The sequence below is a fragment of the Antechinus flavipes genome, chromosome 1 (assembly GCF_016432865.1).
Source record: "Antechinus flavipes isolate AdamAnt ecotype Samford, QLD, Australia chromosome 1, AdamAnt_v2, whole genome shotgun sequence".
NCBI lineage: Eukaryota > Metazoa > Chordata > Mammalia > Dasyuromorphia > Dasyuridae > Antechinus > Antechinus flavipes.
This window is the reverse complement of record NC_067398.1, coordinates 695,358,813-695,418,547: the sequence shown is the minus strand read 5'-3', so window position 1 is coordinate 695,418,547 and position 59,735 is coordinate 695,358,813. Positions and strand designations below refer to the sequence as shown.

The following is a 59,735-nucleotide window of genomic DNA, read 5'->3' as shown; positions in this document are numbered from 1 at the left end:
TAGCTGGGCTATATTGGAAATAATCTCAGAAAGAAGGTATTTATGATTAGGGGCATTGGAAAAGGCTTCTTGCAGAAGGTAGAATTTTAGCTGAAAGAATTCAGGGAACCCAGAAGGCAAAGATAAGAAATGAATTCCAAGCACGAGAGTGAAACAGCCAATGCAAATGTCCCCCAAATCTCTGTCCGAGGCCCTCTCTTTTCATTATTAGTTGTTTTTTCCACAGCTCTCTGGGCCCAATTTCCATCTCTTATCAGATGGTTCCTAAACCTACATAGATCCAGCCCTAGGCTCTTTCCTGAGTTCCTGCATCTTATCACCAACTGCCTGAATCTCCTGAAGACATTTCTGACTCCACCTGCCCCAAGCAAGGCTCTGTTACCATCATGGGCGCCACGACCTTCTCAGTCAGCCAGGCTGGCAGTCTGGGTTTTCTCCTCCAGTCAAATCTTGCTTCATTTCCACAGTCTTTCAAGTCTGTCCCTCTCTCTCCACTCACAACGACACAACTCTAATTCAGACTCTTCTCACCTCTCCCTTGGACAACTGCAATAAGCTTTTCAGTGGTCTCCATTCATCAATATGGTCAAAGTGATTTTCCAAATCCAAATTCCAAAGTAAGTTCTCCCTCCCCATCTCTCATTACTGGCTTTCTGGGCTCCCTTCAAGTCCTTGGTAAACCTCTCCTCCATGAAGCCTTTCCTAAATCCTCTTAATGTCTTCCCTCTGCTGCTTCTTTCCTATTTATCCAATAGGTAGCAGGTTAGTACATAGTTATTTGCCAGCTGGCTCCCATTATTAGACTGAACTCTTTGAAAACAGGAATTGTCTATTAATCCTCATACCCCCAGTGCTCTGCAAAGTGCTGGCACTTTGTAAATCTTTAGTAAATACTTACTGATGACGTATAATTATCACTTGAATGAAAACATTTATTAAGCACTTACTGTATGTCATGATATGGCACTATTCAAGCTCCAGGGGCACAAAGACAGTCCCTAGTTTTCAAGTAGCCTACATTCTTTTTTTTTTTTCCTTCTCACAGTTTTAATAGTATTTTATTTTTCCAAATAATACAAAAAAAGATAATTTTCAACAATCATCTTTCCAAAATCTTGTGTTCCAAATTTTTTCTCCCTCCTCCCAAGATAGCAAAAAATCTGATATGGGTTTACCAAGTGCAATTCTTCTCAATGTATTCCATATTTGTCATGCTGCCCAAGAAAAATCAGATCAAAAATGCAAAGAACATGAGAAAAAAAAGAAGCAAACAACAAAAAAGGTGAAAATACTATGCTTTGATCCATATTCAGTTCTCTCTCCGGATGTGGATGGCACTTTCCATCCTAAGTCATGTTGGAATCATGTCTTTGTTGAAAAAGTCAAGTCCATTCTCTGCCCTGACGGAATGTGAACCTGTCAGGAAGGCAGTATTTCATTTTTGTCTTCATGTCGCTAATCCTCACCTGGTACATAGAGGGTGCTTGTTGATAGACTGCTAAATGCAACATAAATTGAGCAGGAAGAGAGTTCTAAAGGAGAATGGGCTGAGGGTGGGAATCAGGAAGAAGTAAGCATAGGAAATGGCACATAAACTAAACCTCAGAGAAAGCTAAGGGTTGTAAGAGGCAGGGATAAAAAGGGAGTGCGTTCTGTGCATAGGCTAAGTCCTGGTAAGGGCAAGAAGTTGGAAGATAGTAGAGGGAAAAGCGAATAGATCAATTTGGCTAGAATGAAGAATGCACAAAGGCTTAGTTGACGGTTGTCTTTCATTCTCAGGGATCCAAAATGGATCCCTCAAATTTCTATGACTTGGGACCCAGGCAAAGAATTCTAGGTGGTGACTTGAACTGACTGAGGAGGGAAAAGGAACACAAGTAGAAGAGCCTATATGGATGGGCAGTCATGTGGTCTGTTTGCTTGGCCTGGTGAGGAAGTGAGGAGCAAAGGACAATGGAGATCTTTGTAGGTGACTATTGGAATCTTTACAAACTGCTAACTCATTGGAGTTGATAGATTATGGATCTGATCTTACAAGGAGATGTTTTGGGCCAGAACCTGAAACAAGGTACTAAGTAGAACTAATTGATACAAGGCTTGTGTTTACATCTTTACTCATTGGAGTTTACACGTTTGGGAGATTTCAGGGTTCAGTATGAGATATCCGAATTCACACCTCCCTTGAAGCTCTTAGGGCCAGAGAGCACACTGGGAAATATCCCACAATCCCACTCTCTCATATGTAAGAAACAGACAGAGGCTCTCAGAGGGAGTTCAGCTGAATTAGATTGAGAGGGGAGCGTCAAGTGAGTTTAGCCAGAAGCCCTCTCTCGGAAGAGAGTTACTTCGGAACATTGACTGAGGTCGGAGAGGAGCACTCTGGGAGGAAGCCCACAAGCCCTCTCTCAGAGGCAAGACAGATTCACCTTTATGCTGGGCTGGAGGTTGAGGGACAAACCTTTGGATTTGGAGACATTCGGAGGAAGCTCTTGGAACCAAGCAGAGAGAGAGGCCTCTAAGCTAACCGGGCTATATTGGAGACAATAAAAGATCTGAACTTTTATCACCTGGCTGCATTTGAGATAGTTACTGATCTGAACTGATACTAAGGCTGCCTCCAGAAAACCTCCCCAAGAAACCTGCTCGCTCCCAGAAAGAAAGATTTTAAAGAAGAAAAACACCCCAGGTGACCATTGCGGGGATTGACAAGCTATAAACCAGAATGAGCCAAAGCAGACATGGATGCAAAAAAGGAAGATAAGCAGACAGACCATGGCATCTGCAAGATGCACAGACTGATCCATGACACCTCTTTCCCTCCTACTCTTTCCCTGGGGTGAGGAACCATTCTCTGTTTATCTATCAGATCCTATTCTAGAGCTTTTCTTTTTGAACCTAGAGAAAATGATAAAGAAATTAAATAGCAGGTGATGTGGGGGTGGTGCCATGTTTGCCTAAAGGTATTCTGGGACAGATGAATAGGTTCCCTTTTTACCCCTTTCCTTCCACTCTTTTATAGTAAAAACCAGTTTAAAATAGGCTAAAAAACCAGCTCTTCTTTATTTGGAAACAAAAATGCATTATAAACATATATCTGGCAAATAAATAAAATCTAAAGAGAGAAGGGAATTCATCAGGGTAAAAAATGCCAATTATGGAGGCAGTGATGATACAAGGAAAGGGAAAGAAGTAGACAGAGGCTAAACTCACCAGGTCCTAGTCACTATAGAGCCAGGGAAACTGGCAGATTAATCCAGACAGATGACTCCTTAAGCAGGCCCCACTGGACTCCACCTGCTTGTGGTTATATTAAATTTGGAGTAGCAACACCCATCACCTTGCACTGGGCTGGTCACTGGCCTTTGGGGAACATTTATACCTTCCAGTACCTTTCCTCTGCACGAAGCTCAAGAGTTCCTGGGTACTAAAGAGGTTCTAGGTGGCTTCTGCTGATGTGGGAAAGATTCCTTTCTAGATTCCCATCCTCTCCTAATTAATAATGTAAATTGCCCTTTAACTCACAAATCCTGGTCCCTTTGAATTCCAATAGAAGATCTGACCTGTTCCCAGCCCCACCTGGATATGAGCCAACTTTGGGGCTACACCCGAAAGCCCCTCGAGCTAAGTCTCCTATTATAAAAAGGCCACGCTGGGAACCCCTCTTTGCATAGATTCCAAACATGGCTACCATGTGAGGACCCTCTGTCCACTGCACCCTCTGTCCAGTGCCCTCCTTATCTCTACCTTCGCCTATACTTTAACTTTGCTTATCTAATAATAAACCTCTTTTATCAATCTAGCTCTCTGGGCCAATAAATGCTTTTATTGGGAACTCTCGCGGCTACTAGACCCCCTTGCGCCGAATCTGTACCCCAAACCTGCCACTAGACCTTAACCCTAATTTCATTTAGGTACCCCAAAGCTAGACCTCAACACTGCTTCCCATGATCCTTCCTTACAACTGGGAAAACTGTCCTTCTCTCTGCCCAATGGGGCCTCCATGTTTTTTTGGTTTTAAACTCAGTTCAGTCGAGTCTGGTTCTTCGTGATTGCATCTGGGATTTTCTTGGCAAAAATACTAGAGTGATTTGTCATTTCCTTTTCCAACTCCTTTTACATGTGGGAAAGGGAGACAAACAAGGTTAAGTGAATTGCCCAGGATCACAGAGCTAGTAAGTGTCAGAGGCTGGTTTTGAACTTATTAAGACGAATGTTCTACCCATTGCACCATCTAGCAGCCCTGTTCTGTTGCAATTGTTTTATTATTTAATTCTTGTCTTCTCTTTACATATACACTTACTTCTGCATATTTTAGTTGTAGTTAGAAGCTTTGGATCCTCTAGATACATGGAAAGACATTAACTAAAAAGTTTTCTTCCTAGTTTAGAGCAAAAATTTTAATCTCTGACCAACATGAGAAAAAAACTCTTCTTTAACCTGAGAGTGAGTGAGGGATGTTAACTCATTTGACATTCTATTAGCACCCCAAATTCTTTAAACACCCCAAAGATCAGAAAGAGAATTCTATGTGAATCTGGGGCCATTATTTCTGGACAAAAGTGAATCTGTTGATTGTTGTAACTGGGTGGGGCTGGAAAAAAAAATCTCCATTCTGGCTCCAGGAAGAGGGAAGGGACTGGAGAGAGTCAGGTGTATTGCCCTGGAGGCAACAAGTCTCCCTCTCCGGCCAGACGGGTTGGGGAGGAATCAGCTCTGAGGTAAGGCCCTCTCCTGAGCTGGTGGGTGGAGACAAACAAGGTCTAAGTAGATTCTGGTCCAGCCTCTTTCCTGGTCGGGGAAGAAGCCTGAAGAGCAAGCAGGTGACCAACCAACCAGTCAACCTTACTCTCTGCAGCCTCATCTTGAGGTTACAAATTGATGAAATTCTAAGATGTGGACCTTTGACAAATTGAATGTTTTCTTCTGTTTACAACTTTTCCTTATGGTGTGGACTCACGGGTTGGTCTCTTTCCCCTCTCAAGCCATGAAGATAATGGATGGCTTGATATCTGGGGCTAGGACCAGATCTTAAAGTTCCTTGGAAATGCATCCCAAAGTAGGTGATATTCTCCATCTAGAGACTGAACATTAACATAGGGCCCCTGATTCAGTCATGTTCTAATTATTGAATACATAACCTGTTGCTACAGCAAATAATATCTATGGCCAATTTTGGAGAGAGATCCATTTTGGGGGGTATCTTTAGGATAAAATCACTGACATCAGATTGTGAACTCAAAAGGTAAAGAATTGTGAATCACATCATAAATCACCATCCAGCTTCCAAAAATTATGTACTTCTGGCAACAAATTTCATTTGTCCAGCTTTTTAAGGTTTACGGAACACTTTCCTCATAACAATCCTATGAAGGAGAGAGTATAGTTATTATCATCCTATTCTGGAGCTGAGGGAGTTAAAATCTTAATTGATTGGCTCAGGGACTGCCTAGGAAAGGTCAGAGGTAGAATTCAAGCCCCAGTTCTACCTGATGCTACTTCCAACTCTATCCCCTGCGCCATGTTGGCTCCCCACAAAGTTTTTGTTGTTCAGTCGTGTGAGAGATTATGTGGTTTCTCATAAAATCACTAACTAAGGTAGACTGAACCTACCATTAAGATTTTAATGTATGAAGTAAATTGATGGGTTTGGGAAATGAAATTCTTTGTTTAAATATTATGATAAAGAACTTAAAATAGTTGTAAAGGATTGTGACCAGTGAAGCTTGAGCAAACATTGGGAATAAGTCAACCATATGGGTTTGAGTGAGCATTGTAACAGCCTGGAATGTAACAAACATTGTAACACTTTATAATACTTTAACCATGGGTGAAACGGGGGAAACTGAGGACTTCTCATAGGAATAAGACTCAGCACCAAGGGTTTAATCATTAGACTCTAAGAAGAAGAACAAGGTCTTTCCAAGAGAAATCATTGAAGAGAGAATTGCTTAGAGAAGAATCTGACTGTTTAGTGGTCTGGAGACATTTGAGAAATCTACAAATTGGCTAATCTCTATTTGTTAATTGAGAAAAGCCTGAGGTAAAACCAAGTCTTCTTCCGTTATTTTAGAAATCTCTAACTCCTCTGACTTAATTGATTATTAACCTTAAAAGCAGAACAGACTCTTTCTTTCTTTTGAAACAGGTTTTGCTTAACCAAGACCCTAATGCCACAAAAGCCCACCTATATTACAGAGACAAATAGAGGAATAAAGGTCCAGTTTGCCAGTGATTTTAGAAGGATTAACAGGACATGGGTGGGTGAATAGTCTCTGTAATTTCTTTTCTTTGACCATTTAAATTATCTCTCAGCATCTGTAAAAATTGGCTCTCCTTGCTCTGAGACTCCAGTGAGTGGATTGTCTGCTGCTGGTGAGATTCTAATTGTTCTTCACTTTGAGGTATCTCTGAGTAGTCATTTTGAGTTAGTCATGTCCAACTCTTCCTGACCCTGTTTGGGGTTTTCTTGGCAAAGACACTGCAGTAGTTTGCCATTTCCTTCTCCAGCTCATTTTACAGATGAGGAAATTAAGTCAAACAGGATAAAATGATTTAGGGTTACACAGCTAATAAATGTCTGTAAGTTAATAAAAAAAATCTTCCTGACTTCAGGCCCAGTGCTCTATCCATCTGGCCCAACAAGGTTAGCAGATCACATAAAATATTTGTAAAGTGCTTAGCACAGTGCCTGGCACATGTAGGCACTTAATGTTTGTTTACATCAAACAATAAGCATTTAATAGGTGCCTACTACATACAAGGGACAGAAAGACAAGAAACACTCAGTTTCTGCCTTCAGGGGGCTTACAGGACACTAAGGTTGGTGATATGGAAAGTGATAGGTCTAGTGTTACAGAAATAATGAGCTGAATTGTGACCACTTTAAGTCTTCAAGAAATATAAGAAGAGGGATGTTTAGATGGTGCTGTAAATAGAGAACCTGCCCTGAAGTCAGGAGGATTTGAGTTAAAATACAGTTTTAGACACCTAACACTAACTGTGTGACCCTAGACAAGTCACTTAATCCTGCAAAATCATATTTTTTAATTTAAAAATTATTATTTAAATTTTATTTTTAAATTTTGAAAAAAAAATTTAATTTTAAAATTATTAAAAAATTTTTAAAAGGAGGCCCTTGGCAACAGGGCCAAAGATGCACCACTCCCGCCTCAAGGAGAAAGAATATAGAGAGAAGAGTGTAGGGAACTAGTAAAGCAGAGTAGTTTCCTTACCTCAGGCAAAGGTTAGGAAACATACCCTCAAATAAATTTTTAAAAGACCAGTTCAGTGAGGACCTGAGTTCCAATTCACCTCAGATACTTACGAGCTGTGTGATCCTAGGCAAGTCACTTATCCCCAATTGCTTCCCCAAAAATAGAAGACTAATTCATTGGTGGGGAGGGGACATGGCAGCAGGGGAAGCTTCCTTGTTGAGCTGCCAGCCATACCCAACCTGGCTGCCTAAAGTTGCTCTGGCTCAGATCCAGGCCCTGCACCAGACCAAACCCCGAGCCCATTTCTCAGGACCACAGGGCTTAAGAGGAGGAAGAAGGGGCAGGAAGTCCTTGGTGATGGTCGCAGGGATGACTTACAGGGAAGCTACCCAAAAAAAGAGCGTGAGAATGTTCCAGGAGACACAGCCAGTGGAAAAGGCAACTCCCCCCACATGATAGGTGAGTATGCAGAATGTGTTCTTCCAGAAACGAGCTCCTGGCATCTCTCACTCGGACATGTTCGGAGCAAAACCCCATTACACTAATGAAATCACAGGTCCAAGCCTTATGCTGTTTTTAAAATTATTACTGGGTGCTAAATTCAATCTGCAAGTGTTTTCAGTAACTTATAAATTTAATTACCCTGGGACACAGCTCTTACCACCGCTCCCTAGTTGGGGAGCTGCAGCCAACTGTCTTCAATTATGCTAGGATATCAAAAGAATACTGTTATTTATGCTAACTTTATATTGACTTGCCATCTCATTTACTAGGAAATCTTGATTCCATTTTGTAAATATATATACCAAGGCTTAAAAAAATAAAGTTGAGTCAGTGATAGACTTAAAATATAGAAGTCTTAGTTATTAATTACTTGTGTTAGTCTTGGCTGCCTGACATTTTCCTCATCCACCCACTCTCTCCCCACTGACTCTGTCCAATGTTCCTCTTTGGCTAGTTCAGCTCCATGTTGGAGCAGCACCAGCCTGGCGTGGCCTCCCGTAAGCAGAGGGAGAGCACCATTTTGTAGAAGGTAAGTGAATAAATGCACCGAGGAGTCCAGGCAAACTCTGTTTGCCCTAAAGTCACTTTTCCACTTAAAGCCAGGAACATCACTGCCAGGAGACACTTAACCAATGGTGAGTAATGTTTCACTTTAAGCCATTTCCAAGTGGCTTGTTTTCCCCTTTGTACAAAAGACAGATCTGGGGGAAACATAAAACTGGCTTGGGAAAGGCTTCCTTCTTTTCATATTGTAATAAGCCTAAGGGCTAAGGGTAGGAGGAATAGTGAAGAGCGGGAAATCTCCCTATGAAATGCTGTCCATCAAATGGACTTGACCATAATATATCCAGATATATTCCATTTGGAATACATTCCATATACATATATATACAGGAATATATCCAAGTATATATTTTATATATATAATATCCAAAGTGCTATTAGTAAGTGAGCTATCATATATCATAGAACATCATACACTGGATGCTAAGTTCTACATGAAATCAAGTCGACAAGAAGTATTTATTAAGTACCTACTGTGTACCAAGCACTGTGCTAAGTTCCAGGAATACAAAGAAAGTCAAGAAGCATCAGACTGGAATTCTGGGTTCTAATTCTGCCCTCCACGTTTAGTAGTTATAATTACAGGTAAGATCACTCTCAGCTCCATCTGTTAAGTGGGGGAATAACATTTACACCATCTACTTTATAAAGTATTTTTTGCAATTTTGCAAATTGTATGGCAAAGATTTATAAAATGAAAACTGCTATTTGAATGGAAACTGTTATCCCATGGATTACAGATGTTTTATTTTAACCAAAAAGATATCTAGCAACTACCAGAACATTTGGCTACCTTCTCATATATCTATGAAGGAATGGTCTATGTACACTCTGAAGGTATCCTTAATGAAAATAAGATAAGGAATGAGGCAGGAATTTATCTGTGGTTTTCTGCAGACAAAGGGACATTTTTCCTCTCGTTTTTTTGATTTCTATCTGGAATTTCATTAATGTAGGTCTAAGAAACTATATATATATAGTTTCTTAGACGCACATTCTATTTTATATAAGTTATATATAACATAATATAATTTATATGTAAAATATGTAATATATTATAATTTATACATTATAATATACATTTTTAAATATCTTTTCCCTCCAGAGGCAATTGGGGTTAAATGACTTGCTCAGGGTCACACAGCCAGGAAATGGTAAGTGTCTGAGGTCAGATTTGAACTCAGGTCCTGCCTTCAGGACTGGTGCTCTATCCACTGCACCAAGTAGCTTCCCCAGAAACAAAACATCTTACCAAAAACTCCACTGACTCACTGATGAATACAGGAAATATTTATTTTACATTCTTGCAAGAATGGGTGCCTAGGTTAGTAGACACACCTTTGAAACTCCAAAGGTAGCTTTTTATTTCCTATCCCCAAGACTAAGTCCCTCCCCTGATTCCCCATTAATTGGATGTTCCAGAAAATACACGACATGAATCTCCACCCTTCATGACATAACCAGTCTCTGCTTCCAAAGAGCTTTACATTCTTTTGAGGGAAGAAGGACCGATCATTAGGAAACATTTCTACATAATAAACAAACAGATTCTTAGTAAACACATTCCTTGTTTGGGAGCTGTATTCATCCCTATCATTTCTCAGGGCTGATGACTTTCCTACACTGATGGTTTAAAGAAAATTGGCAAGCTTATAAATTAAAGGCAGTTGACAGAAAGCCCAGAGAAGGGGCTGAGTTGGCTGCTACCCACCCCAACTATTAGCTTCTATAAGCTGTGCTGTTTGATAACTTCTCCCAATCTGTGAAAGGGGAAAAAAGGGTGCTGCATAACCTTCATACATGAAGGAGAACTGATAAAGGCTTTCAATCTCATCCTTCTTGTCCCATCCACAGTAATTACCAATTTTAGGTTAACTCCAAATAACTTAGTTAACAATCTTAGAATTTTCACAAATAAAAGTTAAAGAGAATTAGCTATAATTCTTAATCTTCTAGCAATGGTGGAGCTATCCAATTCCCTAACTTAGATTTACAAAACATTTATAAAACAGGATTAGCAAGACTGATGAAATAAACTTTCCATCTTATTAATCTTATCAATTTTATAATAAACCTTTCTTGTTCCTTGTTTTTTTTTTTAACTTTCTATAAAATTTTATAAACTCTACTCTTTAAATATATTTCTTTCTGAAAGGGAGAAAGCAAGACAAACCTTAAGATTCAGAATATAGGGGTAGCTAGGTGGCGCAGTGGATAAAGTACCAGCCCTGAAGTCTGGAGGACCTGAGTTCAAATTTGACCTCAGATTAATACTTTCCAGTTGTGTAACCCTGGGCAAGTCACTTAACCCCAATTGCTTCAGGGAAAGAAAAAAAAAAAGATCTAGAATAAAGGTAATATTGGAATAACTTTAGACCAAATTTCACAAAACATATATCCAGCAGAGCTGACAAAATCTTAAAGCATAAATCATAAAATTTTAACACATTGCCCAATATACAGTTTAGAAAGCAACATTGTACTTTAAATATATTTCATCTAATTAGGAGATATGAATATGTGACCTCTTTAGATAAATTACCAGAACTTTAATACCCATTTTTAAACTTCAAATCAAATCAAATACAGATTTAAATTTCTAGTAGCAATACTTCAATATTAATGCACACATATTTCTAAAATCCTATTCTCGAATACATCAATTGAAAATAATTCTATCATATACCACTTAAATTTAAACATACAGAAATTTAGTTGACTTTTTTTTGGGAAAAAACCAAAACTCCTCTTCCCCCTAAAAAACTTCACTCTTATAAACTCCCTGAAATCTTTGAAATGGCAGTAAACAATCTGAAACCTGAGATGGAGACTACTGAGAGCAAAATGGCAATGGGTCGTATCTCTCCCCACTTCTGCCCCACCTATATTTTATACTCTTCCCTAAACTGATGTGGAGTGCTTCAATAAGGGAAGGGAGAAAGATTTTAAAGGATAAAATGGATTTCCCTAGATTTCTGCAAGTCAAGTGGTGATAGATCATACCCTTTTAGAGAATCCAGAGTCCCCTGAGAAGAGTATTCAAACTCTGGAGGGTTGAAAGATGTAGGGAGAAATTGAGACTGACTTCAGAGTGTGAGGTTTGGGGTAAGCCTGCATTCTTTGGAGAGCCTGGATTGGATATAAGTCCACATGCAGGGGCCCTGGTCAGTCCCAGTTCCCCGTAGGGAGAGAAGCTTGAAAGCTTAACTTTTAAGAAAAATTCAGCTTACTTTGCATCAAAGATGCCTAATAGGCAAACAGAGACTTAAAACAAAGATACCAAATCAGCACTTTTAAGTCCCAAAATGGCCAGATCTTTACCTTTATAATTCAGCTGACTGAAACATAGACAAAACACATACACAAACACAAACTGCTTTTAAATTCATTTTTCTTTCTAGTACAGTTGTTCCTTCACTACTTCTTGGAAAACCTCTTTTCTTCCAGAACCCTTTACTGCCTCTCCTCTAGAGTTTCTTTAATCTTGTACAAATCCTTCCTTCACTACAATGTGAAATCTCCACATTCCAGTGATCCCAGATCACTAATATTTACTCAACACTATATTTCCTGATATCCCCTCTCTTCTAGGACTATGAGGGGTATGTCCCAGGGTTTCCTACTCCTTGGTGCCATTTAATTTCCCATTTTACCAATCTGTACCAAACTGTTGACCCAGTAAGATGGTCCCAGACACCAAAGGCAATACTAGATAGTCCACATTCTTACCTTTGGTCTGTGCACAGAGTTACCTGGCTTCCATAGAATCTATCTAGTTCCCTTCCTGATTCCTGGATTCATCAATGGCCTAAAAAATATGGTCCTAGGATCTTGGACAGTCTATGAGTGGGGAACCCAGAGCCCAGCCACAAGACCATTCGAATCAACTATTAATGGAATGCATCTCCTGGTGTTTTGACAGGGGCCACCCCCAGCTCATAATGTCTGCATCCTGGACAAGCCCCCATTTGTAAGAAACAAAATATCTTACCAAAAACTCCACTGACTTACTGGAAAGATTTATTTCACATTCTTACAGGAAGGAGTACCTAGATTAGTAGACCTTTGAAACTCCAAAGACAGTACTTTATTCTCTATCCTGAAACACATGTCCCTCTCCAATTTCTCATTAATTGGATGTTACAGAAAGTACTATTCACCCTATTCCACCCTATTTACATAGCCAGTCCCTGTCCCTGAGGAGTTTCCATTCTAGAAGAGGAAGGACAAGAACAAAAAGCTACCATCCCTGAACACAAAAACCAGTTCCTGTCCCCAAGAAGCTTACATTCTTTTGGGGAAGATCACCTTGATTATTCTTTGATGTCCTTGTAGGTTTCAGTTTTCTATATTTAAGTTTCATTTCTCCAGTTTAATTGGAAACTAAATAAATGCCCATCTGTGAAGACTGAGTTAGCACCCTGGATACCCCAGAATCGGCTGAAGTCAGGATAAGCAAAAGTCTTTAGTCTTTATTCTTGGTCTTTAGGGGTAGAAGTGATTTGGATGGATTCAGGATCTCCATGACATTCCTTCTCTTTGTCTACCACCAAAGTGACTCTGGCTTGTCTTACTCCACCCCCTAATCCCTCCTACAATTATCTGTATACACCAAAAGATCGAGCCAGCACAGAATAGTGAAAAGGGCCATTTTCCAAGCATATGCTAATATTGTCCAATAGGTAATTAGCCTTACGTGCTTGGTTGTCTGATTCCAGTGCACATATTCAGAGTTTCAACCCTTTACATCTCCTGCTTTCTTTTGTTTTAGAACACAGCTATCCCTGACTTCTCAGGAAGGTGAGAATCCCAAAAAGGAGGTGATCACACTCCCCCCCCAACCTCGACTTCTCAGAAAGGAAATGAAAAGCACCAAAAGGAAGTGGGGATTGCTAGCGGGTTTCTGGGCTGAAGGGTCTTATTAGAAACAGGTATGCACAAACCCATCAGCATGGGAGGTATTACACAAGCACATAGCAATAATGCACAGGCTATTAGTGATGACTCTCCTCACAGCCGGTGCAGGCTCAACGTGGTGTAACAAACATGAATTGTACATGCAAGAAGTGATATAACAAACAATATAAATCAACATGATGTTGTAAAAGATTTCCAGAAGTCCTAGAAGGAGGGTATGTAAACAACAGTCACACATACACCTTCTTTAGCAGCCAAGAGATAATCCAAAACCAATCCATTGTCCATTGTTTCACATGTCAGGGAATCCAATGATCCCTATAAGTTTTTGAAGTCCTGCAACAGTCTTATCATTTCTCAGAAAATCCAATGATTCCTGAGGGCTTTCAAGTCCTACAACAATCTTATCATGTCTCAGAGAATCCAATGATTCTTGAGGGTTTTCAAGTCCTATAACAGTCTTATTATTTCTCAGAAAATCCAATGATTCCTGCATATTTTGAAGTCCTGCAACAGTCATCATTTCTCAGAAAATCCAATGATTCCTGAGGATTTTGAAGTCCTACAACAGTCTTATCATGTCTCAGAGAAGCCAATGATTACTGAGGGTTTTCAAGTCCTAAAACAATCTTATCATGTCTCAGAGAATCCAATGATTCCTGAGGGTTTTAAAGTCCAACAATTTTTGATGTCCATGAGTCAAATATCATAATTGCCATATTCTTTCAGTGGTGGACAGAGTTGGTGACAGAAACACCGAATCTTTCTTGGGTCTTCTCCATTTCAAGAGTCTGCTCTGTCTCTTTCCACTGGACGAGGTGAATATGGCTCGTTGGCACCCATCTGATTCCTTCTCCATGTTTAGACTTACAAGCAAACCCTCTCCCCCAAGTAGTTAACTTATCTAGTCCCTTCCATTCACCACTTTCTAGGTCTCTCCATATGACCTGGTGATTATCTGAAGATAGTGGAGCTGCTCACCCTAGACACTGTCCTTCTGATGGGTTATAAAACCTATCTGCTGGAGCCAGTGCATCTTTGTCAAAAATCAAGAAATTAATAATATAAAGAGCTAGATTTAGAAGTTCTCTAGGGTTACCTGTGGCTCCCCCTTTCTTTTGTTTTTGGAGGAACTTCTTAATGTCTCTGTTTCTCCTCTCTACTATTACCTGTCCTTGAGGATTAAAGGGTATGCCATTAGTGTGTAAAATCTCATACTGTGCATAAAAGTATGCAAAATATTTAGAAGTATATGCAGGTCCATTATCTGTTTTTATTTCTTGTGGCACTCCCGTAATTGCAAATGCTTGTGTAAAGAACTCAGTGACCACTCAGGCTGTCTCTTTTGCTGCTGGTATTGCAAAAGTGAATCCTGAAAAAGTGTCTAGTACAATATGGATAAAAGACAGGCAAACAAAAGATTTATAATGGGTCACATCCATTTGCCAAATTTCACTGGGTCTCAAACCATGAGGGTTCTTCCTTGGAGGCAGTGTGGGAATGTGGAAAGGAAGGTAAGCTGTACAGGCTTTTACTATGCTCCTAGCTTCCTCTCTTATTATTCCAAATTGTAAACGTAAAGCTTGAGCAACCTGATGATATTTAAACTGAGATTCTTGGGCTTCTTGAAATAAAGGAGTATTGGCCAACATAGTTAGAAGGCTATCTGCCTTTGAATTACCATCAAAAATAGGACCTGGAAGTCCACTATGAGAGTGGACATGCAAGATATAAATCTTATCTGGATGCTTTCTCATTTGCTCTTGAAGTTCCTTAAAGAGCTGATAGATTTTAGAGTTTACAAATTTTATTTGGGCAATTCTTTGTACCTCACCTACTGAATAGGCCGAATCAGATATTATATTTATATCTCCTGGATAATAAGAGCTAGAATAATTGCATACAATTCATTCTGCTGAGTGGACTGAAAAAAAGTTCTCCCTACTCTCTTTATAGTTAAGTCACAAGAGTATACAGCACAAATATTATGTTTTGATATAAAGATAGTTGGTCCTTTAAAAGGAACTTTAGAAACTTTTTCTTCAAGAATCCATCGCCAATTATGTAATAGTCTGGTTATCTTTAATGGAGACCTGTGTGTAAAATTTGGAGCTGTGACCAATAAAATTTGCCACTTGGGATGGTTTCACAGCACACATTAATTTTTGTATTAGTATAAAAGGTGTATATCTTGTCAGGTCTTGTCCCAGATAATTATACTGCTTGCTTAATGGTCTTTAATAAAATTCTAGCCACAAGCACTAGGTAAGGAGTAAGGTTTTGTTCTGGTTGTGCTGAGAGGTTCACCTACTCTATCACACTGTCTCCTTGATGAAGGACTGCTGTGGGTGCCTCTTATGTAGCAAAAACTGATATTTCCATTTGAGTGACTCTTTCAACAACATTGGATAAAGCTAATTCAACTTCTCTCAAAGCCTCTTGAGCTTCTTGTGTAAGCTGACATGGTGAGTTTATAGCACTGTCTCCCCTTAAAATGTCATATAATGGTTGCAATTGATAGTTAGTTAAGCCTAACACTGGACGCATCCATTGGATATCTCCTATCAATTTCTGAAAGTCATTTAAGGTGTTTAGCATCTCTGTTCTTAAGGAAAGTTTTTGTACTGTGCACTTTAGGGTATACTTCATATCCTAAATATTGAAAAGGAACATGTCTTTGAATTTTTTCTGGAGCTATGTGCAATTTGTAGTTCCTTAGTGTTTCTATGGTCTTTTGTAGACAAGCTTCTAACATTTGTTCCTCAGGTGCATATCCCAATATATCATCCATATAATGTAATAACATTACTTTTGGAAATGTTTGTCTTACTGGAGTAAGAACAGCAGCAACATACGTTTGACACATAGTAGGGCTGTTTTTCATTCCCTGTGGCAAAACTGTCCATTCATATTTTTTATAAGGCTCAGCTAAGTTAACGCTAGGCACTGGAAAGGCAAATCTTTTCATATCCTCCTTATCTAGAGGGATAGAATAGAAACAATCCTTAATGTCTATAAACCAAAGAGGCCATTCTCTAGGCAATTGAGTAGGAGATGGAAGTCCTGGGCGAAGCGTTCCCATAGTTTCCATTTGTTCATTTACCTTTTTTAAATCTCCAATTTCCAGATTTCTTTCTTACAACAAATATTGGGGAATTCCAAGGACTTAGAGAAGGTTGTAGTGTTCTTGGTCAAGTTGATCCTGTACAATATCTAATTTAAGGCCTAAATTTTATCGCTACCTAAGGGCTACTGTTCTATCTACATTAGTGTATCAGTTTTCCATTGGATAGTGAAAGTGTTGGCAAGCTTTCAACAGCAGCCCCGCCTAAAAAACTGAAGTACTCATTTGTAATCCTAATTGTTGTAAAATGTCTCTTTCTCACAGATTGATGGGGATTTTTTCAACTATAAAAGGAGTAAACACTCCTGTTTCACCTTCAAAAGTCCATTTCAAAGGGACTTCACTTCACTAACTTCAGCTGCTATTGATCCTCCAATGCCAGACGTGTAGGTATCTGCTTTAATCTTTGGCCAGTGACTGGGCCAGTTGGCCCCTGTAATTACTGTATGATCTGCACCAGTGTCTACTAGTTGTTCTAAGCAGTCAGTCAGCTGTTACAGCTGCTGTCTAGTATATTCCTGGATTTTGTGGCTTGGAGTCAGATCTGGGCCACTATCACCAGATTGCTTATTATCTCTGCTTATTAGGAGTCTGTATCAATAAACCTGATGCTACTACTTCTCCTGGGTGATAAGTCTCACATTGTCTACCTGTATTAGTGACTGAGATATTATCTACACATTCCCCAGTTTCCCACATCAGTGTATTGCTAAACACTGTTTTGTAAATGCTCTCAGGAAGTGAAATGGTCATGCCTACTATGCCTGGAGGCAAGGGATCCATAGGCTGGAGAGGAACAGATTTCACTCAGTTGTCCCAGCTGCATACAACTCTATTCCCCGCAATTGTAATACCTTTCTCTCATCAGATTTCTTCCTAGCTGATTGGTCATGCCTGGATACTGAACTCCTAGGCACTCTCTGGGTGTAGCATTAGCTGCCATCATATGGGGCTGGGCCCCTCATCCCGTTTCCCTAAATCAGTCTACATTCTGATGCCCAATGGAAGCCTCTGTTGTATTTTGGACATGGAGTATTGGGTCTTGTTTTCCTACCCTGTTTTCTCACTCTGTCTCTATGTCAACGCCATCGAGTGCCTTATAAATAGTCATTGATAAATCAGCATATATTTATGATAGCTGCTTGCAAGTATCTAGAAGCTTCTCAAGTAGAAGAGAAATTAGATTTGTTCTACTTAGTCTGGAAAGGTAATACTGGGAGACATTGTGAAAACACACCCTCAGGGGCAGGTGGTTAAATGGAGGGAGCCAGCCCAGGAGTCAGGAAAAACTCAAATCAGATTTGCCCTCAGATACTTACTAGCTGTGTGATGCTGGGCAAGTCACTTACCTTAACTGCCTCCCCCCCAAAATAAAGAAAACACATCCTCAAATGTAAGTAAAATACTTTAAATGAAAAATCTCAAATGAAAAATCTCAAATTAATTATAGGCAGATTTCAAGGGGCTAAAACTAGGGGTATACTTCTGTTGGAATCTTTACAAATTGTTAAGTCATTAATGTTGATAGAGACAATAATTATCTAATTTAGCATGGTTCATTGATCTGATCTTACAAGGAGATGTTTTGAGCCAGAACCTGAAACAAGGTACTAAGTGGAAGTGAGAAACAATGCTTGTGTTCACACCTTTACTCATTCTTTTCCAGTGCCATCCTCTCTTTATTATCACCTATTTCCCTAACCAGACTTTGTGCCTCCCTGTCAGGATTTCTAATCTTACTTCCAATCCCCATAATAAACCTCTTTTATGAATCTAGGTTTTTGGGTCTATAAATTCCTTTACAGAGAATCTCTGCACTGCCAGAAGGGAGTCCCCAAAACTCCCTACCCTTGTGCCGAATCCCAAGGGGTGTAGGGAAGCCAAACCTCTCCCTTTGGTTCCCTGAACCCCGAACCTGCCACTAGACCTTATTTCACTCCCTGACCACCAGAAACCCTATTCTCATTTTGATTCCCTAAATCGAAACCTTATCAAAAGCCTGCAAATTCTTTTGTGACACCAGTCTGAAACCCCAACCTTCTGGGGGTCTCCTTTGAACCCCAACAGCTGAGTTCTTTAAGACTCAGCTCAATTGACATTTCCTAGAAGAAGCTTTCCTAGACTTTTTTGATGTTCTCTCCTTTTCAAATGATCATGTACATAAAATATCTGGGTATAATAAATATCCTCTAAGAAGAATGTAAGCTTCTTGAGGGCAAGGCCTGTTTTGTGTTTGTATCTCCAGTACCTAGCTTAGAACTTTGTCCATAATTTTTTGTTGTTCAGTTGTGTCTGACTCCTTATCACTCCATTTGGGGTTTTCTTGGCAAAGATACTGGAGCAGCTCACCATTTTCTTCTCTAGTTCATTTTATAGAGGAGGAAACAGGCAAACAGAGTAAATTTTCTTGATTTCTTCTTAATCATACATAGGGCTACTATAGCATTGATTATATATAATGTACATCATCCTTATATCATCCACGGTCTATTTTGAGAGGCCTGAGTTTGCTGGATTATCTTTAAGAATCTGTCCTGGTTCTTTTCTTAATAAGTCTCTGAATGACATGAAGAGCTGGGGTCTCTTCTTGGAGAACTTGACATTCTGATCATCTTCCTCTGAAACCTAAACCTGCTCGAGTTTTCTAAGACGCAGTGCCCAGGAAGGACATGACAGAGATGGCCTGGCCAGACCGAGTCTTTCTTTCATTCTTCAACCACATTTATGAAACGTCCACTTTGTGCTGAGCTAGAGACTACAGGAGCAAAGGAGAGACAATGAAACAGAAGCAAAGCAATCATTGGAAGAATGGAAATGAATCTGATGTACAATAGCAATGATTTTGAGGTCCGCTGATTTTAGGGGCCTTCTGTTCTATCATTAAGTCAGTAATCCTAAAGTTTCTGGCTTTGGAGTCTGCCCCAGGGATTTCCGACACCCCCAATTTAAGAACAACAATCTGTCTGGTTCTGAATAGACCTCCTCCCCCCCAATTTACTGCTGACTGATAATCTGGTCAGTGAGAACCAAGTTCTGGAGACTACTCCTTGGCCCTACCTGTGGGCCATAGAATTAGCATGTCAATGATAGAAAGATGGATAAATGTCTCTTTGCTTCTGTTTCCTTGCTACTTTGGAACTTAGCCACTTGTTTTGGTGTTACAATAACTATTACAATAAACTTTGCCCCTTGACTAGGAAATGGGTTCAAGCCTGAAAATTCTTCTTCTTTTTCTTCTTCTTTTACTGATGGAATTGGGATTAAGAGACTTGCCCAGAGTAACACAGCTAGGAAGTATTAAGTGTCTGAAGCTGGATTTGAACTCAGGTCCTCTTGACTTCAGGGCTAGTGCTCTATCCCCTGCACCACCTAGCTGCCCCTGCAAATTCTTTTGAGACACCTCATGACCCTGGTCTATGACTCCAAACTTTTGGGGTCCCCTTCTGAACCTCAACAAATTGGTGGTCAGTGAGGATTTGCTGAACACCTCTCATTCCCAAGATCCTATGCTGGGCATTTTGTGGGGCTAAAGAGAAGTATGTATAAAATACATTCCCTCCTCTTGAGCATCTGATAGTCTGGGAAGATCAAAAATAAATGGTGAAAAGTTAAGGAATAATCCTTTGGTTCCAGTGACAGGAGAAAGATACTCATTTGGTATGTACAAGAATAAGATGAACATTTTGTGCCATGGTTGAACCAGTTGGGTAGTGTAGTGAAAACATCCTGGACTGAAGTCAAAAACTGTGAGCTAGCAAATTAGATAACTTCTGTTAGCCTCAGTTTCCTCGTCTGTAAAATGGCGATAATAATAACATCCAAAACTTAGGGTTTGTGAGAATTAAACAAGATCATGTACATTGCAAAGGGCTTTGCAAACCTTAAAGGGCTGTATAAATTCTAGCTATTATTTTTGTTGTTATGGTTCTGAGGCATAGTCTCTGAAGTAATAAATATAGAAACTGCTAAAAGCAAAAGCTAAGAGATGTCCTAGTAGCAATGGTGGTGAGCATATGAGACACCCACAAAATCAGGAAGGGATTCCATGAGAGAACAACATTTAAAACTAAAGGAACAGTTGTTGCAGCATCAAGATCATCCTGATGATTCAACTGTTTGTTAAAAGCAAAGTTCCGAACTATGCCCAAAGGCTTTTGAACCATGAAACCATGCTGCTTTGATCCAACAGTATCACTACTGGATCTGTATCACAAAGAGATCAGAAAAGGGGGAAAAGGACTCACAAGAGCAAAAATGTTTGTGGCAGCCCTTTTTGGAGTGATAATTGGAAGGAAATTGAGTGGCTGCCCTTCAGTTGGGGAATGGCTGAATAAGTTATGGTATATGAATGTAATGGAATATTGCTGTTCTTTAAGAAATGATGAGCTGGCTGATTTCAGAAAAGCCTTGAAAGACTGCTGAGTGAAGTGAGCAGAACCAGGAGAACACCATACACGGTAACAGCAAGATTGGGTGATGATCGATTGTGATAGACTTTGCTCTATTCAACTATGAGGTGATGAAAGGCAATTCCAATAGATTTGGGATGGAAAGTGCCATCCACATGAGAGAGAGATCTGTGGAGACTGAATGTGGATCAAAACATAGTATTTTCACCTTTTTGTTTGTTTTTCTTTCTTGTGAGTTTTTTTTCCCTTTTGGTCTGATTTTTCTTGTGCCATATGACAAATATGGAAATATTTTAAAAGATTTGCACATATTTAACCTATATCAGATTCTTGTTCTCTTGGAGAGGGAGGGGTTAAGGGAGGAAAGGAGGAGAATTTGGAACACAAAGGCTTACAAAAATAAATGTTGGAAATTATCTTTACATATATTTGAAAAAATAAAACACCTGAAAAAATGTTACAATTTTTTTTAGAAATTTAAAGAATAAAGGAAGTGAATACCAGTTTCAGATTTATCCTGTGGCTGGTAAATCCCCATTATGTAGACAACTTGGGAGAGCTGTCAAAAGACATTATGAATTATAAGATGAACTGCACAGATAATAATAATAAAGCACATTAGCAGGAAATCTGAAAAGGTAGTTTTGAGATTCTCAGTCAGTCAACAAGCTTTTATTAGGCACTATATGTGTTCCAAGTGGGGTCAAGGAGAACTAGCATGTTCTATGAGAAAGTAGCCAAATCCTTTTCAGGGCTGCTTTGGGGTCCATCTGTCACCCAACTTTCACCTGTGGATTCAACAAGTTGCAGCATGCTGTGGCCACACTCTGTAAACCAACTGGACATTTGTGCTAAACCAGGTTGAGATTAACTAAGGGCTTTCAAACATGTTGGTGCATTAGTGGGTGTCTACCCCAAGAATGTGAAGACTTCCTGTAGAGGAATGGATGGATGAGAACAATTTGTTCCAAAGACCATGAAGGTGGCTATAAGTGACATTGTGGAGAGCTTAGAGCTTGGTCAAACGTCAAAGACGCCAAGGTCATTCACTGCATCCTAGACCATCACCAGTCATCTGGAATGTCACTAGTCTTTGATGACTCCTGGGGGAGATCGTGAGACTGAGGACTTTGCACAACCCTGGCTCACTTAAATCCAATTCACTCATGAGTCAAGACATTACTCCATAATGTCATTGGCCCTCTTAAAAAAAAAAAAAGGACAATCCACATTTGCCGGATATTGTACTAAATGTCAAGGATATACAGAAAGTCAATCCTCAAGGAGCTCAGTCCCCTTGGGGAGACAACATACAACTATGCACAAAAAGAATATGTTTAGGAGATCTCAGAGCAAAGACACTAGGCTTTAAAAGGACTGGAAAAGGCTTCTTGCAGGAGGTAAGATTTTAACTTCAAGGTAGGGATGAGGAGAAAGAGAATTCCAAGCATGAGAGACAGCTGGTGAAATTGCCAGAAGTATGGAGTTGGAAAAGCTTGCTCAGGGATTAAGGAAGCCAGTAGCTGGGGGAAAGGGAAATCAAGGTAGGAAGGGCTTTAAATGCCAACTATTCAGTTCTGATCTGAGTGAAAGCATTTGATTTTGTGTTTTAGGGATGATGCCATGCTCATCAGACCTGAAGATAACATAAAACTGGGACTGAGAAAACAAGAGAATGACAAGTTTACAAGAGATCTCAACCAGCTGGAATCGTGAGCTAAACCTTATAAATTGTTGGCCCTTATCAGAGATGAATGTGAATTCATAATCTTGGATTTAATAAATCAACAACAAAAGTCCAGGGTGGGAGAGACATGCCTAAATGACAGTTTATTTAAGAAAATGGCTGTTTTTAGTGGACTTCACACTCTGTATGAGTCAGCAGTAGGACACGGAAGCCAACAAAGAAAATCTGAATTTGGATTCCATTGAGAGGCATGATAATAATAACTGGTATTTCTATAGTTCTTTAAGCTTTGAAAAATGCTTTACCAAAATGATCTCATTTTATCCTCACAACAACCCTGGGTGGTAGGGATTATTATTCCATATTTCACAAATGAAGTAAGTATAGCCTCTGAAAAGACAAATTTGCCTTAAGTTCTGAGTTGGAATTTGAACTCAAGTTTTTTTGATTCCAAGTCCAGAACTATTGCCCATTGTTCTACCTAACTGCTCTCATTGAGCTACAGTTCATTTTAAGCACAGGGCATCACATTTTAGAGAGTTCTTTGACAATCAGGAATGATTCTAAAAGAGAAGAATGCAAAAATTATATATTATATCATAGAAAAATTGTTTGATGGAAGTAGGAAAGGAAAAGAGATACTTCCCAGTGGGGACCTGAAGCTGTCCTCAAATACTTGCAGGATGGTCATGTGGAAGAAGGTTAGCTTTGTTCTGTTTGGTCTCAGAGACCAGAACTTGGATACTGGATAGAAATTTCAGAGAGGCAGATTTCTGCTCAAAGTCAAAAGAAGCTGATGTTTGGTTTGGGGATGGGGGAAGGCAAGGTAAATACGAAAGATGAAATATTCAAAGAAGAAGCTTAAGGATGATTAGTGACAGCTCATGGACTCCATTTAAGGTTCAAAAAATATCAACAGAACTGCAACAGGTGGGAAGGATCTTCTGTAGTGGGTAAGTTTCGTAGAATGTGCAGGCATAGGGAGAAGGAGAGAAGGGAAGAGGCAGTATGGTAGACTGGATAGAATCTGGAGTGTCTGAGTACAAGTTCTGTCTCTAAGGAAACCTAGCCGGGTGACCATTGATAAGTCACTGAGAGACCCCTACCCCAAGCTACTCTAGGATTATAAATTAAAGAGTAAGAAAAAACTTACTAAAAATGGAGAAATATAGAGGTAAATCTGCTTTGGGAGGCAGTAGGTTGCCATCTTTACTCTAGCTGAGGTTTGATGATTGATTCATAGGTTGAATTAGATTAAAACTTCTTAAACTGTGGGTCCCAGACCCCATATAGGGTCACATAACTGAAGTGGGGATTATGAAATAAAAGATGCGTGGGATAGTGACCCATACCCAAATTAAAACCAAAGACTTTCAAGGTAAAAAAAAAAAAAAAAAGACAAAAAGGAATTTATTATGAGAGAAAGGACAACTCCCAACAAATAAGGTGTAAGTAGAGGAGTGCAAAGCACAAAGTGCAAAACACAAGATTAAATAGACCCTGAATGCAGAAGTCTCCATACTCACCTCCTGCTCTTTTCTTCTATAGTCTGGGGAAATCCAGGCTTATTTCTAAACATGAATGTCTATCCCAGAAACAAAAGAATATTAGTAAATAATAAACTCTTAATTTAAATTTCCCTAGAGAACTGCTATACAAGCAGATATTCTAAGATGAAAGAATTCTGTTACTTGAATTCCCAAAGCTATCATTACTTTTTAAAAAAAAGTATTTAAATGCTAATTAAGAGGTGATGGTGGAACAGAAAGGGGTAATGTTCATTCAAGACAGATCCAACAACTGTAGCTTTTTAGCTATAATGCAACTTCTTATTGCAAAGTTTCAAGGCCATATTCCCATGAGAGGGCTTGACTCAGTTTATACTATTCAATCCCTCCTTTTTATTTATTAACCTTTGAAGACCTCTCACACTATCTTGATACATTTCCTCAGTCATCTTGTTCTTAGTCTCCAATCCCTTTGGGTCTGGTTGTCCTTTTTCTCTACTGGGATCCATTCTCATCAGGAACCAAATAACTTGTTATCAGTTTAATTCCCTTTTCCTACTTCCAAAGATCCAAGCTTAACTGGACTTCCCCCTACAAGTTGTTCAATCTTTCCTCTGTGGAAATCCTGGTCATGTCTCTGACATTAAATTTTCCTATAAAACCCATTTGTGAGCCATCCCTTGGTTGCTACCCTCCCTGGATCAGTCCACCACATACCCGTAGTGTTCCCTTTTTTCCTTCCCTCATGCCACATGGTACTCTACCATATCTCCCAATCCCACTTCTCCCCACTACCAATCAACTCCCCACTGCCAAGTCTCTCCCTCCCACCCAGAATCCAGCCTTCCAGCCAAGGGCATGCATCGACCTAATAGGGTACTTTCCTTTTACTGGGAAACTGTGTGTTCCACTGAGGAACCCATCCTCCACATGCTCTCCCAACTCTACTCCAACCATCCCTTCATTCTGTCTGCAACCCATTTCCCCAAACAAATCTACTCCTTGCCAAAGCAAATGGCCATTGTGAATAAACCATATGACCCCAACCCCTAGTACAGGCCATCAAACCCCACCCCACAAATCACATCAGTGAGGACCAGGTCTGGACTGGGACATGGGCCAATTTTCTGATGTCTTTGGCAATTTCCTTCTCTACCTGTTCATTATCATCTCACACAGCAAACATTTAATTTCCCACAAACTCTACCTTCTTCAGCCAACAAGCAGTCTAATACTAATCTATGCTAGAATACTGCTTCTCCAGTCTGAGTGCTGTGGTCTGCTAACAAATCCAGTGTCTTTGTCCTCTGGTTAAAAATTATTTCAACCGTAGCCTGGAGTCTAATAAGCCTATTCAGCATACAAATTGGGGTTCTGTACCCCCAACTCCCATCTGGGTACATCTATCATCCCAAACATTTGTGTCCCTAGTAATTGGAGTAGATAACTTTTCGCCAAAAAAAAAAAAATGCATATTAGGAAAGTCAGCAACAACGAAAATGCTAAAAGAAACAGATAGATATATGTATCTAGCAACAGACAGATAAGTATGTCAATACTCACTTATTTAGAATATAATGATCATCTATTTTCAAATGGAAAACTACAAGATCTTATATACTTTGTAATCATAGCTTCTACTGACCACTTGCCCTGATTATAGAAATGTTCTATAAGAGGAAAAAACAGGGGCATGATTATAATGAAAAACTGGTCTTTCAGACCTCAGCCTGAGAGCACATACATGACAGGATAAAGCATACTTAGCTAATTGTATGCAATAACAATTCCACCCTATAGTGAGACTTGGGAATAATAAGGTGGGTTCTTATTCAAAGGAACACTACTGAGAAACTGAGTCAGAAAGATCCTACCTTAAGCAGAGGCCAAGGTTGTCCTCCCAACTCTTGCCCAGATACTAACCTCCACCTGTAACAACTCAGGATCACATTCCTCTGAGTAGCTTGTGGGCATATTCCTTTTAGATGGTAGAGAATTGGCTTGATGATCCCATCAGACAATCATACCTGAATGCAAAACTCTAAATAATATAAGCTACAGTCCCAAGAAATTTTCTCTCAAATAGCAAGTCTCATTAATGTAAGTTTCAGATGAATTGAGCTCTCAAGGATCACATGTCCTAAATAAGTATTCATTATAAATAAGAAAGAGATTCATCCTAGAAAGTTCACAGCTTATCTTCATATCTAAGTAGATGGGGTTTAAGTTCAACATTACACAAATCATTTTGCTTTAAGATGCTTAATAACCAATCTATATCAAAACATGTGCAGGTATTAATTATGTTCAAAGGGACAAAGACATACGCTGTTCTCAAATTCTCCCTAAACAATGGAAACAACTTTAAAATTACTCAGCATAACCGATTAAAACTCACATAGAATATAGAATATACTGTCCTAATTTCACATTAGAGAACCCTATCAGAATTAACATTACTAATTTCTTCATCCTAAAAAATGTCCATTCAACTTCCTCCAATCGAGAAGTCCCTATAAACTTTTCTAGAAATAAAAACAACAGGTACAATACCAATATTAAAAATTCCTCTAAGCACAATTAATCCCCCTTCTCACCAAAACCTAATTGCAAAGTCAATTTTAGAGATTATAAATTGTCTTTAACAATCTATTCTTTGAGTTTCTTCCATAGGTCCTTTAAGCCTGTTGTTTTCAGACTTCAGACTGCATTCTCAGTCCTGAATAGTGTCTGGTTAAAATCCTTTCCACTCTGCTTCTTCCAGGATTTAGTAAGTATCCAAACTCCTGGAACTGAAAACTCTGAAGGTTTTGCAGAGTCTGCAATCCTTGCTTCTTAAGGGTTAAAAAGGATAAGGACACTGCCAGTATATAATTTCTTAAAAACTTATTGTTTCAAAAGAGACTCTTTCCCTTTTTCCTTTCATAAAAACAAAAACAAAAACAAAAACAATCTAATATGTGACAAATCCCAGATCACTTCTGGGAACAATTCTAATTCTTTAACAAAGCAATAAGCAAACATTTGAGCAAGGCAATTTAATCTTTAACATCAGTTTAATAATCTGTTTAAGATTCTGATTCATTTTTTTCCCACTTTCTTTGATGAGATGCTCAGGGGTATGGAATTGCCACTCAATTTGCAATCCCTCACCATTATTTCTTATAAAACCTTAGAAGTAAAATATGTTCCTTTATCAAAATCAATTGTCTCTACCAATCCATACTTAGGTACAATTTGTTCCAATGTTATTCCACTAACTCCTCTTAAAACAGAGGAAAACTCCCACCCACCCCCACTGTATCTCAGTTTCCCCGCTGGTATCATTTCATTAAAAGCTAACCTGAATATTTTGGAGCCAGGCTTCCTCCCTCTGGAGGACACCTCCTCAATACTTTCTTATTCATCTTTAGACATATTACACACTTTTCAGACACAGATTTGTTTTATACTTACATATATCATTATATATCAAATTTTCTTGCTTTTACTTATACCAGAATAAACAAGTTCACAATTTTAGCATACACTAGTTAATAGTAATTATCTCAATTTCAGAATTCCAATTGAAACACACACAGCCCCCAAATTTAAGGTGGCAGAAAACTGCCCTTTCAGGTCCATCTACAAGGCTTTAAGAAATTGGTGGACTTTAGGACCTTGGGAAAGAGAGGCAGAGAAATTTGGATCAAGGGGCCCAGATGCAGGTCTGTGGCCCAGTGTAGCCCACCCTCCATGCCAGAAATGCCAGGGTCATGTCGAAGATGTTGGAGCACCAGCACAAACCGCAGACGCCTTCCCAGGACAGATTCCACAAACCTCTCCAAGGAAAATCCCAGAGAGGGCAAGGATTTTCCTTTTGCAGTTTTCTGTTAGTCTCAAATTCAATCCCTCAGAAGGCTTTTAAGTTAAACCTACTTAAAAATACTCAGTTTAGCTGAGAGACAGTGCTGTGTGGGACAGTATCAATCACAATAACAATCAGAGACTCTCAGAATAAGAAAAAGCAAAAAGGGGTTTATTATGATCTCAGAAAAAACCACCATCTCCATCTGACAAAGTGTCAACAGGAGTGCAAAGCATAAACTGCAAAACACCAGATTAGATAGAACAAAAATCTCCCTCACCCTTGACCTTTTATCCCACTGTATGGGGGAGTTAAAACATATACTGTAAACCCAGAAATCTATCCCAAAAACAAAATAATACAAGTCAATAAGAATGACTCTTAATTTAAATTTCCCTAGAGATTTTCTATATGAGCAGATATTCTAAGATAAGAGAATTCAAAGCCACCATCACCTTTAAAAGAAGTATTTAAATACTAATTAAGAGGTGGTGGGAAACTGGAAAGGACAAACACCTAAAAATTTTAGCTACAGCTCTATTTGTTATTATAAAGTCTTAAATCATAATTAAGGCTATAGTTTAAGGCTATATTCTCTATATACACTCATAACTCAGTGAAGAAGAGGGTCTTCACTCAGTTAATTCCACACAGTGCCAACCAATTTAAAACTTAGTCTCAAAATCCCCAGAATCTGCTACAATGTTTTTGCAGTCTGTAACTTTAACTATTTCTGCAGATCCAAATTGGCCAGTTCTAGATCCACAAAAAGGTCAGTATTTTTTCTTTGGTGTGGCAGTTAAAAACTTTCCCCATCTCAGAACTAATTTTTCCTCTCTCAGAATTATGTACAGATTATGTACAAAACAAACAGTTTTTAAATCCCAAATAACGAGAACTTTTCTTTTTAATTCAGTTGAGAAAAAACAGAAAACAAAACACAGGCACACACTCTCTCTCTGTTTCTCTCCCTCTCTTCCTTTCTCTCTGTTTCTTTCCTTCTCTTTCTCTATCTCTGTCTCTGTCTGTCACACACACACAGTTTTTCTAAATCAATCAATCAAGTTCCTGTTCTCGGCCTCTTCTTGGAGTGGAAGCAGGAGGGGAGTACTGGAGCTGAAGCCTTAGAAGCCAGCCAGGGATTGAAAGCTCCTTTGAATTTACACCCACTTCCCTGGGGGATGGACAATTCCTCAGAGGGAGAGGGGTGCCTGCCCAAACAAAACATTATTTAATCCCTATGCATTTTGTTATTTCATCCCCATTCTTTCTAAAGAGCCTTTTTCCAGGGACACTAGATAGGAGAGCCAGATAGATTGTTCTTTTTCCAAGATTCAAAGTTTCTTATCCTCTTGGAGGATTCACCTAATTCTTACCAAAGAAAAATAGAAGAATGTTTACGGACCCAAACCGCTTAGAATTTCCCCATTATCAAAGAGAAATAGGAGTCTTTTACGGACTTTAACCACCTAAATTCGCCCAATCTCAATCCCAGTTATTTAGGAAGCTCACCAGTCCTTGGCAGAAAGAAAGATTTAACTGATGGGGGTGAAACTGTCCCTCTTGACTTTTGGGGGGAAGCAATGGGGGTAAATTCTGAAACTCTCCTCTGACAGAGGCCCACTCTTCAGGGCAGTTAAGTGATTTCATTCAGTTGGAAATCTTGGTGGGAACTAGTTGCACCCAATAGCTCAAACTCCCAGTTATTGAGTGGCTTGGAACTCCAACTCTCTTTTCAACTGGAAATCTAGGCCTGGGGGTATTGAACGGAAGCCTCAGCCTCAGACTTCTTATAAAAAGACAATTTTAAACTCCAAATCTCTGCAGAAGTCTGAAGTAGGATTATGCTTTGCCAAGGGACCTTTTTCCTGGCACAGCTGCCTGCCAGGACTCTTGCCTCCTAGGAAGATACCCTCTTCTCAGTGATAACCTTTATTTCCCAAGCAGGACATCTTGCCACTAAGAAGTCTGTCTTCCTTGCAAAGCTGGCTTCTCAGTGCCAGTAAAAATCCCTTTTGCCATTCAGACTTTTTGGGTTTGTGAATTCTTTCACATTACACATGTGCGCCAACCAGAGAGGATTCTCACACCTCAATTCTCTACTACTAGAACTTCATCATAACCACTTAGGGTCTCCTACACCCCCCTCACCCCCCCACTAGTTGCTTACCCTATCTGGGCTGTTCCTTATTTTACTGACTTCAAACTTTTCCCAGCTAGCTTTGTCTCCTGGGCCAAAGCAGTCTTCTATCTTTGCCAGCCTACTTCCATTTTTGCTTTCTCAGAGTGTCTCTTTGGGAATTTACCCAATAGGAGTGGGAGTTCCTGAGTTCCTGAGCCAAGTCCCATCAGAGAACTCTCTGGAAGGCACCTGCCCTAGGATTCGGTACAGGAGAGACTCCTCACAAACACGAAATATCCTAGAATGAACCCCCAAGACTGTGTGAGACAGACACAACCCCTAAAATAATCAAGAGATTCTTGAGGTAAGAAAAAGCAAAAAGGGATTTATTACAATTTCGGGAGAAAGGGCAACTCCCAACAAAGTATCAGTAGAGGAGGGCTAAGCACAAACTGCAAAAGATGAGATAGACCAGAAGGCCCTCCACCCCCTCCCTCCCCCTCCCCCACCTTTTTCTCTCATTGTCTGGGGGAGTCCAGGTTTACATTTTAAATATGGAAGTCTATTCCAGAAAGAAAAGAATATTTGTAAATATTAAACTCAACTTAAAATTGCCTAGAGAACTGCAATACAAGCAGATATTATTGGATGAGACCATTCTGTTACCTACATTCCTAAAGCCATCATGGCCTTTAAAAGAAATACTTAAATGCTAATTAAGAGGTGTGTGTGTGTGTGTGTGTGTGTGTGTGTGTGTGTGAGAGAGAGAGAGAGAGAGAGAGAGAGAGAGAGAGAGAACGAACACGAGAACACAGGAGGGGAACCGTTTATCTAAGAAAATCAATACCTGCAGCTTTTTAGCTATAACTCAATTTATCATTGCAGTCTCAAGGCCAAATTCCCCATGAAAGGGCTTCACTAAGTTTATCCTACACAAAGATATCAAATATTCTGCCAAGATGTAAATCTTTACATAAAAATAAACAAACACATTCATTTCATTTATATGCAGATTTGCTTTTGTCTTTAACAAATGGTTAAATTATATGTGTGTAGTACAGTATCAATCACAAAAATAGACTCTAGAGTAAGAAGAAGCAAAAGGAGCTTATTATGATCTCACGAGAAAGGGCATCTCCCATCTGACAAGGTGTTTGTCAGTAAAAAAATTACAAAGTAAAAACTGCAAAACACAAGGTTAAATACCCTAAACAAAGAAGTCTCCCTTCTCCCCTTTTCTCCCATTGTTTGGAGGAGTCCAGGTTTATATTCTAATCACCAAAATCTAACCCAGAAATAAAAGAATAAAAGGTACTTAAATGCTAATTAAGAGGTGGTGGGGAACAGGAGAGGACAAACACTTGCAACTTTTTAGCTATAGCTCTTTTTGTTATTTTAAAGTCTCAAGTCCTAATTAAGGTACAGTTTAAGACTATATTCCCATAAGAGTGTCTTCACTCAGTTAATTCCACATATATGTATACCAAAGAATTGTTTTGAAATAAATTTATTATCAGTAAACCTTTGATTTGTATACCTATTTTATATGCTTATATACCCAGAGTTGCATAAAAATTTCTTAGGAGAAAAGGGGTTGAGTATAAAAATTTTAAGCAGCTTTAGTCTAGCTGACCAAAGAAACTGAATGAGAGAACTAGGCTCCTTTTAAGTATTTACAATGTGCTAAGCACTGGGAATGCAACAGAAGCAGAAAGAGGGTTCCTGCCCACAAGGAGCCTACATCTAATGTTAGAATACAATTCAGAAAAAGGAGCTGAGAAGCTGGGAAGGGGGAAGGTCCCATAGTAGGAGCGAGGCAAAAAAGTTGTCTGAAAAGCCAGATTAGTTACCAACAGGCTTGACTTGGGTACTTTCCTAAACGGAGGTTTCTGGGAAGAATTTACTGATTAGGGGAAGTTTGGGGGAATAGGAACATCCTGCTGTGAAAAGCTTTGGGGCTGAAAAGAAGAGGAAATGTATTTATGAACCACTTACTATGTGTTAAGGACTTTATAAATCTTATTTGATCTTCACAAGGATCCTACAAGGGAGAGACTATTATTATTCCTATTTTACAGTTGAGGAAACTGAGGCAGACATACATGGTCTTTCCCAGGGGAGGTGGAAAGTCAGGAGATTCCTTCCAATCCTAGAGAGACCAGGAAAACTCCACAAGCATTTTTATTTATTTATTTTGTTGTTGAGGCAATTGGGGTTAAGTGACTTGCCCAGGGTCACACAGCCAGGAAGTGTCAAGTATCTAAGATCTCGTTTGAGCTCAAGTCCTCCTGACTTCAGGGCTGGTGTTCTATGCACCACGTCCTAGCTGCCCCGCCACAAGCATTTGTTAAGCAAACCCAAGCCTCCCCCCCTCCTCCTTCCCCCCCTCCCCCACACACATGTCCAACTCTCGGGACCTGTAAGACAGCCTGGTCCAGTGGCGCATTCCCGGGGCTCGGGGGGAAGCGCCTATTCCCAGGGCGCTTTATAAATAGTATTAGGAGGCTGGCGCTGTGATGATTCTATCCTCCTCCTTCCCCATTTCAGTAAGACTGAGGTGGCCATCAAATGACTCGCCTAGGGCCACCCAGCCGGTCAATGTTTGAGGCGACATCTGAACTCTGATCTTCCTCATTTCGAGTCCGGCGTTCCAGGCAACGAGCCACCTAATGCCTGATTTAACAAATGAGGCAACCGAGGCAGACAGAGTCGTGCCTTGGAGAACACAGCTAGCAAGTGTCTGAGTCGCATTAGGACTGACATCTCCCAGACTCCACCGAACCACTAGGAGGTTAGGTGCTCTGTGGAGGGCAGCGGCGTTCCGGATGCTGGGGACGCGCAAATGCCACCACGATTCGGGAGAGGAGCTGGACTGGGGATGTGGTGGGAAACATGTGGCATAAGGACTCGCGCAAGCGCGGTTAGCCACGACGGTTAGAGTTGTCTTAGACGCGCCTGACGAAAAGATTTAATTTTCTCTGGGAGCTGCCGGGGCTTTATGATGGATTTGTATTCCTCTGAGTAAGCAAAAAATTGTGCGAACAGATCTTGGCTAACTTCCGCGGCAAGCACCAACTATTTCCTCTTCCTTATACGTAATAGATTGCGACCGCCCTCCATGAAGGACCGAGAATTTTTTTTATCTACGCAGGCACCACCCAGACTCCTAGACTTGCTTAAGCGAGGGGGCCTGACGAGGACCCCGGGCCGGCGGCCATTTTGGCGCCTTCGCTGAGGTGCCGCTCACCGCGCTCGTTGCCGCTGCCCTCCCTTCCCCTCCCCCAGGAGCCCGCCGGTGTCCGGTCCCCGCCTCGGCCGCCGCCGGGTCCTCGTAGCCACTCCAGGAAAGCAAAGATGAACGTGATCGACCACGTGCGGGACATGGCAGCTGCTGGGCTGCACTCTAACGTGCGGCTCCTCAGTAGCCTCCTCCTCACTATGAGCAACAACAACCCGTGAGTGCGGCCCAGCGTGAAAAGTCCAGTGGGGGAGGGGAAGAAGGGGGGAGGGTCCCTGGAGGCGGGGTCAAGGCGCGCACTCGAGGGGGTATGGCTAGGGTGTGCGCGGGCCTGAAGAGGAGAGGGAAGCTGATGGGGGCGGAGTTTAGGATGCGCGCTCCCGGAGGGGCGGGGACTTGGGAACATCTGAATTGGGAGAGGCTGAGAGGCCTGAAGGGGCGGGATTAAGGGGCAGAGTGAGAATGCCTGAGCCGAAGAAGGGCGGATCCGCGAGCAACCTGGCCAGAGCGGGCGGGGCTTTAAGGTGTGGGCGGGAGAGATTTGGACCTGCGAGCGCGCCTGAGGGCGGGACTCGCTGCTCAGGACTAGGAGGGCTCCTTGGGGTTAGGGTTCTTGTTGGTAGTTGAGAAAGGGTGGAGCACTGGAGATGGGACCAGAATGGGGGGCGGGCCGTGGGTGGAGTTCCGGGTAGGGGCGGGATTAGGCCCGGGTAAGGGCCAGAGTTTGAGAGGGGAAGTGGTGCTGGACTCTGGACTCCTGGGCTTGAGTCTGGACTGGCAAACACTGAGAGCGGGCAGGCAGGGCCGTTATGTTGCCTTTTGTTTCTCCGATCTGTCTGGTTTTCAAGTCTTGTAGGTTGCATTTACCTCCTTTTTTCTCCTGGTCTTCCCACACCCACCAACTCTCCCTTCCCCCATGCCTCTTTTCTGAAATAGGCAACACTAAGGCTGGCTGCAGAATAAATCTGAAAGCTCAACCACCTTTTCCTTTACATAACTATAACTAATGATTTTGTGGTCTTACTGGGGGGAAAAAGCTGAATTTAACACAAAGTTCAGATTCATGCATTTTCTGGAAATGACCTAGAGGACATTATGTTACCAGCTGGTGCAGAGTGTTCTCATGACCTCCCTTTGAAAGTTCCTCTGTCCTGCAGAAGTCTACATTGACCTAGTTGATGATTGTTTTTGAAAACTATTCTTATCCTGAAATTTGCCAGTGAGATGTCTAAATTAGAAGAAAGGAAAAAACATAATTTAATCTGCATATGAGAGAAGTTATTAAATGTAATATTTCCTTAATAACTTTGAGACAGCCAGGTGATTAACTGGAAAGAGCCTTGGCCCAGGAATCAAGATCTGAGTTCAAATCCAGCCTCACACATTTACTAACTATCATTCTGGACAATTCACTTGACCTTTGTCTCAGACAGAATTCTATCTGTCCTGGTTTGCTTCATCTGTAACATGGACCTAATGATAGCATCTAAATCCCGGTTGTTGTGAGACTCAAATGAGATGATATTTGTAGAATGCTATGGCTCCTGTTATTATTATAATAACTTTCCAATTATTCTTCCTGCATCTAGACTCTCCATTTTGTTTTAGCCTCTACTCAGCCACCTAAACTATTTCCAAGGTGCATCCCCCATGACCTCCCCTAGGATTTTCTGTTGGTTTCCTTTTGTCTCAGTGGGAGATTACAGACTTCACCCTAGCTATTAACGCTCCCCATAATCCGGCCTCAGCCAGTTTTTTTCACCTTCATTTTTACATTGTTTTTGTTCCAATAAAACCGTCTTAGGTTGCAGTCCCTCAAATTTGGCATTTCATCTCCCTTTTCCTGCCCTTGCATAGTCTGCTCTGTATATGTGGAATGGCTCTCTCCTCTCCTCTATCTCTCAGAATCTTTCATTTCCTTAAAAGTTAAAGTTATAAGCTATTAGCTTATAAGCCTTTCCCGATCTCTCCATTTCTTAAGTACTTATATTTCCTAATCTGTGTACACATTGCATCTTCTAGAGAATGTAAGGTTCCTAATGGCAAGGCTTGTTTTCTTTGTCTTTATAATTCAACTTGCAAGAATAAGGCCTTGCTTTGAATAGGTGAAAAAATGTGGGATGAAGTAACAGCAGGCCTGATTGGTTTAGTTAGGAGGGGGGAAGTTTGGAGAGAAAATATGAAGGTAAAATTGGCAGATGTTAGCCACCGATTCAATATGAGGGATAAGAAAGAATAAGGATTCCAAGGATGAAACCTTGATTCCAAGCTTGGTTAATTGGGAGGAGCACCCGCAACAATAAAAGGAAGGGGAGGGGGGAGGTTTAGGGATAAAGATGATGAGTTTAGTTTTGGATATGCTGAGTTTAAGATGTCTACAGGATATCTAGTTTGAAATTTATACTGGGCAGTTTGAGATGCAAGACTATAAGTCAACATAGTAGGGAGAATAAGTAGATTTGAAAATCATCATTGAATCTATAGGAGGTGAGAAGAGAAGGACAGAACAGAGCCCTTGGGACACCTACTTACCATTATTGTGCATGACTTGGATGAGCAAGGAAGACAGAAAAGGAACCATCACATAGGAAGGGTGAACCTCGAGAGAAGGGAGTAGCTAGGGGATCAAGGGATCAGCAGTGTCAGAGTCTGTGGAGAGGGGAAGGAGGATGAAGACTGAGACGAGACCATTGGGTTTGGCTATTAGAAATTGTTGAAGAGCGCACTTCTGGTTAAATAGTGAATTGGGGAGCCAGATGGTACAGTTAAGAGGGAGAGAGCCTCTTGCCCTGCATCTTAGGAATAGTAAGCAGGAGAGCCAGGAACTGGACCCCCATCTTCTGACTCCACATTAGCTCTCTTTCTAGATTGGTTCAGAATATACAAGGTAGAAAGACTAGGGTGAGACTGAAATTAATAAATAGCTCATGTTGAGGAGAACTTTAAAGTTGACGCAACATTTTCCTACTTACACCACTGTGAATCATGTTTTAGGATCAAGAATGTTTGAGCTGGGAGGGAACTATAGATGATGATTGTAACAATTCCCATTTAATATTGTCATGAAGGGCATGATATTGCTAACATACACATTTCTCTAGTGCCAGTTAATGTGCCAGGCAGAGGTGATGGAAGATAGAGTCAGAAATGATTTTGACAGCTTAGAATTTGGGCCATTCGAGGTCTAATAGTGATAATCTAAAGTTGTCTTGTTTAAAAATATCAACTGCATAAGTATAAGATGTGGGAACTGGGACTAGACAGAAGTCTGTTTGAAAAAGATGTGGCATTTTCAATGAAATGCAAGCTTTGAGAGTCAGTGATGTGATATGGCAGCCTAATCAGCCAATGCCATCTTATCCTGCATTTAGCGAGGTGTAGTGTCCCAGAGCCAGGGAAGTGAGCCCTCTGCCCCGGGTCTACCTGACCTAGAGTCTTGTGCAGGATTGTTCTTCAGGAATGACATCATTGAAGTGGAAGGACCTGATGAGAGGGCAGTCAGGATGGGGTCACACTGTGCCAGGGTAGTAATCCTTAGAAAAGACTTGAGAGAGAGGTGAGAGCTGGCATCAAATGTCTTTGAAAATTAGACCTGTCTGCTTAGCTCTAGAGCATACAACTAGGAGTATTAAGCAGAGGTTTCGAAGAACCATTTTTTAGGTTTGGTTAAAAAACAATTTCCTAGCAATTAGAATTGCTTAGAGTGTAATGGGATGGGCTTAGGAAATATAGAGATCTTTAGGTGGATGCTTGTGGACCACTTGTTAGGGATAATTTATGGTTATCAATAGGATGAAGGAATTGGCCTTAGAGGCCTTCCAGCCTTGTGAGACAGATTACACTGCCTCTCACACAAAGGCAGGCATGTTGTTGTGAAAAGATTTATTTGAATTTATTTGAATTGTCTTAGGAAGATTCTGAAGATCAGCTGGTAGATACCAGACACAGAAGTTTTTTCTCAAACTAAATTACCAAGTATTGCAACTCTCCTGTGGAGAGCACAACTCCTTTAGGTTGGCCATGTTGTTTAAATGTCAAATGTGTACTTGCCAAAAAGATTATTTTATGGAGAACTTGCATAGAGTAAGTGCTCAGAGGGTGGTCAGAAAAAGCGATACAAGGACACTCTTTAGGTTTCTCTTAAGAATTTTAGAATAGATTATATGACATAAGAGACACTGATACAGGATCCCCCAGCATGGCATGCTCTCATCAGAGAAAGTGCTGTGCTCTATGAGCAAAGCAGAATTGGATTAGCTCAAAGAAAATGTGAAATGCACAAATTAGAGAAGCAACCCTAAATATTCATATGTATTATTTGTGTCCGACCTGTGGTGGAGCATTCTGAGCTTGTATTGGTCTGATCAGACATAATCTGACACTCTAACTTGTCTCTAACATAATGAGGTCATTTTGGTCCTTTTTGAAAACAAAGGATGGTAACCAACCAAGCGATAATTATTCCTGAACTTTTTTGCACTTATTGTGAGGAAAGTGCTTTGTAAAAGATGAAGTGTTTTAGAAATCTTTTTTTTTTTGGTGGGCCTTTATTTCATTTATTTATTTATTTATTTTAAATAACTTTTTATTGATAGAACCCATGCCAGGGTAATTTTTTACAACATTATCCCTTGCACTCACTTCTGTTCCGATTTTTCCCCTCCGTCCCTCCATCCCCTCCCTCAGATGGCAAGCAGTCCTTTACATGTTGAATAGGTTACAGTATATCCTAGATACAATATATGTGTGCAGTACCGAACAGTCCTCTTGTTGCACAGGGAGAATTGGATTCAGAAGGTAGAAATAACCCGGGAAGAAAAACAAAAATGCAAGCAGTTTATATTCATTTCCCATTGTTCTTTCTTTGGGTGTAGCTGCTTCTGTCCATCCTTGATCAATTGAAACTGAATTAGCTCTCTTTATCGAAGAGATCCACTTCCATCAGAATACATCCTCAAACAGTATAGATAATGATCTCCTGGTTCTGCTCAAGAAATCATCATTTTTAAGGTTCCTTCTAACTCTAACATTCTGAGTAATTCTCTTGTCTGGTTTTACAGTATCACATGTCCTTTTACGTACATTGGATTCTAGACAAATACTCAATGTTCCCCATTCTCATCTCCTCTCTGTATATTTTCAAAGATTATTTCCCTTCTCTGGAAGGTTATTTCTTACCTCCCAGTTCTCCTTTCTCTTCTAGACTTTATCTCAGAAGGCACCTTTTCCGGGAGGTTTTTTCTAATCTCTCCAGGCAAAAATGTAATCTTCCTCCTCACATTTTCATAGATACTTAATCTCTTTCCTTTGTCCTCTTCACATGCTTTGTTATTGTACAGTCTTATCTGATTCTTTGTAATTCCATTTGATGTTTTCTTGGACAGGATACTGTTTTACTGTTTTTTTCTCCAGTTCATTTTACAAATGAGGAAACTGAGGCAGATAGGCTCATTCAGCTAGTTTCTGAAGCTAATTTTGATCTGTCTTCCTGAGAACAGACCTGACACCTACCTGCTGCTAGCATCACATGCTAACTTGTATTAAATGTATTCATATACACATCACAGCTTTACCCTCTCTAGTAAAATGTGAGCTCCTTGAGGACAGTGATTGCATTAAAAGAAAAAAAAGTCTATCTGTCCCTAGTGCTGTTGAGGGCTAGCTTTGAAGGCAGGCCAACCTGAGCGCAAGTCCTGACATAAACTAGCTGTGTGATCATGGCTAGTGACGTAACATCAGTGGCCCAGGCAGCTCTTCAGGACTGTTTTTGGGGAAAAAATGGCTAATATGCATTAGCCGAGGGAGTTGTCTTACTGAAACTTCATATATTGTTGCTCTTGCAGATTTGTACTGCCTTCTTCTCCCTCCCCCAAATCCTCAATGCCTGGTTTAGATTTTTATATCAAATAGACAATGAATGGTGAATTAAATTATCATCATGAATAACAAGTGACAGAGCCAGTTGTTGCACTACTCTCTCTCCATCTTGCTGTCCCCCTGGGGGCAGGTGGGATAGCTGTGTTCTTAAGAAATTTTGCCCAGGGGGTGAGATTGGAAAAGGAAATGGTCTTTTTTTTTCCACTTTAAAAAAATTATTTGTTTTCAACTTTTTAAATTAATTTTGAGTTCCAAATTCTCTCCCGCCCACTGAGAAGACAAGCAATATGGTATCAATTATAAGTGTGAAATAAAAATAAAGGACATGAGAAAATTATACTTTGTACTTAATAGTTCATCAGCTCTCTCTGGAGGCAGATAGCATTTTTTTTTCAGCATGAATCCTTTGGAATTGTCTTAAATCACTGAATTGATCAGAGTAGCCAAGTCTTTCACAGTTGATCATCATTACATTGCTGTTACTGTGCAAAATGATCTCCTGATTCTCCTCACTTTACTTTGCATCAATTCTTGCCAAGGTTTTCTAAATTCTCCCCTCCTTGTTTCTTATAGCATAATAATATTCCATCGTGTTCTACGACTTGTTTTGCTATCTCCAGTTGATGAACATCCCCTCAATTTCCAATTCTAATGAAATAGCCCAGGCAATAAAATTCGAGACAGCCGCAATGAGGTAGATTTAGGATTTATTTGGTACCGAGCTCGGGTCGGAGTTCTAATTGAATTCTGTAACCTCACAACACTAGGGATAGCTTTTATATACGGTTTTCTTTGTTAGGCTATTATTACATTGGAATCTGTGATTAGCATTATTACATTGGAATCTGTGATTAGCATTTTACTACAGGGTGGGAGTAGGTATTCTGTTGCATAAATAGACTACCCACCTGGAACAGATAACCTTAAGGGCATCGTTGACCCGGTCTTTTTGAAATACAAAAGAGATCCCCAATCTAACTAAGCAAACTTTCTTCTGCTGGCCCGAGGCAGAAAGGAGAGATTTGTCCATTTCACTTTGCCACCTCAAAAGGAACTACTATAGATAGTTTTGTATATATAAGATTTTTTTCTAGTCATGATTTTGTCCCAGTGAAGAGATATACACAGTTTAACTTTGAGCATAGCTCCAAATTGTGAGCATAGCTCCAAATTGTTCTCCAGAATGGACCAATTCACAACTCCATCAACAGTTTACTGTTGTATCTGTTTTCCCACATCTCCTCCAGCAGTTGTCATTTCTAATAGGTGGCATGAAGTACCTCAGAATTATTTTAATTTGCATTTTTCTAATCAGTAGTGATTAAGAACATAGTTTCAATTTATAGCAGCTCTTTTCTCAGGGCAAAGACTTGGAAATTGAGGAATACCTATCAATTGGGGAATGGTTGAATAAATTGTGGTATGTGATTATGATGGAATAGTATTGTTCTATGAGAAGTGATAAGTAGGATGCTCTCAGAAACACCTAGAACATCCTCCATGAACTCATGCAAGATGAGATGTGCTGTGTTCAGAATATTAGCAACATTATGGGATGATCAGCTGCGAATGACTGCTATTCTCAGCAATATGGTGATTGCTAGTGATCCAAGGTTATTCTGAAGAATTTATGATGAAAAATTCTATCCATATCCAGAGAAAGAACTGATTGTGTCTTGAGTACATTTTGAAGCATAATCTTTTTTAAAAATAGCTTTTTATTTTCAGAATACTTATATAGTTTCTGATATTCATCTTTACAAAACCTTATGTTCCAAATTTTTCTCCCTCCTCTCCTAGACAGCAAGTAATCCAATATAGAGTAAACATGTGCAGTTTTTCTAAACGTTTCCATGTTTATCGTGTTGCACAAGAAAAATCAGATCAAAAAGAGGAAAAAATGAAGAAAAAAAAAGGCAGCAAGCAACAAAAAAGGTGAAAATACCATGCTGTGATACGTATTAAATCCACATGGTCCTCGCTCTAGGTACAAATGACACTCCATCACAAATCTGTTGGAATAGCCCTGAACCACCTCACTTTTGAAAAGAGGCACTTTATAATCTTGTTGTTGCTGTGTATAATGATCTCCTGGTTCTGCTCATTTCACTCAGCATCAGTTCATGTAAGTCTCTTCAGACCTTTCAGAAATCACAGAACAATAATATTCCATAACATTCATATATCATAACTTATTCAGCCATCCCCCAACTGTTTTCAGTTCCTTGCCACCACAAAAAAGGCTGCTTTGTACATGTGGGTCCCTTTCTCTTTTTTAATATTTTTTTGGGATATAAGCCCAGTAGAAACACTGATGGATCTAAGGGTATGCACAGTTTGATAGACTTTTGGGCACAGTTCCAAGCTGCCGCCCAGAATGCTTAGATCAGTTTACAACGTCCCCAACAATGCATCAGTGTCCCAGTTTTTTTACATTCTTTCTAACTTTTATCATTTTTCTTTCCTGTCATCTTATCCAATCTGAGAGATGTGAAGTGCTACCTCAAAATTGGAAGACTCCTTTTAACTGCCCCCCAAATAATCAAGTTCTTAGGGTTTATATATATCATCTTCTCATATAGGAATATAAATAGTTTAACTTTATTGAGTCCTTTATGGTTATTTTTCCACATTTACTTTTTTATGTTTCTTGTGAGTCTTGTGTTTGAATGTCAAATTTCTATTCAGCTCTGAAGAAAAATCTTCTATTTTTATTAAATGTCCATTTCCTCCCTAAAGGATTATACACAGTTTTGCTGGCTAGATGATTCTTGTTTATAATCCTATCTCCTTTGCCTTCAGGAATATCATTTTACAAGTCTTCTGTTCCATTAATGTGGAAGCTGTTAATTCTTGTATGATATTGTCTGTGATTTTTTTTTTTTTTCCTGGCTGCTCGCCCTGAGAGCTTTGGAATTTGACTATAATATTCTTGGGAATTTTTATTTTGGGGTTTCTTTCAGGATGTGATTGGTGGATTCTTTCAATTTCTACTTTACCCTCTGGATCTAAGCTCTCAGGCCAGTTTTCCTACATAATCTCTTGAAATATGATGTGTGGGGGGCAGTTAGAAAGATGCAGTGGATAGAGCATGGCCCTGGAGTCAGGAGAAACTGAATTCAAATCTGACCTCAAACATTTGACACTTACCTTGAGCCAGTCAGTTGACCCTAATTACCTCACCAAAAAGAAAAGGAAAAAAAAATTACTGTCCTCTCTCTCTCTCTCTCTCTCTCTCTCTCTCTCTCTCTCTCTCTCTCTCTCTCTCTCTCTCTCTCTCTCTCTCTCTCTCTCTCTCTCTCTCTCTCTCTCATCCTTTCAGATAGTACAATAATTCTTACATGAATTTTCCCTGATCTGTTTTCCAGGTGGCTTGTTTTTCTGATGAGATAATTCTTTTTTTTTTTCTTTTTTCCCCCCATTCTTTTGATTTTGTCCTACTGTTTCCTGATGTCTCATAAAGTCATTATTTTTAAGAAATTATATTCTTCAGTGAGCTTTTGTACAAAAAGCTTTTTCCTTTTGGTCTATTTTGTTTTTTAAGTTGTTTTCTTCAATATATTTTTGTGTCTCTCTTTTTTAAAGTGTTATTTTCTGTTGCCTCTTTTACCAAGGTTTTTTTTTTTTTTTTGTCATTTCCTTTCCCAATTTTTCCTTCTACTACACTTAATCACTTTAACTTTTCCAGGAATTCTTGTGGAACTTATTCTAATTAGCATTTTTTCTTTGTGATTTATTTGTAGTTGTTTTCATATTGTTATATGTTGTCACTGTAGTAGTTTTTAATTAATGATCCAAGTTCTTTTTTGTTTATTTTTTAGCCTATTTCTTGGCTTTGAACTTTATGTCAGAATTGTTCTCTGCTCATCTGGAGATGGGGAGTAAACTTTTATGCTGCTGTTTTCAGAGTTAGTGCTGGGTTAGTGTGCAAGTTTTCTGTGCTTCCACGACGGTGTGCTCTGTGGACCTGTGTGGTCACTACCCTTTACCTAGAAAGCTGTTGCTGTGGCTCCTGTGCCAGCTGCTTCTGTGGCCTGCTGCTGGTCTGTACTCTGTATGTTCTGGACTGGCTTCTACTCCAATGTCACAGTTTTTTCCTGTCGGCCTCCTAAGTTGTCTTAGGCTGGAAAAATGTCTCACCCTGACCTTTTGTAAGCTCTGCTGCTCCAAAATTTGAGGAGACGTTATTTTAAAGTTATTTGGAGGGAAATGTTGAGATAATTCAGCTGGGATGCTGCCTCTAATCCACCATCAAAAAATGTTCTGAGAGCTTTTGAGAGAAGACTATTTTTACTTGGAAGTGGATTGTTGCCTCTACTGATTGTCCTCATCCGAATTTGAAACCACCTCTTTTCTCTTTTAATTTTCCTTTACCATGATCCCCTTTTGCTTCTCTCTTCCCCCTTTCCCCCCAAAAATCTTATCTGTTGACTTCTGGTTCTTATAATAGTTAAAACATACTGAGTTCACTTGTTTTTTCCCTCACTTATTCAGATTCTCTTTCTCCGGGGTTGGGAATATGCATCTGATATTAAGTCAGAAGAAACACTTGGTCACTATTTCAGTTTTAAGGTTATGGGATCAACCCCATTTTGTTTAAAAATCTGTTTTTGAATTTTTGAATCTGTTTAAGATTCAAATGAAATTTTTGAGTATTTGCAACCAGCTTTGTAAATGGTGTTATGTTTATTAAAATCCCCCATCATTGTGGAGTTAGTATTCTGGGATTGTGGCAATTTTTGAAGCATTTTGTACACAAACAAAAGGATTACTAATGATTAAAAATGCAGTGATTGCAGAGTCCCTCATCCCCATTAGTGCCCTCGGAGCATCTTTGAGTTTGATGCTCACTTTCCTGCTGTCAGCCTAGTGTTGACAGTGAGGAGACCTGGTTTTTGTCTGTCTTTAGTGTTTGCTTTAGAGCATTTCATTTTGTCCCATGTGATTTATAAGATATACAGTTCCTACTAGCAGACATCCCAATCTTAAGTTAGCTATTTCATTTGGTTCCTGAAGATATTAAAAGATAGAACATCTGGAATATTCTATTACCTTTAAATTAATTTTGGTCAGACTGGTGCTTTGGTTAGGTTTTAGGATCTTTGATCCAATTTAAGATCATTCTCTTAGAGACTATGTTATTATTTCTCTGGCTGTGGAGCTTTGTTTGTGCTTTATTCATTCTCCTTCTTAAGAACCAGGCCTGGGGCTGGGGCCTGTGGGCAATGTTGAGTTGCTTCTTTAGTTCTGAGGAAGAACTTATTGGTGGGATGTGTTGTTTTTATTCCCCCAGTGAATTATTCTCTCCATCTCAGAAGTACCAGCTTTTGGTCTACCATGCAGATTCTCTCTTTCACGATAAAGAATATCGGAATGCCGTTAGCAAGTACACAATGGCCCTACAGCAGAAAAAGGCCTTAAGTAAAACATCGAAAGTGAGACCTTCCACTGGCAGTGCGGCTTCAACTCCTCAGAGTCAGGTATTTGGCAACACAGATGGGATGGTTTGTTGCATAACATGGGCCCCTGGAAAATAGAAATGGTGAAACTGACTTCATTTCCTTTTCCTGCCACTTTTAAAATAACTGTCTGTTGTGGGCAAGTTCATTTTTTCCCCTTTTAATTCTAAAAATATTCATTGATGTATTCGGTTTGGACAACAGAGATATTTGCTAACACAAAGCCAAACACCCTGAAGCATCCCCTGAAAGCAAGTTAAGTTAATGAGGGCATAGAATCCTGAAGCAGAATTGCAGTTTAGGAGCCATGAGGCTTGACTTCTTAGCTCTGCTGAATCCACGACCTTGGATAATGCCCTTTCCTGTGCTGGGCTTCATTGTCCTGAGAGGTAGAATTGAGAGAGTTGAGTGATAGGTCTCCAAGATCCCTTCCAGCTCTCTGTACCAGTTTAATAGCCCAAAAAAGCCTGATATTCCCCTGGATGTGTTCTTAAAACCTAGATGTCTCCTAGTAATGGCAAACTTGGGAAATTATCCCCCACCCTTGTAGCCTGCCAAACTGCACCTCCTAAATTACCCATTTCTATCCAGGACAGCCTTACTTTTCCACTGGGCTGGTCAGCAGCTTGTTGTTCTCTCTCACCTGCCACATGGAGGTCTTTTCATCTCTTAGCAGCTTGCAGATTCTGTCTCGTCTCCACTCCCCTTTCTGCTGGCTGCCGCTCTAGATCGGGGCCTCCCCACTTCTGTCAGCCACCCACTCAGCCTCCCTTTTTCTAGCCCTTCGCTTCCCTCAGCCATCTTCCCTACCGCTTCCATAGATATTTCTGAAACACAGACCCAGGCATGTCAGTCCCCTCACTTGGTCTGCGTTCTGCTGGGTCTGCAACAAATGCTCTTCTTCCTCATGGAATCCCTTGTGCCCTGCTGGGCCAAGCTCAGGGGCTACCCACAGTGAGAGGTCCTTCCTGTCCTCCCTAGTTGTTAGTCTACAGCCTAGGTCCCCAAATGGTTTGTACATTGATAGTACTTAATTCATAGTTTGTGTGTTAATTTGTCCCAATAAGTCCTTATTGGGAGAGAATGTGGTAGGGATTGTTTTGTTTTGTTTTTTGCCCTTTCACCTCCCAGCCCTCCAGAGATGCAGTTCTGGTGACAGCTTTTCCATGAAGCTTTCCTCTTCTTATTTCAGTTTCCCCGCAGCTGAGTGATCTCTTCACTTATCTAATTCTTCCTTGTATAATAGCTCTTTCTGTCTTTTTGCCTATTGAACTGTAGTCTGAGGGCAGGGCTTTCACTTGTTCATTGAATTGAAATGAAAGTGAAGTTGATTAGTATTTGAATTTTTTTCTTCAAATAGCTGCTGCTTCAATAATATTTTGAACTCACTTAGAATATTTTTATCTTGGTGTTTTACTAGTGTCTTCCATCTGAAATAGAAGTAAAATACAGAATGGCTGAGTGTTACACAATGTTAAAACAAGACAAAGATGCAATCGCTGTCCTTGACGGGATCCCCTCGAGACAGAGAACTCCTAAAGTAGGTTGGTTTGATATATTTTCAGGTCTGTTTCTGATGGATGTTTTCCTGTTTACCCTTTCTCTAGCCCGTGTTTCCTATGAATGCCATGAGTAAGAGGGCCCCCTCTGCTTGTTTACACATGATTTATCCTCTTGCTGGCTCCACTGCTGATGGGATACAACTTAGAGCAATACAGGGGGGAAAAATTCCCTCTCCAAGTCGGCAAGTTTGGCTAAGGGAGAGTCAGCTGGAAAGAATCACAAAGATTGTTTGTTATTTTGGTTAGTTTCTTTTCCTAGGAAATAGTATATTGCCAGTAGAAGTTTGGCAATCATTTTATTTCTAAAAAATTTCATCTTATTCACCTGTAGTTTGTTTGAAAATCCATTCTTGCCTCAGGATAATTGATTTGTTACCTCCTTTGCTAAGAATTCAAGAATATTGAGCCCTTTTATACACACTTAAGATGTGGGATACATATATGTGTTTTATTATACAAGGCATCATTAATTAGAGTATTTCTGAATTGTAATTCAAAGAGCAATGGGAACTTTTGCACTCAGGATTAAATTTATATTCATATTCAGTATCCCCACATCACGCCAAAAATCCAAGACACTTTTCATTTTGAACATCTTATTCCACTAATAAGGATTTGCATCTTAGGGTCAGAAACAGTACATTTGGCTTTTTAAGAAAGGGGGCTTTTTTAGAGTTCAGTTATATTTCAGTTAGTTAGAACCTCTGAGTCTGGGTCTAGATTAGATTTATAACTTCTGGACCCTTAAAGTTGTCACTTGCCCTCTGCTGTTTATACGAAGTGAGTTATTCATTACCTAAGCATAAAAAGTGATTGATAAATATGATCACTAATTGTTTAAATTAATCTCAATAGTTGAGAGATTTTGATCGATTCCTAGTCTGTTGTTTTTTTTTTAAAAAGCATAATATCTAGCCTAGAATATAACCACATTTACTACTGATGCCTCCTTTAAAAGCATATTAATTCTTTCATACTCTTAGCCCAGGAAAAAAGAAATCACTGTCCCCTTCTACTAACTTGGACTTGGCAGAAATATTCCCCACCCACACCCTTACGAGGATTGTTTTTTTTTTTCTTTTTTCTTTTTTCACATAAAATAGTACTTTTTTTCCTTATTTTTGCTTAATAGAGATATAGTTATATTCAAGACTTCTGACTCCTTACAGCCAATTTTGAATGATAGTGTTTCTTTTTCAGTAAATACATATGACATTTCTTTCTTGATGACTTATGGGGTTCTTGGAATCTCGTGGAAAAAAAAGTGGTGAAATAGTTGAGATTTGTAGACTTCCTAATGCCTTACAGTTTTTTTAACCTTCCATTCTAGGTGGATTAGGTGACCAGTAAGGTTCTTTTCAACTCCCTAATTCTATTAATTTTATTTATTTTTAATGGGATGATTGACTTGCAACACACAGAAAACTAGAAAATTTTAATTTTTTCTGTGTAAAATAAGTTTACATTGTGTTGGGACTCCTGTCCTTGATTTTGTAATAGCTAGGAGCAAACACAAAAGATTATTCATCAAGCATAATATTTATACTTTTTCTTTCTTGTCCGTTAGGGAGTTAACTGGGCTTCTCAGTCTGTGTAAAGGACAAGGAAGTGAGTCAAAATGCATCTAAATGAACTTCTGTTAATGTATGGTAAACATCGCCACACATTCCCTCACCTTTTAAAGGAAAACTCCAGTGATAGGTTATAATAACTTAGTAAGTATTCAGTTCTCTTAGTAGGAATACACCTGTCACATAAAGGTTTTTCATTTTGCCTTAGAAAATTATAACTACTTGTGTTTGGAACTGTGAGATTTGTAATTATAATGAGATTTCCAAGGAAGGGCTTGTTTTGAAGAAAAAGGATTGGCTATCCCATTAGAAAATACTAAAAATCATATTGGCAGTGACAGCGAAATAGGCTAAGAATGTATGGAGTTGAATTTTGTTATATTCCACCAGGACAGGCCTATCAGGCTACATTTTGCAAGATCCGGTAGTTAAGGAGGCGCCTTTTATCCTCATTTATTGGACACACTAGCACTGGAGTCTTCCTTTAAGCATTTCCCTTTTTATCAAATGTTACATTTTCAAAGAGTTTAAAATGGAAAATTTAAAATCAGGCCAGAGGTGGTTTACATTAGTGCATGGCTTGAGAACGTGTCATACTTGATGAGTTCATGTACAGTAGGCCTCTGTGAAAAGCAGATGTCCTTTACTCTTTTGGATAAACTTGTAGGTGTTGAATTGTATGGCACGGTAGTAGCACAGCAAGCCATAACCTATACCCAGAGAATTGGGGAAGATGTGCCTTTCTTCTCTCCCTTTTGCCCTGCCTACCTTCTCATAGGTCTGTTTTGAGGCCTGATGGGATACTGAATGTGAAAATGCTTTGTCTAAAGCATTCTGTAAATCGACGCTACAAGATGCACATAGTCATACCCTAGCGGGACTGCATAATTAGGTCCTTGATAACTTTGCAGTCCAGGTATGTTTTTTAAAATTAGCTATCCCAGTGCAGTCATAGAAAATATCAACACTGTTCTATCCTTTGCATTCTCTTCCTTTCAACATTTTTCTTTTTCTTCAGAATTCATTTTACCCTCTTGCATGTCTAGAAAGGTTTGTTTTAATAAAGCTTTACTAAGTCACCTACTTGTGTGTTGTGCCCAGAATGTGGGAGTCTCTCCTCGCTAGCATTAAAGAGTCTGGAGGATCTGTGTGTGATTGTCACCTGGGAGGGGAGGTGCCAAGTCTGTCCTTTGCAGCCTTTTTCTCCCAAGTGCAGATTGTAGCCAGGGATTGTCCCTTAAATGTTAATTATCACAGGGAGGCCAAGCATTCCCTCTCTGGGGACATGGGTTTGACCCTCCTTGTCTAGTCACGCCATTAGTTCTTTCTTGTGCCTTAATCATCATTAAGATATTAAGTCTAAAAACCCAGGCAAACCGCTTGGGGAATTTTCCTGCTGTTTTGGGAACAAGAAAGAAGAAGTCTGCCTAATAGGGACATGGTACTAATATTTTTTGAATGTAGCATTTTCCAGTTTTCAGAAGCAGGAGATTTGGTATTAGACTTGATTAAACTGTTTGTTCTTGGTCTGGTCAGCCAGGGAGCCCTTGGGCTTCCAGTGTAGCCGAGAGGGCCCAGTGGACAGCCAGAGTCACTGCAGGGGGACGGGGAGGGAGACGGCGTTTCCTGGAAACCGGGGGTTCTAGCTGATAAAGGGGACTAGAACTCCTTCGTGGCGAATCACCTGGTTTTCATTGGGCTTTTCTTTTTCTTTCTTTCTGGATGATCTTGTTGATTGCAGATAAACATGATGTTGGCCAACTTGTACAAGAAGGCGGGGCAGGAGCGCTCTTCGGTGACCAGCTACAAAGAGGTGCTGAGACAGTGCCCGCTGGCTCTGGACGCCATTCTAGGTAGAGATGCCCTTCTCCCTCACTTGGCAGTCTGCTCACTAGTCTGGGGCTGCGGAGGCAAGCGTCTCATTGCTGTTTAAGAGGAAATGTTCAAAGGTAGACTCAGGAATGATAGAGGGACCTTGAGATTTACAAAGTGCTTTTTCACAACCTGATGAGGATGGGAATGGGAAAACAGAGGCACCAAGGAGTCAGTGATTTGCTCAGATCTACAGCTTATAAGTAGCATAGGTGGGATTTGAACCCAGGCCTCCTGACTCCACATGGAGGGCTCTTTATAGCACATTTCTGCTGCCCGATGAATTAGAATCGCTTTGATAATGAATGTGTAGTCTCAGCACAGCAAAAAGTATAGTCACCTACTTATTGCATTTGTCAAAATGGATGACGTTCCTCACCTCCCGTCTGTCGCTTGGATTAGGTTTGTTGTCCCTCTCCGTAAAAGGGGCAGAAGTGGCATCGATGACGATGAACGTAATTCAGAGCATCCCTAACTTGGACTGGCTTTCAGTGTGGATCAAAGCATATGCCTTTGTGCACACTGGCGACAACACCAGAGCCATCAATACCATCTGGTAAGAACCAGCGACAGTTCATGTTCTCCAGAGCCGTTCCCTGGTGGGAGTTGCAGGGAGTCCAGCCTGGCTCCCCTAGCCAGCAAGAGGATTCTTTAAGAGCCCTCAGCACAGTTTCCCCGCTGCCAGTTGTGTGTCCCTGAGGTGCTGTTAGCTGCTCCACATTAAGTTCATTTAATTCCTCTCCATGTGGAATGAACCCAGGTGTAATCATCTTTATTGGAAATCTGTTAAAATGTAAAATTAGGCGGGCCAGGCCTCAAGCTTGTGCTCTGGCCTTAGCTCGTTGTGCTTAAGTTGTGCAAGAATGACAGGTTTGATCCTCAGACTATCCATGACCTGTTATAGCTGGCCTGGGCTGCTTCTGGAGAGCATGGGTTGCTCACATCAAAAGTTTATTCCACGTATTGAAATGTTTTTCCCTAGTATTTTATTTTTTCTGTTATTCAATATAGTTAATTTAACATAATTCCTATTCTGTTTGGTTTTTTTTTTTTTTAAGCTGCATTTTAAATTAGAAGTCAGGAAACTTACTTACATTTGATGACTTCTGTGTGTTTGTTTTATGTAATCTCTAATATCTTAAAGTTCTCTAGAGAAAAAGTCCTTATTGAGAGATAATGTGGATCTACTGGGGAGCTTAGCAGATCTGTACTTCCGAGCTGGAGATAACAAAAACTCCATTCTCAAATTTGAACAGGCCCAGATGTTGGATCCCTATCTGATAAAAGGTAAAGTCAACATAATTCTGGGAGAAAAATCAAGACATAGGAAAATGAAGAGTTTAATTCTAGCTAGCATTTTGTGTAGAAATCTTCTGTAAATTAGACTGGAATCACTTTATAAGACTTCTTTTTTTAGTAGCATGATACTTTAGTATTGTCACTATTGAAACAATTTATGCATATGTTGTTGAAGTTCAAAATGATCTCTTTCATCGATGATGAATTATTTTAGGCTGTTTCTTTGTACCCGAGTCTCCCTGTGCCACTTGTTCAATGAATGTCTGTAATGTTTACTGAAAGACAGTCTATCCCAGGATGTCACAGTGACCTGTCATGCTAGTGGATGATAGGAAGGCACACAGAGGTTACCCAGCAGTGGCAGAGGAAAAGAGCAAGAAGGCTCAAATAAGGGGCTCCAGCAGCACTTTGCCCTCCTGGCTTGGGATGAGCCCCAGTTCTCAAAGAGCGTACCTGGGGAGCCCAAGCCCTGGCAACTCCTCCTGTCCTGGGAAGGCATTGAGTAGGCCCCGGTGCGTGTGTTGTTCCGGGCCCAGCTGCAGCCAGTCTAGCAGAGAGAGCCAAAAGAGCTGGGGGGGAGAGGGAGGGAGTGCGCCTCCCCTTCCCCCCCAGCCTGATGCTCTGATGAAATCACAAACCCATTTCCTGACCCTAGAGACGAGGAAATGAGCCATGGAGGGGACAGCGAGCGTGCTCAGCCAGAGATAGGGATGGCACGTCTGCTAGGTGCTCAGCACCGGGCAGACACCAAGAACAGCAGAGCCATTAATGCGAGGAAAAGCTCCTGGCAGAGCAGAGCTTCTGAGGGGAGAGGAGCCAGGACAGACTTTGGACACCCGAGAGCCCGAGCTGGACCCACTAGAAGTTTGATGGGGGAGGGCTGGGGAACGAGCCCAGTCCCTCTGAGCTGGGATCGAGGACGCGGGCTGAAGGAAGGACGCGAGGTACATCAGAGTGATGGAGGTTTCTGAGCACCTGCAGAGTCCTAGTTCCGAGTAGGTGTCACAGAGCCATAATTTTGAAATTTTAAGGGGATAATGAAGACAATGAGCCCATTAAGGTGGTGAAGTTAATTCCTCCAACCATCTTGTAGGGAGTAAAAGTACATCTTTTACAGATGAGGAAGAGAAGGTCCCTAAAGATTTAGGTGATGATAAGATCAGCTTGTGATCACCCCGCCACTAAGGGGTCATAGCCTCCGTCTCCAGAATTCCCCTAGGATGAGGTGACTCGTGGGCCAGTTCTTGGAGGGCTTCTCCTGATCCCACGGCAAGTGTGGCGCTGCTGCCGCTTCTGTGTCTTCCTCCCCTTGGGGTGCCTCTCCCGCCACATGGTTTGGTAAATCTAAGGCATCAGACACACGAGCTGAAGAGGCGGGAGGGGAGGCTGGCGCGGGGATGTAGTGGGGTGCTGCTGCAGGCTTGTGGCCACGGGGACCGGAGAAGACACGGCCGGAGCCCTTGGACCTGTGAGCCAGAGACGCTGATGGGCTCTCGAGTGACTCTGCCTACATCGCAGATTGCTAGAACCTGTAATAGCTTCACTTTTTGTGCTCTGAGTGTGTGACTGGTATTTAACACGTGAGTGTACTTCCTGAATTGTGCCCAGAAAATGATGGCGCGCTTTCTGGAGTCTGCTGCCTTTGCTAGAGGTTCATGTAGCTGTGCCTCACGCTGCGGGAGGAGAAGCCAATGATTCCTGAAAGTAACAGGAGGCCATTGTGTCTGACCATTTGTTGGGATGCAAAAAATGGTGTGAGGGCAAACAAGCAGAGGACGCAGAGCTTAGCGTCTGCCTGGATTTGTGTTGGCGGGTGGGCGTGAGCGCAGGGGCTACCAGCTGTTCAGCTCTGCCCCTTTACAAAGGGAAGTCTTCTTTCTCAGATTCATGATTTAAGGTGAGAATCCCCTGCACAACTCTGAATGTTTATTTTAGGAATGGACGTTTATGGATACTTACTAGCACGAGAAGGACGCTTAGAAGATGTCGAGAATCTGGGCTGCCGCTTATTTAATATTTCTGATCAGCATGCTGAGCCATGGGTGGTGTCTGGGTATGCCTTCCTGCTTTTTGTTTTTCCTTCCCCTCTGTACACTAAAAAAGTTTTAGTTTTAGATAAAGCTAAATTCTTAGTAATGAGAGAATTGCCTGGTAGAGCTACTAAATGAAGTGTATAAAAGAATATGAGCTAATAACAGCTAGCATTTCTATAGTGCTTACAAATATGACCTCACTTAATCCCCACAAAATCCCTGGAAGTTAGAGGCTATTATCCCTGTTTTACAGATGAAAGAATCAAGGCAGACAGAGATCAGATGAGTTGCCCAGGGTCACTGGCAATCTTGTAAGTGCTTGAGGCTACTTTTGATCTCCAGGTGGCCCAAATCCTCCTCTAGCACAACTTTCTGTGCACCTGGCTGCTTCTAAAAACATTTTACTGACATGGCTTTAAATTATACACTTTTAATACCATAAGGCCAGATAATTAACAAAATTTTCTTTTCTTTAAAAAGTTCTTGTTTTTAAAAAGACTTTTAAAATAGCTGATTCTTTGGTAACCATATTGGATCAAATCAAGAGATATAGATTATGGTCATGATTTATATAAAGAAAAGAGACAACTTTGTTTTCCTGGTTTGTATGTGATTTTAGAGCTGTCCCTTTGATTTTGGCTGAATAGTGAAATTTCTTCTAGTACTTTTGCTAATTAATCTTTATCTTTTTTTTTTTCCTCTAGATGTCATAGTTTTTATAGCAAACGATATTCTCGGGCCTTGTATTTAGGAGCTAAGGCTATTCAGCTTAATAGTAACAGTGTCCAAGCTTTGCTGCTGAAGGGAGCAGCCCTTAGAAATATGGGCAGAGTTCAGGAAGCCATAATCCACTTTCGGGAAGCCATACGCCTTGCCCCTTGTCGGCTGGATTGTTATGAAGGTAAGAACAGTGAGTCCATAGAAGGCCTTTGGGGACTAGAGAGGAGGCCATGATGTTGCTATGGAGCTCTACATTTTCTTGGCTTCTTGATGCTGGGAAGTAGTTTTGTGTCACATATTTAGGATTTCAACTTTCCTCTATTTGGGCTAGCTTTTTCCCTCCCTAGTTTTGTTCTTTGTTGTGTTGTTGTTTTTTGGCGGCTAGGAATGTCCAGAGTTTTTTCCCTGAATGCCTAGGGTGGAAGGAATATCGCCTGATACTTGGGCAGGGCTGGGTGTGGGAACCAGGCAGTTTTCTGGAAGCCCAAACTGAGGAAGGTTTAGCTTAAGTTTTACTTTCTTTTGAGGGATTCAGGTTCATGTGAACTTGACTCTAGAAGTTCAGATCAGCCATGCCAGTTTCACTACCACTTGGTGACTCACCTCACAGAAATTAAAACAGATCTTATAAATGTACTTCCTCCCAAGTAGATTTTTATAAAAATGTAAAAATAGACTCAGAAGCTTACTCTCACAGTAAGATGAGTTCAGATTTGAAGAGAAAAATTTCCAAAGACAACACTATTGTGATAGAGCTCAATAGCTACAGATCCTTTAAAAAAATTTTTTTATTTTTAAGCAATCCTTTCTGCTTTCTCCTTCTCCAAACAAACAAACAATGCCCACAAAATAGGTCTTTTGACTTATTACTAAACCTTGTTCTTGGTGGGGAACACTTGAGACTCCCTGCTCTTCATGCTGTTATTGAGAACCCTGTGTTGGTCGGCATGTTTCCCCCTTTCATGTTCCTGATTGCTTAAAGATACTTTCTTAGTAGCCAATGTGGCTTTCTCCCTGTCTTTCTCCCTCCCTCCCTTTCCAGAAGCAGATTCTGGTCATGGGTTTCATTCCAACAGGTTTTGGTGATACTTTGAAGCCCGATTTGCTTCCTTGTGTAGGATCTCTATCTGGTAAACCTTGTTAACTACATTCTGTGCATTTGTGTCTAGACATCTGATTATATTATTGGCTCTTCTCTTGGATTTATGTCTCCTGTAAACTTCTGAGGGTATTTACTGCTGTTCTTGCTTCATTGTAGTTACTTTCTCTCCCCTCCTCCCCCCAGTTACATGTAAAACAATATATTTTTAAAATTATACACATACATTAATTTTTTACATATTTCCACATGTATCATGTTGGGAGAGAAAAATCAGACAAAAGGGAAATATCATAAGAAAAAAAAAATGAACATGGTATGTGTTGATTTACATTCAATTTCCATAATTCTCTCTAGACACAGATGACATTTTCTGTCCAAAATTTATTGAGATTGCTTTAAATCACTGAACTCCTGAGAAGAACTAAGTCTTTCATAGTTGATCACCGCACAATCTCTTTGTTGCTCTGCACAATGTTTTCTTGGTTCTGCTGGTTTCACCCAGCATCAGTTCTTGTAAATCTTTCCAGATCTTCCTGAAATTAGTTCCTCATTTTTTTATAGAACAATAATGGTTCATTACTTTCATATACCATGACTTATTCAGTCATTTCCCAATTGATGGGCATGACTCAATTTCCACTTCCTTGCATCACAAAAAGAACTGCTACAAACATTTTTTGGTACGTATGGATTCTTTTCCCTCTTTTATGATTTCTTTGGGCTATAGGCCCAGTTGTTGTCCTGCTGGATCAAAGGATGTGCCCAATTTGATAGCCCTTTGGGCATACTTACTGGCCTTTTTTTCATAGCATTATAGGGGATCTCGAGGTTATATATTCAAAATTTAATTCTTCATATTAAAAGGTCATATAATTTGTCCAAAATCATACATCTTATTAGATGGTTTCCATCACTGGTCAGCTTGCTTTGATTCTTTCAGAGTTGTTTGTCTTTCCAGTCTTGTTATTGATGTTTTCCTGGTTTTGCTTACTTTGCTCTGTATTAGTTGCTACAAGTCTTCCCAGGTATCTCTGAAATCGTCTCCATATTTCTTATAGCACAGTTGTATTTCATTACATTCATGCATCATCAGTTCTTCAATTGATGGGTCCTCTTCAATTTCAGTTCTTTTAAATCCTCCTTCACATTTTCTCCTCTGCAATTTCCACTAGCATGGAGGTGGCTGGGTGACTTGCCAGCAGGAGAGGTTGTGAGTAGAAAAGCAAGAGTGAGCATTGTCCCCATGGCTAATAAAAACATCGTCCTATTCACTCTTAATTAGTTTTTGGTTAAGTTGTGGTAGGAATCAGTCACGGGTCTTGTTCTGCTGGTTGATTATAGGTGGGAGGACACTGGAGGATCTGCTGGGGTCTGGGCAAACTATAGGTCTGATATGTGTTCTGGTCTTCAAGATTCAAAGAGATGTGTGCCAGAGTTCTTCCCGGAGATTGCCCCCTTGTTAGGGGATGATTGAAGGAATGGGCTGTTCTTGAAATGATAATAGGAAGGTATCAGGAACAGGCTGTGTAGCTGGTTAAGTGCCTCACATCTGCAGTCCCTGTTGCTGGGCAGGCAAAGGATGTTGGATCAGTTGTGTTTGAGAGCTTTGAACAGCAGATGAACTTTGGTCATTCAGTTGGCACCAGGATGCTTCTCCCCCGGCAGTGGAGGACCTCGGGCTTCCCCAGGTTGGGAAATGGCCCAGGTCCGAGCTTCCATGCCAGGAGTGGGTATGGGCCTGCCTTTCCAGTCTGGGCAGCTGGGAGACTGGTCACAAAAAGGGAGAAGGTGAAGAAGAGGGAGAACCAGTCATGATTGGAATCTGCTTTGGCCTTTAGGGAATTAAATACTTTCTCCAGTCTGATAGACTGTTTTTGTCGTCTAGAACTCTAGCATGGCATTCACGGCAGGACATGTCACTTCTCCTGGATTGCTGGGCCAGGTCTTCTGCTCTAACAGACTGTCTACATTTGGCCGGATCTTAGACCACAGGGGCCAATTTGGGTTTGCCTTTAAACATAGGTCAAAGATAATTGGAAGCCGGCAACAATCAGATGCTTGTTGCCTGACGAGGAAGAGGATTCTTCCTTCTGGCGGTTCTCCTCATCACTTTGACTCTCCCAAGCTGAGTCTCATGATTATATTAGAAGCTCCTTAAGGCTCCAGTTACGGAGATAGCGCCCAACAATTGAGGTGCACAGTGCAGGCGTGGAGGATTTTTCTATTAGCTCTTTGAGGGGGGAACCTTCTTTGATATTCTCAAGAGCCCTTTTTGACTCATTTCATTCCAGAAGCTCTGGTCTGCCTTTTGACAGGCTTCTAGATCGCAAATCTTCAAGTGGGCAGTGGAGCGGCAAGCTTTGGAATACTAATGTGTTTGCCTCCCCTCCCGCTTTGTTTTCTCTCTAGGTCTCATTGAATGTTATTTAGCCTCTAACAGCATTCGGGAGGCAATGGTAATGGCCAACAACGTCTATAAAACCCTTGGAGCAAATGCACAGACCCTCACCCTTTTAGCCACTGTGTGTCTCGAAGATCCGGTCACCCAGGAGAAAGCGAAGACCTTGCTGGACAAAGCTCTGAGTCAGAGGCCAGACTACATTAAGGCGGTGGTGAAGAAAGCAGAATTACTTAGTAAGTGTGAACAGATCCCAGAGGCTGTTTAACCAGCCCTGACTGCTTTGAAGCGTCATCATTCAGGTTAACTAGGGGGAATGGCTGCTGTTGGCCGGAAATGGTGTTTGTGCCGTGTAGTTAGCCAGATGGGGTCACCAGGGAAAGGACACACGGACCAAGAAAGAAGCAGATCATTTTGGTCAGAACACCTGATTGCATTTTGACTTGTGGTTTCAGCCAGTGCAGCAACAGCCGCAGAGTGAAAGAATGAGCAGTGGGATGCTGGCCCAGAGGCCGGGAGTTTGAATGAGCTCTCACTTCTGTCGTCACTGAGCTGTTGTCAGTTCTAGAAAGAGATCATCAGGTTGGGATGAAGGATGTGGCCAGCCGTGTGAGGTAGCTGAGATGCACTGTCCTATGAGTGGGACAATGAGGTAATCTTGCTCTCCTCAGGCAGAGAACAGAAGTATGAGGATGGCATCGCTTTGCTGAGGAACGCACTGGCCAATCAGAGCGACTGTGTGTTACATCGGATACTGGGCGACTTCCTGGTGGCCGTCAACGAGTATCAGGAAGCCATGGACCAATACAGCATCGCTCTCAGGTAAGGCTTCCGCAGCCCCCACAGGAGAGGCTCGCCCGGGGCTGCAGGTTACCAGGTGCAGAGTGAAGGAGGACTGTGATGTGCCAGAGAGGCCTTCCTGAGGTGGCAGCATTTGGGGACAGAGTTGTAGGTCCTGTTGAGTGTTTCTAAATAAAGAGGAACATTAGACTTTATCCAATCATCCAGACATCCACAGAAAGTCAGAACTAGAACGGTTGGTCTTTGGACATTTTCCTAGTCCAATGTGAAGTGGTACAAACTTTTCTGGATTTCAGGGTGTCACAACTGTTTGTGACTTGTGACTTTAGACAAGTCACTTGGTCCCCTCAGGGGCTTCTGTGAGCCCACAAATTGCTTATTCTCCCTGTAACAGTGTCGTCCCCTCTGAAATGGAAGGTCCCTTTAATTTTCTAGGTGAGGAAACTGAAGCCTCCAGAGGGAAGCTTCCTGGGCCACCTCCTCTTAGGGGCTGGCTTAGGGAAAAGTTCCCCGGTGGGGGAGCCGGATGTGACCAGGACTCTCCTGTTTTGTTGTCTCTCAGCTTGGATCCCAATGACCAGAAGTCTCTAGAGGGGATGCAGAAGATGGAGAAGGAGGAGAGTCCCACCGACGCCACTCAGGAGGAAGATGTGGACGACATGGAAGGGAGCGGGGAAGAAGGGGACCTGGAAGGCAGCGACAGCGAGGCGGCCCAGTGGGCCGACCAGGAGCAGTGGTTTGGCATGCAGTGACCCCGGCCCGGCGTCTGGGAAGAAGAGCCCCGCCTTGTCGCCATGGGGAATTGGGCTTTCTCACTCTGTGTCCTCAGTTGTCACTTCATTTTTGGAAACTGGGCCTTCCAAGCTCTCCAGAGCTCTGTCCCCTCCTGCTCTTGCCGTGAGCAGTCTGGGAAGCATGCACGTTTGCTCGAGGCTCTGGGACAAAAGTCGGTCTCCGTGCACTTTGGTTCTGAGTCCCCGACCCGGAGTCGGGCTTCATGGGGAATGTGGCAGGGGAACGGCAAAGGAAACCTGCTCCAGGGCCGCTGCACTCCGGCTAATGTCTGCGGGCGGCTGCCTGGGCCCTTTGAACAAAAGTCCCCCTTTGCTAACAACTCCCATAGGCTGTTCCAAATCTCCCTGTTGATTTTGCTTCTTTTTGCAGTGTTGGTGATGCCTTAAACTGAGACTGGATATTTTGCAAACATTTTCCTCTTTGATAATCTAGCAATTTGCTTCTAGAGCCCAGGCCACGATCTTGGTTCCGGATTATAGCTTCTTACCGAGCAGGGAACGAGAGTCCCTTTTCTTAGGATTCATGACTCTTTGTTGGCTGTTAGAGAATAAAGCCACTTTGGGGGTACGGAAATGGAATTCCTCTGGCTGAAGTGAAAGCCACTCTGCAATTTTTGTTATTTCTTTTCTCCTGTTGTGTCTGGTCTCCAGGAATAGCTGGAAAAGTAAGTTTTTTGTTAAAAGTTTTAAAATTATGCCGCCTCCTCTGCGTGTGGGTGTCATTGTGTGCCGGTAGCTTCCTAACTCACCATTTCGGGTTTTGGGGCCTGAACATTGGCCATAGAATCTCCATCTTTCCCTCCAGCCCCGGGTCTTAGGAGCCTGAAGAAGAGACCGAGCTGTGGTTTGAATTTGAATGCTTAATGCACTTGCCCGTAGCCTCATCGGTTCTGTGTGGTACAGGGCCAAAGCAGGCTCCCGCTGCTTTTCAGGACCAAACCAGCTGTAACTCCAAGGTCTGTGCTTGTTGCTTGGAGGGATGGCGGAGACCGCCCTCTTATTCCGCCCTCGTTCATCTCCAAAGCTGTGAAACGTGCATAAGGATGGGCCGCGATGTCCCTAATGCGGGGAAGCCCCATGCCCCGTGTCTGCCGGACTTGTCTGGGAGGCTGG

The 59,735-nt window shown here is 40.9% G+C and overlaps 1 protein-coding gene across 2 annotated transcripts; it reads left to right on the top strand.

Moving 5' to 3' along the window:
- Positions 1 to 32,284: 32,284 nt before the first annotated feature.
- Positions 32,285 to 59,317, top strand: ANAPC7 (anaphase promoting complex subunit 7). Of its 2 annotated transcripts, XM_051972764.1 has the most exons (11): positions 32,285 to 33,351; positions 44,305 to 44,491; positions 45,891 to 46,010; positions 49,345 to 49,456; positions 49,878 to 50,031; positions 50,620 to 50,762; positions 52,710 to 52,827; positions 53,512 to 53,708; positions 57,039 to 57,263; positions 57,699 to 57,849; positions 58,391 to 59,317. In XM_051972764.1, exons 1-11 carry the CDS (start codon positions 33,251 to 33,253, stop codon positions 58,578 to 58,580), a joined length of 1,698 nt encoding a protein of 565 aa, XP_051828724.1. In that variant the 5' UTR covers positions 32,285 to 33,250; the 3' UTR covers positions 58,581 to 59,317. The 2 variants fall into 2 exon arrangements, with proteins under 2 accessions (XP_051828724.1, XP_051828725.1); XM_051972765.1 differs by lacking the exons at positions 32,285 to 33,351; positions 44,305 to 44,491; positions 45,891 to 46,010 and adding an exon at positions 47,675 to 47,747.
- Positions 59,318 to 59,735: the final 418 nt, after the last annotated feature.

What these genes read in the sequence shown, in the direction of transcription:
- ANAPC7 (XM_051972764.1), top strand. Translation starts at nt 33,251, where the DNA reads ATGAACGTGATCGACCACGTGCGGGACATGGCAGCTGCTGGGCTGCAC. An exon ending in GGATCCCTATCTGATAAAAG is followed by an intron (nt 50,763 to 52,709) that starts GTAAAGTCAACA and finishes TGTTTATTTTAG; the next exon opens with GAATGGACGTTTATGGATAC. An exon ending in CAATACAGCATCGCTCTCAG is followed by an intron (nt 57,850 to 58,390) that starts GTAAGGCTTCCG and finishes GTTGTCTCTCAG; the next exon opens with CTTGGATCCCAATGACCAGA.